This window comes from Cajanus cajan, chromosome 2 (genome assembly GCF_000230855.2).
Source record: "Cajanus cajan strain Asha chromosome 2, NIPB_CcT2T_4, whole genome shotgun sequence".
Taxonomy (NCBI): domain Eukaryota; kingdom Viridiplantae; phylum Streptophyta; class Magnoliopsida; order Fabales; family Fabaceae; genus Cajanus; species Cajanus cajan.
Genome location: NC_138518.1, coordinates 7,858,152 through 7,929,659, shown reverse-complemented (window position 1 = coordinate 7,929,659; position 71,508 = coordinate 7,858,152). Strand labels below are relative to the sequence as shown.

Genomic DNA, 71,508 nt, shown 5'->3' with positions numbered 1-71,508 from the left:
GTCTTTCCAAAGTGCGGCTGGACCACGTGAGCGCCTCCGCCAACATGAATTCGCTGTGGAGCGCGGGGGTGACCGGGGAGAAGTTCTACCCTTAGGGTTCGTTGAGCTCCGAGGACCAGGGGTTGATAGACGGGGTCGATCCCGAAGAGAGTTTTGATGCGGCCCAGGTCCTTCTACAGAGGGTTATGGGCATAATGGGCCATTGGAAGCCCAAGTGGGGCCAACAGCGGGAGGATTTGGCCAAGCAGCAGGAGGACCTGGCCAAGTTGAGGGGCCGACTTCAACCCTGGAAGGAGGCAAACAAGATCCTGAGGGAAGAGAATAAAGCTCTTAGCGCAGCCCTTGGTGAGGCGAAGCGGCACGAGGCTGAGCTCCGCTCTGCGCGTGTCAACCTTGCACGGGTGCAGAAGTCTCTTGAGATTGCGTTGCGATCCAATGAGGCTTATGCCTCTCAGGTGGGGGAGCTGCAGGAGCTCGTCGCCTTCTCTCGAGGTCGCGCTCGCTCCTTGGAGGATGAGGTGACCTCTTCTTATGGCCAAGTGCGGGCTCTGGAGGACGTTGTGACCTCTCTTAAGGGAGAGTTGGCGGCGGCGGCTGAGGAGCGCCCCCATAGCGAGGTCATTCTTGGTGGCTGTGAGGACGAACGCTCCGTTGTGGTTGAGCACAAGAAGGGCTTCCAAAAGGTTGCTCGTCAGGCTCGGCTTCTTGCTCCCGGATTCGAGTTTTCTTCCATGCATGTGGAGAAAGTCGTCCGCTTTGGGAGGCTAGTCAAGGAGGACGATGCCGACGACAGTTCTAGCGGGGGTGCTTCAGCCTAGGCCGCCTTTGTAATAGCTTGGTTTATTTTTCTTTGGCTTGAATTGATGTACTGAATTTTGAGAACTTTGTTTGTATATATATATATTTTGCTCTATCTTGTCCGTATTTGCGTTCAATTTTGGCTGTTCGCGCTGTTTGAGGCACATGTTTGGTGTCTGTTATATGCTTTTGTATATGGTGATACTTCTACCTTGAGTTGGTGAAGTCGAGGTTCGAGGTTGGCCTTAGTTTTTTGTTTAGTAGGACTTTTCGTGGGAGTTCGAACTCGGCCGTAAATGAATGTGTTAAGATTCGTATTCGACCTCGAATTTTGACTAAGTAATTGTTGTGAAAGTTCATAAATGACCCTAGACTGGAGTTATGGTCAGAATTCGACCTTAAGTTGGTCGTGTCGGGGTTTGAATTCGACCCCAGTATTGAGAGTGGGGTGTGCTTTGCCAGGGTTCAAAGTCGTCCTCAGGTTAGTGGTTTGGACTCGACCTTAAGTAAATGTGTTGAGGCTCGTATTCGACCTCGGATTTGAATTAGACGATTTGGTTAGGTTCGGACTCGACCTTTATCGGGAGTGTCGTGGCTCGTATTCGCCCTTACACTTCGATTTTGAGCAACTGATTTTATTGTGATTCGGATTTGATCGATTTTATTAAGGTTCAGGTTTGACCTTGAAAGTGTCGAGGTTCGTATCCGACCTTAGGCTTTGGTGGGGTTCGGGTTTGATCTTAGGTTTGAGCAAGATGATTTAGCTAAGGTTCGAACTTGACTTTTAAGCGGGGACATCGACGTTCATACTCGACCTCGGTTTTGAACAAAACGAATTTTTGGCGAGGTTCGTATTCGACCTCGGATCCGGATGCTGTGGTTCGTACTCGACCTCATATGCTAAGGGAGGTTCGGGCTCGACCTCAGACTTCTGTTTGGGTGAGCGTTTCTGTGAAGGTTCGATGACCTTGATTTATTAGCACCGGGGTTCTGAGCCGACCTCAAACCGGAGTGTAGTGAATTGGATAGGTGGTCCGTATCCGCCCTTAAGTTTAGGGTCATGTATGTTTCGTCACGGTTCGAACTCGACCTTAGGTATATGGCTCGTACTCGGCTTTTAACGACAGTGTCGAGGTTCAGACTCGACCTTAGATTTAGGGTGATGCGTGTTTCATCGAGGTTCGAACTCGATCTCGAATATGTTATTTCATTAAGGTTCGAACTCGACTTTTAACGAAAGCATCGAGGTTCGTACTCAACCTTGGATTTGCTATTTGATTAAGGTTCGAACTCGACTTTTAACGGAAGCATCGAGGTTCGTACTCGACCTCGGATTTTCTATTTGATTAAGGTTCAAACTCGACCTTTAACGGAAGCATCGAGGTTCGTACTCGACCTCGGATTTGCTATTTGATTAAGGTTCGAACTCGACTTTTAACGGAAGCATCGAGGTTCGTACTCGACCTCGGATTTGCTATTTGATTAAGGTTCGAACTCGACTTTTAATGAAATCATCGAGGTTCGTACTTGACCTCGGATTTTCTATTTGATTAAGGTTCGAACTCGACCTTTAACGGAAGCATCGAAGTTCGTACTCGACCTCGGGTTTGAGATAGATTATTTAATCAAGGTTCGAACTCGACCTTTAACAGAAGCATCGAGGTTCGTACTCGACCTCGGATTTGCTATTTGATTAAGGTTCGAACTCGACCTTTAACGGAAGCATCGAGGTTCGTACTCGACCTCGGATTTAAGCGTTTGCACAGTTAGAGTTCGTTTTCGTCCTTTAGATAATCAGGGAAATAAGAATATGAGATGAGCGAAAGGAGTAGTTTTATTTATGGTGCTTGTGTGCCTCGTTAAAAACCCTCTCAGTCAAAGGCTGAGGCGGGAAAAGAGTGCACAGCTTTGTTCACACTGGAAGAAGAAGAGAGACTTAAAAACTTAAGGAGCTATGGTGGGGGGATTCCCCTTGCTTGCTTGCTCGACGAGGAAGTCTTCAGGCTCTCGGCGTAGCATTGCCGAGCTGTTTTCTGATTAGCTTTGACGGAGATGACTTTACCGTCCTTTCCCAGGAACTTCATGGTGAGGTGTGGGGTTGAAACTACCGCTCCGAGTTGGTTCAAGGTTGACCTCCCGATGATGATGTTGTAGGAAGTGTTGGCTTCCACGAGGAGGTACCAGACCATGACCCGCCTTGTATCCGGTGGCGTTCTGAAAGTTGTCAGCAAGTCTACGTATCCCCGAGTGTGAACTCGCTCTCCTGCGAAGCCGACTAGGGGCTCCGTGTGAGGTTGAATGAGAGAGTGAGGGATGTCTAGTTTGAGGAACGTTGGCCAGTACAGGACGTCAGTCGAGCTTCCCTGGTCAATGAGTGTTTTCTGCACTTTCCAGTTGGCTATCTCCACAACGATGACCATGGGGTCGTCCTGGTTAGGGTTGACGCCGGCGTAGTCTTCGTCGGAGAAGGAGATCGGCGGAGAGCTTTGGTGTGGGGCCGAGGTGGTAGAGTGGACGCAGTTGATGCTCTGCAGGTGTCTTCTTCGGGCCGAGCGGCTAGCGCCTCCTCCCGCAAAACCACCTGCGATCGTGTTGATTACTCCCCGTAAGGGAGCCGACTCTGTCTCTTGGCTTATCTCGGCTTGTACTACACCGCTAGCATTTTGTTGGGAACCCGGGTGTGAGTCAGTGCGGGCTCCTGAACCTCGACCTCTTCCGCGTCCTCGACCTCCATAGCCGCCTCTATTACCCTGCTGTCGCTGGATGTATTGGTCGAGGTGGCCCGCTTGAATGAGCTCCTCGTTGCGATCCCGGAGTGTGCGACATTCTTCCGTGGTGTGACCATGGTTTCTGTGGTACCGACAGTGCTTAGACTTGTCGGCGCTGTTGGGAGTGTGACCCAGCGGTGGGAGGGCGAGCAAATTGTTGTTGTTGGCTTCCTCTAGGATGTGTACCCTAGGCGCGTTCAGGGGAGTGTAGAAGTCGTATCTCCCCGGCCCCCTCTGTTTGCCTTAGTCGACTTCTTGAATTGGCTGTCGTTGTTGACTTTGATTTTGTCCTTATGCCCTTGTTCTGACTTTGCTGGACCTTTTCCGCGAACCTGGTCACGAAAAGCGGAGTGTTCCTCTATCTGGATGTACCCGGCCGCGCGAGCGCGGAGCTCGTCCATATCACGGGGGGGTTTCGGCATAGGCTGTCGACGAAGGGGCTGGCTTTTAGAGCCATGAGCATGGAGTGCAGGGAATCGCCAGACCAGGGTGCTGGAGAAGCGTTCCATGAAGGTTCGTAGAGGTTCATCGTCATTCTGCCTGAGGTTGGCCAAGGCAGTCGAGGTTGTGTGATGAGGTCGGCTTGTGGCGTACTGCGCCGTGAATCGCCAGACCAGGGTGCTGAAACTGTCGATGGATCTGGCGGGTAGCTGGGTGTACCAGTGGAGTGCGGCTCCTTTGAGCGAGGTCGGAAAAACCCTACACAGGATAGCGTCACTGTTAGTGTAGAGGTTTACCTGGGTGGTGTACAGGTCAATGTGCTCATTGGGGTCCGTCGTGTCCTCATAGCGGGCGAGGTGGAGAGGTTTCCATCCACGAGGGAGTGGGGTCTCCATGATGCCGTCCATAAAAGGATGTCGGTGGAAGGTTTCTTGGCCTTCTATGGCATGAGTGGATGCTCTGCTGGCGTCTGGGCCCGACTTGTGCGTCGATACATGAGATCGGTGCGTGGCAGGTCATGAAGTCGGTGCCCTAGTCGCGGTCCGGGATTGAGAGGTCGAGTGTGCCTCGTCTTCATGGATGTTGCTCTCGTGAGGAGAGTGATCAGAGGGGCGCCGAGGGAGTTGGGCGCGAATGCGCTAGTTCTCGGCGCGTAATGCCGCTAGGTCCGCTTCATTCGCGGTTCTCATCGCTGCTAGGTCGGTTTCGTGCTGAGCACGCATATTGCGCAGGTCAGCATCGTGCTGTTGCCGCATCTGTTCGACCTGATCGATTAGTCTCCTCAACGCTGCTTTGTTATCCATCGTGGTTGCGTGGTTTGCGTCGTCTGTTGTGCGTCTACTATGGCTTCTGGTGAAAACCATACAGGTGGCCGATAAGAGCTGTCTTGATCGACCCCACGGTGGGCGCCAAATGTTCTTACCGGAATTTGTCGTAGGGACGATCTTCCACGTAAGATTGGTGAGCCTCCTTCACTGGTACGCTGATGCTCCAAGATGGGGGTGGTACCTGCAAAAGAGACTCCGATGCTAAAGTTAGGGTTTGTATGAGTAATAGTCTCGTATATGTAATGCACGTACCTTGGAGTGGATTAGGGTTGCTTTGGGCTCTGGGCCTGAGATAAGATATGATAGCGGATCTCGTCTGGGGCGAGATCTTCGGTAATCAGTGATTAGATAATGGATCTCGTATGGGCGAGATTCTCGGGAATCAGTTGTGATTCACCTGAATGCCGAGCTGACGTCGTATGACACGTGCCCGAGATCATCTTGCACTGTGATGCCGAGCTCGGAGCTCGGCTTCGCGGTACGGTCAGTACACTAGGTGATTGGCATTCGTTTTCTAGGGACTTTGGAGATTCATTTTGGCCATTCTTCTTATGGGAACCATCAGGCTAAATTGTTGAAATTAAGACAAGCTAGTTCTATAGCTGATTTTCAAGCATATTTTGAAAAATTGTGCAATAGGGATTTTGGTGTGCCCCCTAACATGATTAAGAATTGCTTTATTTCAGGTTTAGTACTAGAAATTCATAATGAAATGGCTCTGTTTCAACCCCAAATGGTATCTTAGGTTATTGAGCTAGCTAAAAATTGTTTAAGGCAAAATTTAAAGATATTACACTCCATTTTGTTTGTTCTAATTCCAACCCTAGCACCACCAATTCCTAGTACACCAAACCTAAACCTTTTTCACATACCCCCAATAACCCTAACCCTCTTACATTACCCATTAAATGGCTCTATGCACAAAATTTACAGGAGATTCAAGCTACGGGATTATGTTATAATTGTGATGAAAAATTTCATTTGGGTCATAAATGTTCAACACCTACGTTTCTAATTCTTTTGGCCCATGACAAACCTGAATCGTCTATTGAGCCCACAATGGAATAAATTGATGATTCTACATTGGACACGTTTGATCATAATCCAGCCATTCATTTTCAACTCTTGTCCCAAGCATTGACTAGCTTACCTTTTCCTCAAACCCTCAAGTTTAAAGGTACTATTAATGGGTTGTTAGTTTTATTGTTGATTGATATAGGAAGCACCCACAATATTATTCAACCTCATTTGGCTTGTCATTTGCAATTAGAGATGATATCTTCCACTCATTTTCAAGTAATGGTTGGTAACAGAGATCATATTGCTAGCCAGAAGTTATGTCCTGATTTTTTTTTTGTTATTCAACATGCCATGTTTAAATTGAGGGTGTAGATGTAGTTTTCGGTCTTGTCTGGTTACACACATTAGGGAAAATTCAAGTTGATTTCCCTATAACTGTCCTAACTTTCAATTACCATATTGAGCCCATTATTATTACATGAGAAAGTTTTTATCCATCACTGGCTTCTTTTCACCATGTGTGTCATTACAAACAACAAGGCTTCATTGCTTCCATGCATCTTATCTTTATATCGAATGACCATATTACTCCATGTAAACATTCCATTCCCACCTCAACCATTCCTTCTGATAGTCATCTTAACCTTGTGGCTTACCCCCAAATCATTCTCATAACCATCACATTCCCTAACTTCCTAATTCTTCCCATATTCATGTGAAACCGTACCACTGCCCTCACTCCTAAAAGACCATAATGACCAACCTTAATGCATAAATGTTGACTAAGGATATTATCAAACCTAGTACTAGTCCATTTTTATCACTAGTTTTACTTGTTTAAAAAAAGGATGATACTTGGAGGTTTTATGTTGATTATAGAGGGCTTAATGTTGTTAGTGTGTATAACCATTTTCATATACCTACAATAGATAAATTGTTAGATGAACTAGGAGCTACTAAGGTTTTCTCTAAGATTGATCTCTGTTCTAGTTACCATCAAGTTAGAGTATAATTGTTAGTATAATTAGTAGTTTTTGTCAAGTATTGCGTAAGTCCCTTGGGAAACAATATTCATACTTATCATTAAACTACTTGTATGATTTGGTACACTTGCCAAAGATATACAAAAGTTTTTGAAACAAGGAGTTCAACTATTGAAAAACCCTTCTTAGGTATAGTTGTCTCTTGAAATGGAGTATTGAGTCTCATCTAGGTCCTTAGTTGATATGGTACAAGGGTCAGGTTGATCCATATTGATTAGAACTAACCAATGTTGAACCATATGCGGTAAGGTCAAGCCATACGTATATGAAGTGACCAGTTGAGTAAGGAACAAGGTCGGAGGCAAAATTCCCTAACTAAGTACTACAAGGGATATAATATTTGGAGGATAGTCGACGGATCGATTCTATGGGCTTAATTATGCAAGCTAAAATTGTGGTAGACTCACACCCAAGTTGTTTTGTCCCTAATAAAAATACTGGACTTTCTTAGTTTAAGTGGCAAAATTCAACAACCCATGTTGTGTTGTAGATTGATATCCAAATTTTTGTTGATCTAGCAAATCCAAAAGATCATGTTATTAAATTAGTTCGGTTGGGTCAAGACACTTACACTATTTATCTGTGTTGTAAGAGATCTTTTACTTAAAATATGTAACGATGCTCGTAGTTGTTGTGTTGTGCATATATTGTGATTGATAAATTTTTTTGTTCATATGCTAAGTTGACATGTTGATAAGTCATATGGTGGTGTTGTAAGTTGAATTGTTGTTGTGTTGATAAGTTGTAAAACTATGTGGTATGTTGATTTGTGTTGTTAAGTTGAGCCTTAGGTTGTTGTTGAATGTTAAGTTGTTATATAGTTAGTTTAATACTTCTATACCATGTTGTTTCTTTTGAATCCAAGTTTACCTTTGAATTTTCCTTGTGATTGGACTACAATAGTCATACTTGTTATAAGAGTAAGACAAGAATAGGTTAGAGATTGAATGCATTTTAAGAGTCATGCTAGGGGATGATAATGGTTGTTGGGCTACTCTGATGTAATTGTTTTATAGTAGTTGTTTAGTTGACAACCTAAGTTTATGTTTTCAATTCGGATTACTATATCTATATGTATAGTTTATAATTGTAGTCTCATTAAAGGGCTTACATTTATGTTTTCAGTTGATGAATTTTACACACACACACGCATATATATATATATATATATATATATATATATATTTATATTTATATTGATGTATATATATCAAAAAATTGTTTGCATGTTAACCTTAATTAGGTTATTAGATATATATTTTTCAGTCTAATTTTGTTGAACTATAAAGTATAAGAATCAGATAGATCATTACGGATATAACTTTTCCTTATCCCCATTGTATCTCATTTCAAGCCATTATCTCATTTCAAGCCATTGAAATTAAAAAGTAATCGATTGAACCTATTTGATAATATATTCATCATCCGTTGTATTTCATTTCAATCGATTGAAATTAAAAATTAATTAATTAATTTTACTTGACACTTGATAAATTTTAAATTTTACGTCGGATCTAGTGGTGTCTGATGTAAAAAACTTGGTTTAAATTTTAAAAATGCCACCAGATTTTTTTAGTCAAATTTTTCATTTTTTGACAACAAAACAGTGATGTAAATAACAGATTTTGTACTAGTGTTAGATCACCTTTACACAACAATATTTCTCGTCTCTAGCTTATATTTTTCTTAAATCAAACAACTCATTTTTCGTTTTACTTTTCACCTATTTATGTCTTTTCTATTTCTTTCTTACTCATCTTTTTTCTGTTTATTTCTTTTATCCCTACTAAAATGAGCGAGTTGTTACAACTTACAAGAATCACATGATACCATCCAATGCAGTTAAAGACCAAAATTTCATAGATATTATTTGTCAAGAATTTCCTCTTTAGAATTTCTTTCAATGTTTTCCTGGGTTTAACTTGAGAAATTTTTCCATAATTTTTATTTTTAAAAAGTAAAACAGGAAAAAAAATGTCTTACAAAGCCAAATGTGATTATTATAATAGGAGTGTGTAGCACATAAAGACATGAAATTTTCCAAAACATGGTCACAAGTGGTGTCCCATCCTATTCTACAGTGAGCATCGTACAATTTTGTATCCAGTTGTACATGTTAAATAGTCCAATTACAACTATTTTTCTTCCCCAGTATACAGTTCAAAAGACAAAATTGAGAAGTAGGGATATGTTTGTCTTCCCCAATATAAAAATGTTTTAAATCCTTAAAAGTATAACAATTTTTTGTTTAACTTTTTTCTTTTTAATTTTAATTTTGATAAAATTATCTTTTAAAAATAATCTCTATCCTCATATTTCACATCAACAATCCCTTGAAGACAATCTGTCATGTAACTTGTCTAAATTTATAAAATCTAAGACTAATAATATTTTTTATTCATAAAAATTACAATAACACAATGAAATGAAAATATTTATATTATTCTCAAAATCTCTCTCACCACTAGATTAATTATAATTATTTTTTTAAAAGATTAAAACTAAAGTTCGTCATGTTTACAAAGAGTAGTGAACATATTAAACCCTAAAATAAATTGTGCTAAGTTTTCTTTGTTTGAAGAGTTTGCTCTAGTGTTAAGCAAGTAGAGATGTTTTGTAATGTGGAGGAAGGAATCCTCTGATGAGGGTTCATGGCCCACAGTATAACTTTTGCCTCGTGAGGGGAACAAATTCTCCATGCTGCTCCTCACGACATGTTTGTTTCCTTCTACAGTTGCACCATCACAAAGGACCCAATAAAATTATTTTACAATGCTACAATATGAATGAAGAGTATGTACTTTACTTATCTTCTTTTGTTTTTCCAAAAAACATTAATGAATATGTGTTTATTTGAATATAAATTTAAAAGTCTTTTTGAGAATTTAATCTTTACAAAATACTTTTTTATTTTTAATAGAGAAATTATCTAAATTATTTTTAAATTGCATTCTTACAAGTTCTATAACTTATTAATGTAAAATTCTTTTGACAATATCAATTAATTAGTATATTTTAAGAATAATTATTATAAAAATTAACAAATTTATCGTACATCATTATTAAAAGCTAATTCAAAACATGTTTTATATATATATATATATATATATAGTTAATCACTACCAGTGTAAAGTTTTTTTACACTGGCAATCTATTATATCTTTTAATTGTCCCATCATTTATGATGCAAATTTTGTATTCAATAATGACTTGTATTTTCTAACAATTTTTTTCTATATGCAGTAAAAAATATTTTTTTATAAATCCTTTTTATACCACTTTTGTTCCAAATTATTCATTTCGTGGCTTTTTTTTTTCATTTTAAAATTTTTGATGGTTTATAATTTTTAAGTCTCTATTTTTTTTCTTTCACATATATAAATTATGCTTGACAAGACATTTTAGGAGTTTACAAGTTTTTCTTTTATAAATTATAAGTTAGTTTGACAAAAATAAACTTGTATGCCTTATTTAGTAGTTTATAACTTATTTTCATAAGTTAATGGAAGTACTAGCTTATGAGTTTTTAGTTTTTTTTTTCTTTTTTTATTCTCATTAATCTATTTGAAATTATTTTCTATTCTTTTTTAATTTACAAACTATTTTGTCTATCATGTTATTTTCTTACTCTTATTATGAAAATTATTTTATATTATTTTACATTTATTAACTAGCTCATTAACTAATTTTTGAAGTTAGCGAAAATACACATAGAAGGGGGTTGAATATGTATGTTTGTGTGAACAAGGTATTTTTAAAACTGTTTTCGCAAGAGTGAGAGTCTTTGTCCAGTGCACTTTTGAATATCATACGGTTATGCAAATTTTCTTAATACAGTATTACTGCGTCTGAAATATGTATCGTCTGTTGTAGGAAAATATAGCAATAATGATTAAGATTCTTGTATTTTCCTTTTCAAGATAATTTCGTTTAAGGATAAGAAGCAAATGAAATTTTCAATGTAATAAGTTTGTCAAGCAGACTTATCGCCTTCGTCTAATAGTAGTTTTAAAGATATGTAAACTTTGGACGAAGTTTTTCACAAAGGTTAATTAGTAAGAAAGGTTTGCGTCTAAGTAAATAAAAGAATGAAATCATTTTATACTAGTTCGCTCATCTGAGCTACATCCAGTCTCCTTCAACTGAAGGGTTTTATTAGATAAGCAATTCAATACAAAAAGTATTATCGACCACTTTTGGCTCCTTGACTTCACTCATCAACGCTAGCATATTCTTCTCAGCCTCTTCAGGCTAGCAGTGAGTATTGTGAACCACCTAGGTTAGAACCACTCCTGGTCCAAGTATTATCGACCACTCTTGGCCCGCCAATTCACTCTTAGCGCTACTATTCTTAAATCACTTCTGGTTCTCCAAGTATTCTTGACCACTCTTGGCCCGTCGGCTTCATTCACCAACGCTAGTATTCTTAAACCACTTCCGGTTCTCCAAGTATTCTCGACCACTCCTGGCCTGTTGGCTTCACTCACCAATGCTAGTATTCTTAAACCACTTCTGGTTCTCCAAGTATTCTCGACCACTCCTGGCCTGTTGACTTCACTCACCAACGCTAGTATTTTCTTCTCAGCCACTTCTAGCTAGTAGTGAGTTTTCTTTGACAAGCCCCTCTGGGCTTTACAAGTATTCTTTCCGTAACCTCTTCAGGCTTTACAATGTTGATAAATGTATAGTCGGGTTTGAGTATATTGGGTTACTCTCATAGAGAGGATTGGAAATTTCTTACACTCACTAAGGTTTGCTACCTTAGTTTTACAGAGACTTGTGTTTGAGTGTTTGGGTTACTCTCATGGAGAGAATACAAAGGTTTATAACACTCACTAAGGTTTAGTCCATCACTAACAATTCAAACACCTTAGTCAACATAAAATTACAATATTACATTGTACATAGGCCTACATAGGCTCATCTCTGGTCTCTGATGTTTATGGGTTGAACATAGTTCTTCTTTATACTTGCACCATTTTTGGACAGCAACAACCAACATCTAAGGTTTGAAGTTGAGGCTTATATAGTCTTGTGATTTCTACCCGTTGCAACTTCCCATTGAAGCAAATATAGTCGTTCGCGACTAGTTTGATCTTTGCATTGAATGCTCTGATTCTTGCATTAAATGTGGCTTCCTGTTCTTAGACAATGCGTGAAGTTTTCTTGCTCAGTTAGTAGCTATATCTGAATGTAGCAGAGTCCTAGGAAACTTCTGTCCCTTTCTGACCCTATAGCTGTGGAACTGTTGTCCTTGCCTGAAAAAGTGATGTACTTTTTCTGACATATGCATGATTTAGCGTTTGAGCATGCTCTTCTTCTTTCTTCTTTTCTTCTAATAATTCAAATGACTTCGTGTGTTCTTCTGTGAGTGTAGACGATATTCAAATTTTCTTTTGAGCCATGATTTCTCAGGTGATTGTGTGTCATTCTTCGTCTACGTCTGGTAGTCTAAATTTAGTTTAATACTTTGACCTTTGTCTGATCAGCATTTTGACTTTTCTTTCGTCTTGGTCAACCTTGTATATGGTCAGGCTTTCCATTTCTTCTTGGTCGTTGATCATCTTCCATCTGAGTCTTTATGTGCTACCTTTCGACTGTATTTTGCATGGTCTTGTTGAGTGTTTATGTTAGCCTTCTACCTTGTGTCGTCTGATGCTTATGCCTTTCGTTTGCTTAGCCTTTATCCAATGCTTGGCTCATATCTCTTGATTCTGATATGGATATATATTCTCTATTCTTCAGTTTATCTGTACTTATATCTGAAACACTACCACACTTGTTAGAGATAACAACATATATTATATTTGTCTCACTCAAAACCTTTCTGGGAATGTCTTCGTCTGACTTAACAATTTTATCAAATATTTTTAATTTAGTTGGTTAAATTATAAGCTTATAGTTTTTTAGCTAGCTTATAAATTAGTTTTATCAAACACACTCATACTCTTTTGTTTAAAAATTTGATCTTTATGTGGAATAAAACAATATCTATTTAAAAAGCACTAACAACAAAACAAAATCATATTAAACAAGGGATTTTTTTACTCAAATAATACTATTTTAAAAAAAAATTTACCCAAATAGTAATTGTGCAAATTTATTTCCCAAACTAGCATCATTTACTGTTCATGTTTCGGAACGGCCCGTTCTGAAATTAGAACGGGCCGTTCCAGATTAAAAAATAACACATGGAAAAAAAAATCAGAACGGGCCGTTTCAAAATCAAAATTAACACATAAAAAGTGGAATCAAAATGGTCCGTTCTGCTTTCAGAACAGACCGTTCTAACCTACAAATAATTTTTTTTTTCGATTTTCACTTATCAAATACCAAAACTCAGAAACTAACATCAAATAATTAAATTTATTGAATATTAACATTATAAATATATCTAAATAAATTTATTAAAATTCAATACACCAATAAAGATCAATGGTGGCAGAAATTGATTATGTTGTTCTCTAATGTCCATCTCTATTTTAATCCTGCTAGACTTTGGCCGACCCTTGAAAGTTCGCTTGAGTTCAGGATTTGGCCACAAAGTTGGACCAGTGTAAGTAGGCCAATAATCTTCATGTCAAAGCTCTCCAAACTGTCCTTCGTATACCTTTTTGGAACTTGCCGCAATCATACCACATTTCATTTAGCCTTACTGTAAATCTCCCAGCGGGTCAAACTTTTCTCGGATGTAATCTTCATGTCGAAGCTCTCCAAATTGTCCTTCATATACCTTTCTGGAACTTGCCGCAATTATACCACATTTCATTTAGCCTTACTGTAAATCTTCCAACAGGTCAAACTTTTCTCGGATGTAATCTTCATGTCGGAGCTCTCTAAACTGTCCTTCGTATACCTTTCTGGAACTTGCCGCAATCATACCACATTTCATTTAGCCTTACTGTAAATCTTCTAGCGGGTCAAACTTTTCTCGGATGTAATCTTCATGTCGGAGCTCTCCAAACTGTCCTTCATATACCTTTCTGGAACTTGTTGCAATCATATCACATTTCATTTAGCCTTACTGTAAATCTTCCAGTGGGTCAAACATTTCATTTGGAGAGCTCCGACATGAAGATTATTGGCCTACTTACATTGGTCCAACTTTGTGGCCAAATCCAGAACTCAAGCGAACTTTCAAGGGTCGGCCAAAGTTCAGCAGGATTAAAATAAAAATGGACATTAGAGAACAACATAATCAGTTTCTGCCACCATTGGTCTTTATTTTTGTATTGAATTTTAATAAATTTATTTAGATATATTTATAATGTTAATATTCAATAAATTTAATTATTTGATGTTAGTTTCTAAGTTTGGGTATTTGAAGTGAAAATCGAAAAAAAAAATTATTTGTAGGTCAGAACGGCCCGTTCTGCTTTCAGAACGGGCCTGTTCTAATTTGTTTTCCATGTGTTATTTTTTAATTCGGAACGGCCGTTCTAAGTTTAGAACGACCCGTTCTAATTTTAGAACGACCCGTTCTAATTTTAGAACGACCCGTTCTAATTTTAGAACGGCCCGTTCTGAAACGTGAATAGTAAATGGTGCTAGTTGGGGAAATAAATTTGCACAGTTACTGTTTGGGTAAATTTTTTTAAAATAGTATTATTTGAGTAAAAAAATCTAAACAAGGATAGTTTATACTAAATGCATTAATAATTTTGAAATAAATATAATATTTTTATAAATAAAATATTAAATAAAAATAAATGTATTTAATATATTATTAAAAATATTAAATACTTACCATATTAAGAAATTAAAATAATTGGTATGAAAATTTAATTATATGGATAAATATGATTAATTTTATTTTTAATATGGTTAAGAATAATTAAACATAAATATAAATAATGATTAATGTGTAGTTGATAATGTAATGAGGTTATTTAAATATTTAATAACAGATAATTTTATTGCACAAGTAAAGTTAACTACAAGTATAAATATGAATAATTTTATCTCACATGTGATTAAAAGTAAATGAATGTGATTGTAGATAATTATCAATACATGATTAATAATATCATAGGTTAATATTAAAATATCTAGCAATTAACTTTCGTAAAAAATGATTAACATTGTCTTAAAATTTAGGTAAAGTTTATTGGGTATAGTTGATGTTATTTTCTAATCAAAATTATTTAATTTCAATAGTATGTATAAATATATATTAATAAAATTTGCATTAAAATCACATGTATATTATCGAGATAAAATTCTAACTTTAATAAGAGAATAATATTAATCGTATATAAAGAACTATACATAAGTTTTAAGTTTTGTCAATGAAATAATAGAGGTTAAATAATTAGATGAATGTCAATGACACTTTCTTTAACACAATGTTATTTATAGTGATATAATTAGGTGATTAATGAAAAGAGTGAGAAGTTTATAGTGATATAAATAGTAAAGAAAAATAAAGCAAATAAAAAAGAAATAGAAGTAGTATAGGGACAAAATAGTTCTAAAAATGAGATATTCTCTTTATTATTAACTAGTGAGAGAAATACACTTTCTACCTCTGTTTAACTATGCACACCTTAATAAAATAATTTACAGTTATTATGCATTAAAAGACTTTTGAAGTCTTTCATAACTTTCACTTAACAGTTTCTTATTTTTATTTAAAAAGTTTAAATTCTCCCAAATAAAGTGTACATAAAAATAAGAAATTTCATTTATATAAATATAGATATAGGTTTAATTTTATTAAAAATTAAAAATTGTAAATCTTATATTTTATTTAATGAATACTTCAATGTTTTTAGTAAACTTCAAGTAATAATAGAGATACTAAAAGAATTGTTCAAGTAATAACAGAGATACTACTTCAAGTAATAAGAGTGTGAGTAAGATTTCTCATATAAATTAAATAATAAATAATAAATTGGAATTTGTAAGTAATTTGAGAAGATTATAAATGTGAAATAGGATTAAAAAACCCGCTATGCCAAAATCACCGTTGTATAACATTTTTCTTATAGTATAGATACACTCATGAAAACTTTTATAACTCCAACCACCATTAATTTTTTAAATAGATTTAATTTTTTAATTTAATTCAACCAATAACCATGTGGGATAGATTTCAATAAAACTTTGCATTCTTCATCACTATAAAATTATAAGTTACCCTTGTACCTATGAGGAAGAACCCTAATCATTTTCCCACCTTTCCTGAGTAAGCTCAGTGCAAACATTTCAGTTTTTTTTCTCTCTCTCTCTTATATATATATTATTTTATTTTATTTTTTTAAATTTTCTGGTTTGATAGGTTTATACAACCTTCCACTCCTCAAATTTTTTATAATATCCATCATACAAGAAAAAGATGCATATATTTGGTACAGACGTGACCTGTGCAGCTGCATTACAGTTTTTGTTATATATAAAGAAAAAAAAAGTACCCCACCTTGCTTAGTTTCATAGGTTTGTAAAGTCTCCTATATTCCTCCATTTGATACAATCAAAGGCACCTAAATTTGGTATAGATGTGATATGTGAAGCTAAGCATTATATGTTCATTAGATGCGCCATTAGAGTTTTAGTTAAAAAATCTCACTCTATGATTTTACCATACATGCCCCCACTTTATTCTTTTATGATAGCCTTATACAAGCTTCTCCCTATTACATTTCCTCTTCCATCTTACCTTTCTCCTCTTGCAACAAAACTTGGTATAAATGCATTGCCCCCTTCACAACCCTTTCTAGCTCTTGTATTATTTATGACATGTGTAGGTTTCAGGTAAAGAAAATTTACATTCCCTTTATTATTATTACTTTTATATTTTTATTCAAGTGACTTTTTTATTTTTTATATCAATATTCATGTACTAATCTTTTTTAATCTCACATGTTAACTTAGCAATCAGGATCCTTACTTTTACGCATTATAAAAATGATTTATTTAATAAAAATATATATTTAATTTTTATCATATATAAAAACACATCAAATCAAGAACAATCATAATACCATAAATGAGATTAATCTTTATTATAATAAGTTAAAAAAAAATACTATGACAAGAAAAATATATTGTTTTTTTTAATGATTTAAAGAGATAATTTTTTTTGTATAAATATTTTTCACATTCAAAACACATGGAAATAAAAAATTCAATTACATACTAATCATTTAAACCCCATTTTTTCTCACTAACACAACACAAAAAAGTAAGAGAGAATAACTAAAATTAACCACCACTTGCACACAATGGTGTCCACATAATCCTAAAGACTTGTCCATAAACATAGGACCTACCTAAAATTAACTTGAAAAAACCATGTCCTAGTTCCTAATCTCAAGGTCAAACACTCACCCCACGTTTCTCTCTCCTCACACACACACTCTCTCTCTCTAACCCAACACGGTTTTGACTCAGAAAACAAAAGGTTTTCATATTTTTCTTTCCTTTTAATTTTTTCATAATTTTCCGGAAATAGAAAACATATTTTTCTCTCTCATTCTGTCTCCCTCTCTCGCTCTCTCTCTCTCTCTCTCCGTTCTTGATCCATGGAAGGGGAACTTGGCACCCACAAGGCAGAAGAAGAAAGTTGATTCCTTTGGGCGAGAGTCGGACACCCATTTGGCTGAAAACTCCAATGCGGTCTTCGAGAAGAGCCTCGAACGATCGTGGATCTGATGGTGGGTTTTGCGGGGACATGGGTGATGAAGATGGCTTCGGTTTCAGTTTCAGTTTCAGGTGCAGGAACAAGAGTTGGTAGGGTTGTTGTGGGGGGCAACGATCCGGTGGTGGTGCGGCAGCATAGACGACGATGCAGCTTCACTTCTCGCCTAGCATGAGAAGCATCACGATATCGAGCAACAATGGGTTTATTGACTTGATGAAGATCAAGGTCGCAGCTTGCCACATTTCCTATCGAACCCTCTTCCACACCATCCTCATCCTCGCTTTCTTGTTGCCCTTTGTCTTCATTCTCACTGCTCTTGTTACCCTTGAAGGTGTCAACAAGTGCTCCTCATTTGGTACACAATTTCCCAATCCTTCATTTGTTTTTATCATCATTCCATTATTTGTTTATTCGTTTGGTTACGTTGTGTATGTATATTTGTATTTGTCTTTAGTTTAATTAGATGACCTTGTGTTGTGTGATCCATGTAGCCCACCTTCAGTATTAGTTCTTGGTTTTCAGTTTTGCCATACAATGAATGACATGGAGATGGTCAAAAAAAAAAATTGATGTTGTGTTGTGTGATCCATGTAGCCGACCTCACCTGATAGGATATTTGATCATAAGGCCATTATAGTTATTCATTTGGTTACATTGTGTATATATTTGTATTTGGAACTCAATTGAACCTAATGGTATCATGCAATCCATGTAGCTGAGCTTGCCTGGTGGGATAAATGATACGGCTTTTGCTGTTGTCGCTTATGTGTGTGGATTTTGGATGAATTGGATTGGCATTTGTTTGTTTGTTTGTTTGTTATCTTTTGTGCTAGGATGGATCTTCATTTGGATGTTGGGGTTAAAAACTTTGTTCATGTGTTAGGGGGGGCGGCCCGGCGGGGGGCCGGAATTGTTTTGTTGCAATCATAGATTTTTCCCTTTATGGTTGTCAAAGTGTTTTTTTCCTTTTCTAGCTAAGCTAGTTTTGCCTGCATTTCAAGATCTCAAGTGTGACTGGGAAGTTAAGTGTTTCATGATCATTTGCATAGTTTGGTTATGCTTGAACTCTGGATTAGTGATGATGATGATAATAATAATGATGATGATGATGATTATTTTCTGAAATTAATTCATTTCTGACATTCTTTCCCATAACAAATTGTTACATGCTTTGCATTTTAAAACTGGAAAACTATTATGTTTTAATAAGATATATTAGTTAAATCCTGGCTAGTGTTTGTGTTCTTTGAGCCCCCTGTCTTTATGAAGCTCGGTTATGCTTTACCAATTGTTTTTGTTGGATTTTTCTACCATTTTAAAGCGTCATCTTGTGTGTTTGTATCTGTATTTCATTATGTTATCCATATTAGGTTTTGAAAGGTCATTGTTTTGTTCAATTTATGTCTAACCTTTTGTCTACTTTTGATCCTTGACTGGTTCTTTGGTTTTTCTCCTCCAGATTGTTTAGGTAGGCGGTTGGGACCGAGGCTTCTTGGTAGGGTTGATGATTCAACGGTAAATAATTGTGCTCAAATAGGTTTCTGATTACATTACGATATCTACTGAAGTTTTGGTTAAATAACTATATCTGAACCCTTTTGTGGTGACTATATTGGTGCAGCAGAGACTAGTTAGAGATTTTTACAAGATACTTAACGAAGTAAAGACTGGGGATATTCCATCTGCTCTAAAGCTTCCAGATTCATTTGATCAACTGGTTTCTGATATGAGGAACAATCAATATGATGCAAAAACGTTTGCATTAATGTTAAGGGGAATCGTAAGTCTCTTGTTACACTTTTATAAAGTATCACATATTTATTTATTAATTGGTATCAAGTACAGAAAGGTTACCCACTAAGGTCAGCCTAGTCGTGGGGGGTTTTGGGTAGCTTGCATGAGATCTTAGATTCTATCTTTGTTGTTGTCATTGTACAACATAAGAAAAGTAGAGAACAGGTTATCTGAAATTGAATTCTGTTGATGTTTTCAAATCTAAGTTATTTACTCAAATTGAAAACATACATTTTAGGCATTACTAAAAATCGAATATCACAAGGTTGAGGTTGGGATAACTGATGTGCTATATATGAATGGTGGTTAAAAGAATGTTTACAATAAAGACACATTGTCTGCTGATACAATGATTCAGCTTATGACATCCCTATATTTCCTCCTTTTTGTATATTCATTTGAACATGCAAGACAATGTAGTCTGGTTTTGGGATTTAGCTCCTCTAAAGTGTGGAGGATAAAATTTAGAGTATAAAGTGCAGTTAAAACCGCTGATTAGAAAATCAGAGATTAAGATTTCTAATCAATGATTCTTGCTGCATTTTATCCACTTGTGTACTGTGTTTTAGTATAGTAGCATTTACACTAAAAGGCTTATACTCTGCTGCCTATTACTCTGATGCAATCTCATAATAAAGTCAATCAGGAATGCTTCAAGATTATGTAGATTGCTTTGGTCATCATCTTCTGTGAAATTCAATTTTTAGTTTGGTTCTGTTATGCAAAGTATTGTGATTATGCTTACTTTCAGTCTTCCATTATCTGGATTTTAGGAAACTGGAGATCGTTTCGTTTTGTATGTCATACAATAAATAATACTTTTTTATTATGGTAGTGTGGTTTATTATAAACTTATTTTAAGATGCTGGACAAACAATCATAAGTCATCATATAAACAAGACAATAATAAGAGTACCTTTTGGATGATTTGCCAAATGCAAAATTGCTTGTTCCTTTTGTATTTTTTGGAATAGTGACTAAAAAGGTGCAAATTTCATAGCGTGGCTTAACAGGCAAGTACCATGGTGGTTGCACTTATCTGAAATTTCAAGTTGTTTATATAACTCAGAAATCTAAGGCTTATCTTGAAATCATTTTACATTACTATTTTACTTTTTGGTTTGCCTGTCACAACTTTATGTTTTTATTCATTTTTCCTTTCTTTGTTTAAACTTTAAACATTCTTTTCATTTCAACTATGTAGAACTATTGAATATTTAATGCTATTTATCTTTGGTTGGTAGTATTTTTTGAGGTCTTCATACTCTCGTCACAAATATATATTATGCAGTACGTTGTATCATTATTGTGTTCATCTTGATTTCGGTTTACAGCCCTAATTATTCATGAACGATAACCATTGCTTTATGGCTTATGCTAGGAGTTTGAGAAATTAGTGTGTATATGTAAGACTATTATGAATGCAAAGACAGTGTGTATATCTTTGGTTTATTATCACATAGTATTGTCACATTTATTATGATAACCATTGCAATGTTTCTTTGAACAGATGGAGAAATTTGAGAGAGAAATCAGACAATCTAAATTTTCAGAGCTGATGAATAAACACTTTGCAGCAAGTTCAATCCCTAAAGGAATTCATTGTCTGTCTTTGCGTTTGACCGATGAATATTCGTCAAATGCTCATGCCCGCAAACAGCTGCCTCCTCCAGAGTTACTACCCACACTGTCTGACAACTCTTACCATCATTTTATTGTTTCAACTGATAACATCTTGGCTGCTTCAGTAGTTGTTACTTCTACTGTGCAGTCATCTCAGAAACCTGAGAATATAGTCTTCCATGTCATCACTGACAAAAAAACTTATGCTGGTATGCACTCATGGTTTGCACTAAATCCTGCCTCTCCTGCTATAGTTGAAGTTAGAGGCATTCACCAGTTTGACTGGTTGACTAGAGAAAATGTTCCAGTGCTTGAAGCCGTAGAAAATCAAAATGGGATCAGGAATTACTACCATGGGAATCATTTTTCTGAAACCAATCTCAGTGATACCAATCCACGTAAATTTGCCTCAACATTGCAGGCTAGAAGTCCAAAGTATATATCTTTACTCAATCATCTCCGCATTTACATACCTGAGGTAAGTTGGATTCAACAACTATCACTCTTTCTGTCTTTCTCAATCTGGCTATTCTCTCTCTCTAAATATTGGTGAAATTGAAACTTTTCAGGTCATAATTCACCAAAAAAACTGGGAATAATGCATTTTTATTAGGTTTGGCAAAGAATCTTATATTGTATGTGATTTTTATATTTTATAGTATATAGTGAGTGAATGAAACTTGAAATGAATGACTGACCTAAGACCTTAGAAGTTAGAACATGGCTTCTATACTGGCTCACTCCAAGCTAAACATTATCTGTAAATAAATTCTGCATTTTAAGCTCATAAAAGCTTCTTAACTGAATTTGTAGTGGCAAAAGTGGGTTATCAGTACTGAAGATCTCTGAATTCTCACAAATTACAATAATTAAAGAAAGTGGTGTTTTATGGAATATTTACATTGTTTTCATTAGCATTTAGCACTTATGTACCAATCTTATGAGCTAATTTGACACAGGAACATTTTACATTTTGGAGAAAATTTTCCTTCTCTTGTTTGTGCTGATTGTGTTTGCCTTGTGTGTTGAACAGCTTTTCCCAAACCTTGACAAGGTGGTTTTTTTGGATGATGATGTTGTGGTTCAACGTGACTTGTCTCCGCTTTGGGAAATTGATCTGAATGGAAAAGTTAATGGAGCCGTGGAAACTTGCAGAGGTGAAGATGAGTGGGTAATGTCTAAGCATTTTAGGAACTACTTCAATTTTTCCCACCCGCTCATTGCACAGCATTTGGACCCTGATGAGTGTGCTTGGGCTTATGGGATGAATGTATTTGATTTGCGTATGTGGAGAGCAACAAACATAAGAGAGACATATCATACCTGGCTGAAAGAGGTAAGGCCCGTATATACTCAAACTAATACAATCCATTTATTCATCAATAATTTAAAGTTCTAGCAAATTCTGAATTTTAAATTAATGACGTGTTATTGGTTCAAATAGGCACATGCATACATATATTACATATATAATCATATATATTGAATAAACCATCAATTTCATCCTCAAATTATTATCATCTCTCCCGAGTGATTTAAAGTATGAAAATTATTTTTAATCCTTGAAATATTGAATATTCCTCTTTAATCCATAAGTTGATGTATTTCAGTAAATTTTAGGGACCAATTTGAAGTTTTTTTTTTTTTTTAATATTTGAGGTACTTGGGCACAATTTCTAACACTACATTGACTACCAAAGTAGTTAATTTTTACTTTGAGGACCTCTTAGGAAAGTTAATTCTTCAATGATGAAATTGGTGGTTTACTTTGTATGTTTGTGTGCACATATACACGTGTGTTTATGTATGTGTTACGTGATATTATGAGAACAGTGTGACATTTAGTTTCTTATTTTCTATTCTGTATGGCAGAATCTGAAGTCAAACCTGACGATGTGGAAGCTTGGAACCCTACCCCCGGCTTTGATTGCATTCAAAGGTCATATTCACCCAATTGACCCCTCTTGGCACATGCTTGGCTTGGGTTATCAGAACAAAACTGATGTTGAGAGTGTGAAGCAGGCTGCTGTTATTCATTACAACGGCCAGTCGAAACCATGGTTGCAAATTGGCTTTGAACATCTTAGGCCATTTTGGACCAAGTATATCAATTATTCAAATGATTTTGTTAGGAACTGTCACATATTAGATTCATAGTCTGCCATGAGATGCACAATGGTTTGAAGTGCATGCATATACTACGAAAGGGGCGAGTAAATAGAGGTTTCATCTAAATTTTTGCGGCTTGAGGTTTTCTTCAAGATGAATTTGAGAAGGCAATAGAAAATTGGTTTGAGAGGGCAAAGTGATGAGGACATGGTGGGTGGATTTGCTGCCACCCCCTACATTTTTGCACACACAGTTGCCATCATGGCATGGCTTTGAGAATCAAACAGTCTTGTGACTTTGAAACGCGTCCTATATTTTTGGTTGGTGAAAGGATACTATTATTGGTCTTATGTGGGGCTACTATATCAAAAATTCCTTAGTGAATGTTGGAGAATAAACTAAATGCTGAAGATAGAAAAGGTCATGGTCATGTGCCTGTGTCATCATACTAGTTTGTTGTTGAGAACACAAGTGCTAGGACAGTTAATTTGTGAGGTTCCCCCACTAGTGCAGTGTTTTCCCCCATCATTTTTTAGTTTGTTAATTTTTGTTAGCACCAATTTTTACATTCACCCCATTGGATTTGCTATCATGATGGTGAATTGTAGGAACAGTAGTTCATGAGATTGCTTTGTTACAGGTCCATTGAATTGGGGAACTGTCTGTAGGATATATCTATATATCTATATATTGTTATTCGTTGTGTACGATTACCAGACATTGGAAATGTGCAGATAATTCTTTTTTCCTCGTCTCCATTCGTGTAATTCCTATAGTCATCTCTGCCCCTCACGCATTCACAAGTTGATACTAAGAAAAAACAAACAAAAATTAATAGAAAGAATAAATAATATATGCATTAAGAGTGTAAAGATATTTTACATTGTTGTGAAATCTCAAATTGTGATGTATATTAAATTTATTGACTTTTATGATAACTATTTTAAAAAATTTATTAAGGATGATTTCTGATTTATTGATCATATAATTTTTTTTATACCAACATCGCATATCAATTAAACTCAAAAATTCAAATTTATGGTAATAGAAGCTTTTCTTTTTTCAGTTGTATTAGGGCCAATGTTTAATGAATAAGAAAGTGAAAAGATTTTATTACGAAAGGAAGATTTATTACATTTGAAATGTATGTTATTTATATGCTAGTTTTCTTACTTTGTTTGATGCTTGTCTGGATTTTAGTGCTTACGGAATTGTTCTCATGTACCAAACCATTTGTATCGAATAGACTTTATGTATATTTAGTTGATAATATTTAATGCTCATTGTTTTAAAACTGAACTTTTCTTGCATTTTCTAATAATCATTGGACCAATGTCTATTCAGTTTGCCTTTTAAACATTATCACAATCTTTTTAGCTTCTTTCTTGCACTGTCTTCTGTTTTATTTCTCTTCTCTTTATTTGATTACTTATCTGTTTTCTTTTACTTTTGTGGTAAAAAAAATTTCAACAGTAAATTGATAACAACATTGATATACATAGATTTTGAAGCTATGACTAGGGTTGATTTTGATTTATTCCCCTTGTTCACACAAGTCCAAAAGTACCAATGGTAACGAGATTCTACATGATCTTTAGATCGTTAACTTTAACGTACATTAAGTATTAACCAAATAAAAAAGAAGAATATAAAAGAAGGATTTTGCAAAGTTGGTGATGACGTGAATTCCATTTACAACTATTCCCCTTTAATGATCCCTTCAAAGTGCGTGAAGGATCTTATCTTATTTTTTAAGACGTTTAAAATCAAAGTATGGACCTACCAACCCTTTTTCGCATTTTCTTTACTCATGCTAGTTGACAAGTATTTTGGTTGCATGATTAAAAATTAACAAGTGTCATTTAGTTTTGTTTTGTGTAGGAAAAGACTAATCTTCTAAATATTATAAAGAATCTTTAAATATCGAGACATAACTAGTAAATAATTGAATCTCTTAGATATGTTGTTTGAAGTTCAGTTTTTGATTACATAAATGGAAAATATTTTAATATAAAAGATAAAACTTAATTGAGTGACTTCTAAATCTTGAAAGAAAATAATTTTTAACTATAGATGAAATAATATTTTGGTGAAAAAATTAAAATAAAGAATCTTCAAACACTCATTTCAGGTTGTACAATGATAATAACAAAGATAGAATCTAACATCATATACAATCAACCAAAACCTCACTACTAAGCTAACTAGTTGTTCTCAAACACATTTTAGAAAAATGTTTAACATGCAAAAACTAAAGAAAATGCTAAACAATATTAGCATTCATTTAACTATTTTTCTAAGTTGAGGTCCTACATATATGGTTGTTCAGAATTTATACTATTAGTCATCGTCATACCTTGAATGGGTTTGTTAGCACATCAAGTTTAGGAGTTTGAATAACAGCTCCATCACAATGGACAATAATATTGGCTGCTAAGGCTGTTGGTGTCTCTTTGTGACCCATTTTAAAGAGTTATGGTTTTAGTTTTTCTCTTTCATATACGTAATACTATACGACAATCATGTGGCAAATTGACTACTAGAGATATTATATATATATATATTAGCATATTTTTATTTTAAAAATGTATTTTTTAAAAAATTTAATAGGAATTTTATTGTTTTTAGTCTTGAAACGTTACAAAGAAAATGTATTTAAGGAAGTATAATCGAATCGTCTTTATAAAATGTAAAGATTAAAAATATAACATTTTCAAGAAAAAATAATTGAATATATTTTATAAGAGAAATTTTTATATAAATATGAACTATCTGTGAGAGAGCATTTTTTATGAGAATGTTAGTAAGTCTTAATCATTTTATTATATTGCATTTTACAAAAAGTTACGACAGTAAATGTAAAAAGATTAAAAATTGTAAAAAAAAATAAAAAAAAAGATTTTAGATATGTTTTTGTTTTACCTTGTACCGGTATAACGAATTCATGCTAGTTTTGATTTAACGTAAGATTGTTGCATTGACCTGGCTGGCTATAGAAGAAACGGTAGGAAAAAAGGATGGTAAGTTCGCAGATGTTAAGAATGTGCGTGCGAGTGACATGTTCTTTGATTGAGCCTTTTCAACAGTTTCTGACACCGAAATTCAGCCAAAAGTTGACCCTCTTCGCATGAATAATGAGAAAGAATAATACGTTCCTCAAATTAACACAACAACAATTGAAAACCTCCTACACACCCTTCTCCTCTCATGCTTCCTTTCCTGTGATTTCCTAAACACCATCCATTTCTCTGATTGATGCAATCGCCAACCAGATCAGTGATTCACCCAATTTATAAAATCCTTCAAAGTTCTCTTTTTTGGATTTCTTGCTGGTTTTGCTGGTGGCCCAGTTGGGATTTCAAGATGGTTCTGTGATTTAACAAGTGCCCTCTTGAGTATGGATTTGTTTTTGGCTTGTGGCTTGTGGCTGTTCTAGAAAGATTCCTTTGTCAGTGTGTTGAATTCTGTTATCATGTTTATTGTTTCCGTTTAAGTATTGCTTTTTTGTTGGATTTCTATCATTATATTCTGTTATTTGTCTTTTATTCATGCTCTTGTGCATGGATTTTAAAATCTATATATTTCATACCTCTTCATGGTTTCCTTTTCCATTATTATCTAGTATACCATTTGAATTTGAGATTTTGAATACTGTTTGGGTATTGAGTGTCACTTGAGAGGAGTGAGGACTAATCCTTTTTCTTTTGTATCAAATTTTGCAGAATACTACTCCAGTGAGATACTTTGATTTAATCCCCTTTGTTCATGGTTGAAAAGTGAAAACTCAATTGAAGTGATTCACTGGACTATTTCATTCTCTTGGTCTGAGGTTGAAGCTATTTGATTTCTGATTACACAAGTTTCTTAATCTCGGAGTATGGCTGGGAGCCAAGATCAGTTAGAAATCAAGTTTCGGTTGAGTGATGGTACGGATATTGGCCCCAAAAGTTATGCTGCTGCTACTAGTATTGCAACACTGAAAGAAAGTATTCTTGCTCAATGGCCAAAAGGTTAGTTGTGTGTCTTCTTTCTTCTTTTGAATCGTTTTTGGTCCTCCTATCAAGGTATGTCTAGATAAATTTCTCCTTAAACACTAGTAACAAATCCAAAGGAAAAATGAAATAAGTTTTTCTATAAGTTAAAATTAACTTATGTATAAATAAGTTCTTTCATATTAACTTTACCAAAAACTTATTTTAACTTTTACATAAACTAATTTTAGCTTATGAAAAAATTTATTTCATTTTTTTTTCTTTTTTCTTAGAAGTACTTATAAAAGAGTTTATCCAAACAGTCTCTAACACTAAGATGTTAATGTCAGAAGACTTGGAACGTGTTGTATTATTCCTGTTTGTTAGTTTCTTTTGGTGGTTTGTTCCTAATTGTTATTTGTCATGATGAACTCTGTATAAGAAAGACTGCTGGTTAGATAAAGTGAAAAAATGGAGGCACAGGACCCTTGATGTGAATATATTGATTTGCAGAAAGGAAATATTGAGGCAGTAGAAGTCAATAAGTCATGATTCATTTGATTTAGGTATACTTGTAAGGTTTGGGCGCATATCATGCTTGTGATGAGAATTGAGAGCAAAGAATGAACTATATGTCGGTTATAACAAAAACAAGAAGAAATTTCCAGTTAATGAAATCTTGTGACCTTCATTTTATGTCAGAGATATGCTGTCCTGCAGATCCTTCTGAACATGTATGTTGAGTATGTCTATGTTGTGCTATGGTTTAGTTATCTCCCCTTTTTCCTTCAAAAAAAGAGGCTTTGCATTAATAGCATTAGCTTCGTAGAATCTAAGCAGACAAGATCCGGAATTTAGGCTTTAACTATAAAAGTGTGATATAATTGTTACACGTCTCTCAGTAAGTAGTTCCTTAAACTTAAACTCCTCTCTTATTCCATGTTGTCTGCTTGTTCCTCCATATAATAATGAAATTTTTATGTCATGGTAATTTATCAAAACCATAAGCTAAATTTTGAAGGGAAAAAAAACTGTAGTTTAAACCCATGACATTTGTAATTTCATAAGAGTATGATTGTAGCTAGGTGTTCATGAATTTCATTTAATGTGTTCACATAATACTGACAACAAAGAAAATGACATGCATTAGCTGAAAAAACGTGATGATATTTTAACTGGAAATTGTGATATCATGCATTCAATGATATTTATTTTTATTTTTTAGTGATATATATGAGATCTATAAGTTTGTGTTTCTGTTTTGAAGATAATGAGTATGGTCCAAGAACTGTAAAAGATATGAAGTTAATTAGTGCCGGACAAATATTAGAGAACAACAGAACAGTGGGAGAATGTCAGAGTCCATTGTGTGATCTCCCTGGTGGAGTTACAACAATGCACGTGGTTGTGCAACCACCTTCTGTGGAGAAAGGTTAGTATTCCTAATTACTATTCATTTTAAAGGCATGTCAAAAGTCTATTTTATTTGTATAAACATCTTTAAGATAAAATGTTCTTCTTTTAAAGTATGACACTGGACTGAGTTCAAGTTCTTTTCACTGTTTCTAGCTAAACATATTCTTTTCAAATTGTGAGTAGTGGTCTAATAACTGAATGGATTTCATTGGAAAAACACTTTGCTTGTAACAATGATAGTAGTTCACTTTACTCCATGTGCAAATTGATAAGTAAACTACTTGAATTAGAATTTGTTTGGAAGAGTTTATTTGCAATTTATTTGGACTAATCTTACGATATAAGTACTTGTGTAAGAGTCTATTTAGATAAAATTCTCTAGAAGTAATTCTACAAGAAAAAAATAAGAAGCCAAAATGAAATAAGTTTCTCCATTAGTTAATACGAGAGAATTTTTACAAATTAACTTACGAAAAAACTTATTTCATTATTCCTTATTTTTTTCTCCTAGAAATGTTTTTGAAGAAGTTTATCCAAACAACTCCCTGAGAAAGCTTATATAAATAACTTATAATATGTCCACAAGCTGTTTTCAGTTTATTTCAATAAGCTCTCCTCTCCATGATAACTTATGAAGACAACTTACAACTTATATGAAAACAATTAAACCCAATTTCCTCTTTAATTGTAGAAACAACTTATACATAGTGCTTATATGATAAACACTTAAGAAGCTTTTAAGTTATTTATTCAAATAAACCTAATTATAACTATTAAGGTCCACCTAATGGGTTCAGGTAATAAACATGAGATCATAGGTTCTACTTCATTGCGACTATTGGACACAAAAAAAATATGACTACATATAAAACTTATACACTTAAGTGTGAACAGTTTTGAGTTCATTTGGTTCTGGTGCTTTATCTGATTCATTTTCTTGACATTCTGGTCTTTTTCTCTTGCAACAGATAAGAAAGTAGCAAGCGAAGCAAAGATGAGCAAATGTGTTTGTGTGATATTGTAGTGTCCGGATTGAATTGAAGATGTCATCTTTTTAGATGGTAGAAAGCTACACTTGTATTCATTTTAAAAGTAATCTAAGGCTTTTAAAAGATTTGCTCATATACAAACTCTTTGGTTGCATGCCTCATCATGAGTACAACAGGTAAAGAGTTTTTGGGTTGTGAAGACAGTTTTTCTTGGTTTCTCTTTTTTCATAGATCTTTTTTGTTCTGGTCTCTGCATCTAGTTGTTGCCTCATTGTCCAATTGGTATAAATGCCGATTGAGACGAACTCTAAAATTATACTCCTGCTTCAGCTTGATGGCTGATGCAAAATGCTTCTAGAGATGAACCTGTTGAAATATGAAAATGTGCTTTAATTTACTTAATGTCTCTTTATGTGGTACTGTAAATAGTCTCAAAAGTCAAAAGAGTCCTATTATGATAACTTGTAATAGTGTCTCACTTTAGTAGATCACCCCATAAAAAATTTATGTCTATACATAGCCCTAATATTCTTTATATTAAACTTGGGAAAAAAATTAGATGAGATCATGTACTACTAATATGTATTTTTGTTTATACATGAGTGTAGATGGAATATAAAATAAACCATCCTAGTAACCGACTGCAGACAAAATAAACTCAATTTATCAATCTCAGACAAAAGTATAAAATAAATATACATAGCTGGACTCTAGAATGGCTTGGAACTTGGGTGTTAATTAGTATAATCCATCAGGCTGGCTACCATTACAAATTTTGGGGACAAAACAAAATTCACAGGCTTCAAGGGCTACTTCATCATCTGTGTCCTTGTTGACTTGTGACATGTATTCAGATCTGTTTGAATATAAGTTAGATATATTTTTAACAATTTTTTTAATGAGAAAAACTCCTTATTTTCAATAGAAAATATTTTAAAAAACACTTTTAAATTTGTATCCAAAGAGATTCTGAGTTACATTTGTTACATGTGGTTCCAAGAATGATGGACAAACTTCAATTAGTTGGACAAATGCCGCGCTTCAGCAGAAAAGAGTGTAAGATGAGAGATGTTTCGGGGAAAAGAGAAAAAAATAACCAAAAAGAAATTAGAAGAGATCAAGTAGTTAAGGTGAAAGAAAAAAAAGTAAATGAGGAGTAAAATAGTCTTAAATAAAAAAAAAAAAGACTAAAACAGTAATAAAAAGTTATGGCTCTTTTATATATAGTATAAATTTTTTTAAAAATAAAAATAAAATAGAAAAATAATATAGTAAATAGTCATTAAAAAGAGTGAGTAAAATGTTTTACGAAAAAGAGAAGAAAAAAAAAACTAAACAGAAATCGGAAGAAATCATATTGTTACAGTGAAAAATAAAATTAAATAAATAAATAAGGGATAAAACAGTTAGAAGTCAATATCAAACAGCAGTTACAAAAAGTTGTATCCTCTCCTCTTTATAGAGCCTCTATTTCTTTTTCATTAAAAAAAAAAGAATTTTGGAAGTAATTGTATAAGAATTATAAAAAAAAAAATGAGAAGACAGAAGAAAAAAATTGTGTGAATAACGAAATTTTTTTATTTACAATAAAAATGTAATTGGCAGTTACTTAAAGAAGTTAAAGACCAAAACCTAAAAATAAAAGTTTAGATATAAATAAATAAATTTATTTTTTAAGAAAATTGTGAAAGACAATACGGTCTCATAAAAATGGGGATCAAAAATATTTGGGAAAGAAGCTATTCATTTTATCTATTATTATAAATAATACCATAAATAGACACTTCTTACTTCTATGTAATTTTAAGAAAATAAAAATAAATAAAAAAATAAAATTAATTAAGGTTGAATGACAGTTGACATTTAATAATTAAAACATTTGAGTGAGTTTTAGGTAGAGCTGTCAAAATGGGCTACCCGGCCCAGCCCACTACGGGGTGACCATTTGGTGGGTCAACCCAACCTGGCTCATTTATCAATGAGCTCAAAAAAATCAAACCTAGCCCGGCCCACCACGGGTTGGTGGGTTAAACGGGTTGGCTCACCTTTAAAAAAAATAATCTTTTTCATATTTTTTTTAATATACAACTAAAGCCCAAAAATTTAAACCTATTTTAAAAATCTGAGATTCTTAATTAAAACATCCATAAATGAATCATTCATTCCAAACATTAAATGACAATTTTAAATACAATCAAATCAAATCTAAATAATCTCAAATAGATAAATATAATCCAAAATCATCTTAAACTTTAAATATAATCCAAAATCATCTTAAACTTCAAATACAATCCAAAATCATAAAAATTACAAATCACAATTCAACATTAAATCATTATTGTCTCATGTTGGGTTGCACTATGGCCCATAATTATTGTATTTTTTATAAAAAAAATTAATCACGGGTTGGTGGGCCAGCCCGGCTCACCACGGGTTTAACCCAGGTGTACCGGGTTGTTAGTGACCTGGGTTCAAATTTGACCCGTATTGAAATTTTCAAATTTTTTTCAACCCAACCCGGCTCGAACCCGTGGTGGGCCGGGTTGGCTCACCGGGCTCTTAACTAATAGTAGTTAGTTGATTAGCTTAGTTAGATAATTAACCATGATGGTTAACAGCTAGTTAGGTTGTATATAAAGATATGATGACTACCTTTGTATATATCATATTATTCATAATCAAATCAAGAAACTGTTTCTTCTCTATACTCTCTTTTCTTTTCAGATTCTTTGAGTCTCCTTTCTTTCGTTCATGGATTTTGTCATTGTTAAGATGGTATCAGAGCTCTTTAATTGAAGAGCTCTGCTGCGCTCTCTCTCTCATATCCTTCTTGTTCCTTCGTCCATTCAACTGCACGGTCCAATTGAATCATGGATGAGAAAAACGATAAACAAGAAGTCCAGATTTCATCCCAATCAGATCCATCATTAAACGTACACAGTCCATATTACCTGCACCCAGGGGAAAACCCTGCGATTGCTTTGGTCTCACCGGTTCTTGATTCAAGTAACTATAATTCTTGTAGTAGGTTAATGATCACAGCCTTGAGTGCGAAAAATAAATCAGAGTTCGTTGATGGCACAATTCGACGTCCGACGCCGGATCATTCTTTGTACTCTACTTGGAAGCGATGCAACAATATGGTAGTGTCTTGGTTAGTGCATTCTGTATCTCCGCCAATCCAACAAAGTGTGCTTTGGATGGATGATGCAAGGGATATTTGGAAAGACCTTAAATCGAGATATTCACAAGGAGACTTGTTACGAATTTCAGACCTACAGCAACAAATGGCTTTTATTAGACAAGGTGACAGATCTGTATCTGAATATTTTACAAAACTAAGAGTGATTTGGGATGAAGTTGAAAGTTACAGACCTGACCCTAAATGTGAGTGTAAGAATAAATGTGTTTGTGATGCTTTAAAACTGTTATGGAAAGAAAACAATAGGATCATGTTATGCAATTTCTTAGGGGCTTGAACGAATCCTTTAGCAATGTTAGATCCAATATCTTGATGATGGATCCATTGCCTTCGATTAGCAAAGTTTTCTCATATGTTGTTCAACAGGAGAGACAGATTAATAATAGTGATGCAAATTTGTTTAATCATGAGAATACTTCAAGTTCTATAAATGCAGCGTCATCTAATAGTTCTAAAACGACTTGCACATATTGTGGGAAAGACTATCATACTGAGGCAAATTGTTACAGGAAACATGGATTCCCTCCAAATCTTGGTTTCGCTAGAGGTGGTAGAGGAGGATGCAGAGGTAATTCTGGTAGAGGGGGGACAAATGATAGTATTTTACATGGCAAAGTGTGCACACATTGTGGAAACGCTGGACATACAGTTGATGATTGTTATAAGAAACATGGTTATCCCCCAGGCCATAAATTTCAAAAATTTGGTTCTGCTGTTAATAACACTGTGAAGGAAGAATTAGTGGTTGCAGGTTCTAGTAACTCGAAACAAGAAAGTCCAATGGCAGATGTCAAGTTGACCGTTCAACAATATCAACAACTAATGAATATGTTACATTCACAAGGCAGCAATTCTGCTTCAAGCACTTCTCACATAAACCAAATTTTTGGGTCACAAACAGGTAATCGTACACTTACATTTACTTGTAATGTGAGTAAACAAGATAATTGTTCATGGATCTTGGATTCCGGAGCCACTGATCATTTGGCTTCTTCATTACATTTATACTCGAAATATAGGAAGATTAATCCCATTCTAGTGAAATTGCCCAATGGTCACCAAGTTCAAGCAACACATGTTGGCACTATATGTTTTTTTGATGAATTTTACCTCGATGATGTTCTCTATCTACCATATTTTCAGTTTAATTTATTATTGGTTTCTAAGCTTGTACTTCTCTACCATGTAAATTGATTTTTGCCTCCAATAAGTGTGTCATACAGGATTTACACAACCAGAGGATGATTGGTATAGTTGAAGCTGCTAAGGGGTTATACAGGCTGGATCGACTTCCTCTTCAGCCATCAAATACTAATTCCAATTTAGTAGCATCTATTTGTAAAAAGTCTCTTCTCACATGTAATAAATTTCCACCTGACATCTAGCATTACAGACTAGGACACCCCTCAATTGAGAGGATGCAAATATTGAAACACTTTTTCCCAGTATTGATTTTGACAAAAACTTTGTATGTGATACTTGCCACTATGCTAAACAGAAACAAATTTCTTTTCCTAACAATGATTCAAGGTCTGTTTCCGCATTTGATTTGATTCATGTTGATATTTGGGGCCCTTGTAATGTTTCCTCTATGCATGGTCACAAGTATTTTTTAACTATAGTGGATGATTGCACACGGTTTGTTTGGATTTTCTTAATGTGCTCTAAGGCCGAGACACAATCCCTTTTAAGGAAATTCATTATGAATGTTGAAAAACAATTTGGGGTACAAGTTAAGAAGATCCGATCTGATAATGGGTCTGAGTTTATAATGAGAAGCTTCTATGAGGAAACAAGAATTATTCACCAAATCTCCTGTGTGGAAATACCACAGCAAAATGGCGTTGTTGAACGAAAACATCAACATCTTTTAAATGTCACTAGAATATCTTTATTGTTTCAAGCCCATCTCCCACCAATTTTTTGGTCATATGCCTTACTACATGCTTCACTTCTCATAAACTGCATGCCAACTCCATTCCTTGGTAATATTTCTCCCTTTGAAAAGCTCCATCATAAACCATATGATCTCTCTGTTTTGAGGGTATTTGGATGCTTGTGCTATACCAGCACTTTGACTATTAACAGGAAGAAGCTTGATCCTCGGGTTGTCTCATCTATTTTCCTTAGATTTAAATCCAACACAAAAGGTTATATTACATTTGATCTTAACTCCAGATCCTTCAATATCTCTAGAAACGTAATTTTCTATGAGACTTGTTTTCCTTACACGGCTGAAAACAAACCTGAATCCTTTGATGTCTTGCCACTACCTCAAACAATTGTTATACCGTTCACCATTGAAAATATAGTCTCTTCTACACCAAGTAATAATACTCATTCTCCTATGGCTAAACCTAGTATTACCCCTGACACACCTATTACTAATGACACTATCATCCTGAGAAGATCATCCAGACAATCCCATAGACCTATCAAATTCAAAGATTTTCACACATTTTTCCTATCATCAACATCTTCTCAAAAATCATGAAAGCAATATCCTATTGGAGTCGTTCTTTCATATGAACGGTTGTCCCCATCTTATAGAAAAGCTATTATTAATATCTCCGAGAGTCAAGAACCAAGATCCTATATTGAAGCAACAAAATATCCACATTGGATAGAAGCCATGAATTTTGAGATTCATGCTCTTGAGTCTAACCATACTTGGGTGCTTACTGATTTACCACCTAATAAATCAGCAATTGGTTGCAAATGGGTTTATAAAGTCAAACATAAAGCATATGGATCTATTGAAAGATATAAAGTCAGGTTAGTGGCCAAGGGTTACACACAGATTGAAGGACAAGACTACCTCGACACTTTCTCTCCAGTTGCCAAACTTACTACTGTAAGGCTGCTCCTTGTCTTGGCTGCTACTCAAAATTGGTACTTAAAGAAATTAGACATAAACAATGCTTTCATACATGGAGATCTCCATGAGGAAGTTTACATGACTTTACCTCCTGGAATTTACCATAATCAGCCACACAAAGTCTGTAAACTGTAGCGATCTTTGTATGGCTTGAAGCAAGCCAATAGACAATGGTATGCACGACTCTCCTCTTTTCTCATCTCTCATGGATACAAGCAATGTTCTGCAGATCACTCCTTGTTTTTAAAACATGGTTTCAACTCTCTTACTGCCCTACTAGTGTATGTAGACGATATAGTATTGGCAGGAAATGACATAGTGGAAATTTCAAACATCACTCGATTACTTGATCTCACCTTCAAGATCAAAGATTTGGGTAACTTGCGATTCTTCTTAGGATTTAAGGTTGCAAGATCTTCTGCTGGTATCAATATCTATCAGAGGAAGTATGCCATTGATATTTTAAGTGATTCAGATATGCTTGGTTGCAAACCTGTTTCAACTCCTATTGATTACAATTCTAAACTTCATCAAGCTGCTGGCTCTCCTCTCTCTTCCACTGATACTTCTTCTTTTCGAAAGCTCATTGGCCGACTTATATACCTCACGAATACTAGACCTGACATCACCTATGTTATGCAACATTTAAGCCAATATGTTTCTAATCCCACAACAACACATAACCAAGCTGCACATCAAATTCTAAGGTACATTAAAGGTTTTCCTGGCACTGGTCTCTTCTTTCCTACTTCCAGCATCTTACATCTTCAGGCTTTTAGTGACTCTGACTAAGCTGGCTGCCTAGATACTCGAAAATCCATTACTGGCTATTCGGTTTATCTTGGTTCTTCTTTGATTTCATGGAAATCCAAAAAGCAAGCTACTATCTCTAGAAGCTCTTCTGAAGCTGAATATCGAGCGCTTACAAGTACTATTTGTGAATTACAGTAGTTGACCTTCTTGCTTCAAGACTTTGCTGTTTCATTTACCAAGCCATCTACTTTATACTGTGACAACAAATCTGCTCTTCATATCGCTGCAAATCCCGTGTTTCATGAGCGTACTAAACACATTGAAATTGATTGTCATATTGTCAGAGAAAAGGTTCAAAATGGTTTAGTCAAATTGCTTCCAATCTCTTCTGCCAATCAATTGGCTGATATATACACAAAAGCTCTTTCTCCTGCAGCTTTTAAATTCCTACATGTCAAGCTTGGAATGAATGATATTCATTCTAGCTTGAGGGGGGATCTTAACTAATAGTAGTTAGTTGATTAGCTTAGTTAGATAATTAACCATGATGGTTAACAGCTAGTTAGGTTGTATATAAAGATATGATGACTACCTTTGTATATATCATATTATTCAGAATCAAATCAAGAAACTGTTTTTTCTCTATACTCTCTTTTCTTTTCAGATTCTTTGAGTCTCCTTTCTTTCGTTCATGGATTTTGCCATTATTAAGACGGGTCAAGCCCATTTTGACAGCTCTAGTTTTAGGTATTATAAACAAAAGATAAAATAAAATATAATATAAAAGTTATTAGAATAAAATAGTTCAAAAATGATATACAATAAACAAATATTTCTTTATTATTAGTATAAATATATAGTATAAATAAATAAAAAATGATAAATTGAATAGAATTACAACCTATCAAAGAATAACCGGTGCAATAACTCATGTCTTAACTTATACTCTTATGATTTTTATATGATTTTTTTAATAATTTTTGTGGATTTTATTAAATTAGATATTAAAATTATAAAATTAAAAATTAAAAGACTAAAATTATTAATTAGATATTATAAGGTATGAAAAGTACATTTTTTTCTCTATATTCTTCTATTACTTTTATTATATAAAAATATATATTAGTATATATGTATATATATATATATGTATAATTTAATATTTACAAATATCTTACATCATTTTATTCAGACGGTTCGTTAATTTACATTTATAGTTATTTAAAATTACTAATAAATGCGCAATTTGTAATATCTTTCTTCCATTAGTGATAATTCAAATTTATTAGTTTTTCTTTTGTTGCTGAAAGTCCAAATTTATTAGTTGAATTATGTTTTTATGTCATGTGTTGAATTTTGCTAAGCTACATAAATAAATAAAAATGAATATTAATAGTGATATACCATAAAAAAAATCAGAGTTTTAATAAAAGGGATAACTTGTCATTCGCAACAATCATTTAAAAAAATGTTTTAATTTGATTTTTTAAAGTTTTAATGTTTTTACTACTTTAATAAAATGTACTTTCACTTTTGCTCCTATATCTAAGTTAACTCTTTAGTTTTTTTTAAGAGAATAAACTTATCAGATATCATTCAAAATAAGAGGTACAATACACGTTGGAATAAAAAAAACATGGGAACTAGCATAACATCTTGACACCCTAGCTAAGGAGTGAGCGACATGATTTTCTTGCCTCTGAATGAACCTGACCAATAAGTTTGGATGAGAGTTGAGTAAAGAATGACATCTATGGAGAATGTGACTATATTCTAAATAATAGATAGTGGAGTTTAGGATGTCCTCTATAACTTGTTTGGAGTCCAATTCTAGTGTAACATAGGTATAACCTTGATCACACACCCAACAGATGGATTCTAGGAGAGCCATGGCCTCTACTTCATGGGACAAGACTACTCCATAGAACCAACCTAACTTGGCCTTGATGAAGGTCCTAGTTGCATCACGTAAATAGATCCTAAGGCCTACTTTGTTGTCTTCCTTAAATATAGATGCATCAATATTTCCTTTGATGAAACTTGCTTGTGGACGCGTCCAGCTATTAGGAATTAATGACTATTTGGGAGGAGGGTGTTCCTTTGCACGTGCATGTTGCCATTCCTCAAACTTCTACATGGCTTGGGAGATAGCTATATGAGGAGGAGTGGTGGTGTTTGACCAAATCTTTTCATTTCAGCGCCGCCAAATGCACCATAAATTGACCACCATTTTGATTGCATTTTCATGACTAAGGGTATTTAACAAATAGCCAAGCATTTACTTAAAACCATCCCTATTATTTACAACATGAGATACAAGAATCCAAATGCCATAAGCAATCCATATGGGTTAAGCTTCAATGCAATCAAAAAATAAATGCCATTCGTTTTCAAGACAAACATTATAGTCAGCACAAAGAATAGTGCATGGCACATCTCATTGTTGTAAGCGATAGCGAGAAGGTAAGCAATCCCTTAATATTCTCCAGAGAAAGATCTTCATTGTTTGTGGTAGCTTAAGTTTCCATAGTTGCAACCAATTACCCGATTCTCTAAGGTGTGAGTTAGAGAAAAATGACTCCATGATATAGTAATATGCTGATTTTACAGTATAGCTACCCTTTCTAGAGAGGTTCTAGGTGATGGAATCCCTTTCATGAAGATTAGTGAGAGGTATGTCAGTTATGGCAGAAACATCTGACTGGGAAAATAGTGAAGAGAGAAGCTTGTGGTTCTATGTACCTAAAATTGTGTCAACAAGATAAGATACCAATAAGTTCTCATGACCTGGTGGACTAAGTGTGGTCACATATGGAGTTTCAGAGATTCACAACCAAGGATCCTTCCATACATTAATGTCTTGACCATTATCTATGCACCATCTCAAGCCTCCCTTAACCTCCACCTATGAAGCGTGGATGCTACACCAAACATAACTTGGGTTATGTCCCAAATAAGCCTCCAAAAAATCCCCTATTGGGAAGTATTTTTCCTTGAAAACCCGAGATAAGATAGCATCTTGGTTTGTTAAAAGCTTCCAACCTTACTTCCCTAGCATAGCTAAGTTGAAGCCATGGAGATGACAAAACCCCATTCCACCATATTCCTTACGCATGGATACTTTTTCCCAATTTAACCAATGTATTCCATGTCCAACATTTCTATTTGAACCCCACTAAAAGGAATTCATCATTTTTTATATTTCATCACTGAGTGTTGGGAGAAGGAATGTGCTCATCCAATATGAAGGGATTGCTTGAGCAACAAATTTCAGAAGAACTTCACGCCCTGCTTTGGACAAATGCTTACCCGACCAGTGGTTAATTTTCCTCCAAATCCTATCCTTAATGTTGTTGAATATGGCCTTCTTCTTGCAACCTATCATGGATGGTAGGCCTAGATATTTGCCAATGCCAATACATTCTGTGACACCCATAATGTCATTAATAGACTCACGTATGCTCATGCGTGCGTTATGACTATAATAAACTTCTTATTTTTGGAGGTTTATAGCTTGTCCTGAAGCCCTCTCATATTGGTTAAGGATCTCTTTAAGTTTTGTGCACTCTAAGACTGAAGCTTGACAAAATAGGAAACAATCATCCGCAAACAACAAATGCGTTAATTGTGGTGCTCCCCTACATATTTTGGTGCCATGTAAATCCCATGAAATTCAATTTTTTAAGAGTGTAGATAAACCTTCAGCGTAAAGAATGAAAAGGTAAGGAGACAATGAATCACTATGCCTTAATCCATGAGTTGGAATGACTGGTTCAGATGTTTCACCATTCATGAGAATGCTAAAGTTGACAGAGGTCATGCACAGACGCATCCAGTGGACCCATCATATATGAAAACCCAAATTTCTCATCACAGCTTGGAGGTAGGCCCAGTTTACACGATCAAACGCTTTGCTAATATCAATCTTAAGAGCAATCTCTCCCATTTTACCTTTTTTTACATTTTATGTGATGCAGTAGTTCTATGGCAACCAATACGTTGTCTAGTATGGAGCAAGACTCAACAAAAGTTGATTGTTCAACAAAGATACATTGGGGGTAGAAATGGCTTTAACTGACTTGTAAGAAAGTTGCATAGAGAAATTAGGCATAGGTCTTTCGTGGTTGTGGGGTTGCCCACTTTTAGAATTAAAACAATGTTGGTGTTATTAAGCTGCGTTGGGAAAGAACCTTACTCAAGCCATTGGACTCCTACGTGGTAGATTTCTAGGCCAAGTAAATCCTAAAAACGCTTGTAAAAACCCGGGTTTAAGCCATCTGGACCTAGGGATTTATAAGAATGCATTGAAAATAATGCCTTTCAAAATTCATCAATAAAAAAGATCTTAGCAGAGTATCATTGTCTTCATTTGTGATTTTGGGTGTGATATGGTCTACGACTTCTGCTTGTCAGTAACTTGTTGCTTGAATAGATCCTCAAAATAATGATAAGCCACAGATCATAGACCCTGTTGATCCGTAACGAGATTGCCCTCTACATTTAAGAGATACACCATTGGATAGAGGTGTCTTGGGCAAGGTGTCAGAGAAGGTCCCATGATTCTTTCCTACAATATCTTTCTAGGAAGCCATAAAACCTTGTGAAACACCATAATGACTTGTGAGCATAGGAAATAATGACATTGATGAAATTCTAGGAGTAGTTAACAAGTTGACAGTCATAAGGATGCTTCCATAACAATGCTAGACCCCCACTACATCCAACGTTATCCACACGAAGGACAAATCAAAGTGAAATCTATAACGTATTTCATCCAATCTTCTTGCATGTACCAAAGTTTCGAATAGGAACATAACATCCAAGTGATATGCCTGAATGAGGTCATTAAGGATAGGAATTGCACGTAGGTTGCCTAGGCCCTAATAGTTTCAACTAAGAAAACTCATGGGCCATGTCAGGCCTAGTTTCCAGGGCCTACTGATAAAAAAGAAACTGACTTTGTGGTAGCCATGGTATCATTTTCCTTATGGTAGTCTTCATGGTGAACTTCAACAATCCTTGTTTGTTTTCTATTAGCAATAATAACCTTAGTGTTAGTAATGCCATCATCTTCTATGGCATAGCTGGTTGTTGCATGGTCAGGATTAGAGGTTGATTTCGAGAACAAAACTGGCGGATCTTGAAAGATATCCTTTGTTAAGATATTCCTGTTATGAATCCTGAGAACTTTGAGTGTGATTATGTTATCGTTTTGGTAGATATTGTTACCATAACTAGCACATGCAAAATTTTCACTAAATCCTGAATTTCTTGCATCCCCACGTCCCACTGATTTGAATCTTCAAAACATAACCAAGGCGAACCATGGGTGGTTCCTCTAGGGTTGGCGCATAGCTCCGGGCCCCATGAACAATGACCATCATCATGGTTTATACTAAACAGTTTCTCATAGTAGTCCTCCATGTCTCTTAGAAGGCCACATAAGAAGCAAAACATGCCCAAGCGTTCATATTTGAATGAAACCTCTCTTGCTTCTCCCCCAGGGTTTTTTGATACATTTCATTCTCTTTAGAGGCTTACGAACATCAATAAGGATACGTAGATGCATGTACGATCGCTAGAAGTTTGATGAGTTCTTCTCATCATATTCGAGGAACTCACCAATGGAGTTGGCAATAGTTTGTCCCATTGTTAGAGACATAAATCCTATAGGAAAATGATGCACTTGCACCCAGAATGGTGCTGTATAAAAAGGGATTTGGCTTAGGATTTCTCCATCTTGGATGATGTTGAGCAAGAGAAAATGGCAATCAAACAACCAGGGACCTCTTTTTAGGACTCTTTGCATGTCAAGCTAGTGAAAGAATTGAAAGAGAAAACGTCTTGGTGCAACCTCTTTGATGGATACCCCACGTCGTGAGTGCCAAACTTTTTTCATATGCTCATTCATGATATGGACGCGTATCTAACGTTCAGTCAAGAATCTCCCTATTAGACATAGTGGAAGATTTACCGACGGCTCAATGTTGGGAACATTGGGTATGATAATTTTAGCATTGTTATCAAAATCCACAGCCATGTCGTTACGTTTGGAGTCGTGTTGTTTGCCATGTGTATGTAGTAGCAACAGTGATGCGTGCTAGAGAAACTAGGTCAGGATCTCACATGGAGAGAGAACTTCTCAAAATGAGAGAAAAAAAATAAATCCTAAGCTAACTCTTTAATTAAGGAGTATAAAAATAACATTTTTTTAATAGTCAAAGAAGATTGATAATCACATTCACTTTAACACTTTTTTTTTTGTAAATAGAGAGTTAAAAATCAAACTAAAAATCATGAAAAAAAATACAATTAAAATACTAGCAAACAAAGAATCTAAATTAGGGGAGTGAATTCTAGAAAAGATGCAATCCATGGATCATAGAATTCTCATTCTTAGCAAGCATGTCCACAATCTAATTTGTTTCCTTAAAAATATGATTACATCACACATCTTGATGATCATTCAATAGACTCACAAGTAAAGGAATGATGTCTACAACATTTATTGTTTCAAAAAATTGACACTCGAAATAGTATCAAATTCTACTAGAATCTTACCAATAGGTCCCATATCACATTATACCTTAAGTTCATAGTAAATGACTCAAAATATTATATCTTAAGTAGATAATAGATGACTCAAAGTTCCACTTGAATTACTAATTTAATAATAAAAGCACACAAAACCACCAACATTATTAATTACAAATTACAATATCACTGCATGAAGATATTCTCCCCACCTAATACTCTCTATACTCATAGTAGTAAAATTTACTAAAACTTATGAATAATGAGAATATTAATAAGAAAGTATAGAAAAAATATATCAATAATTTTTTTTCTCGAATCAAATTTTGAAGATGTTATTACAAATTTAAAATGTTCAATATTTATTGAATAAATTGTTAATAATTTTAAATATAATTATACATTTTTATGAATTAAAAAAATACAAGGATGTATTTCTTTGAAAATCACATTTTTATAAAATAATATAATTAAAAATATTATTCTTGGATATATCTAAAAGGTGTTTGATTATATTTTAATATTTTGCATTTATATTATCACAAGTAAAAGAAGATGATTTGAAACAAATGTACTAAATAAATTTGAATATGTAGAAAAAAAATGTTTAAGTTATTATCGTATGTTGATTAAAGTTCATTAATTAGTAAGAATTAAATTATTATGTATGAAGTTTTAAGTTCTATTTAAAAAGATACTATCTATTTACATGACAAAAATATTCTTATATAAATAACTGATATATAAATTTTCTTATATTCATATTAAATCACGTGAACCTTTTTTTTTGTATTAAATACTTTATTTTTATTTATAATTTTATTTTTCAAATAGTATTTATTAATATAATTTTTATTTGACTTTATTTAAATTTTAATATATTGTATCAAAAGTTGAAAATACTTTTTTTTAAAAAAATTAAATTATAATAATTTAATTAGTCCACTTCAATATTATAAATTAGAATATGCATAATATTATATTATATTATATGTGAGAATCACACATATTAAGCAACAAAACTAATATATTATTAACACAAATAATTTAATGTTTGTGTTGATTAATCTCAACAATCAATATTCAATCTCTTTTTTAATACAAAATTTCTCAATCAAAATATCACTTTATTCTTAAAAATATATCAGTTAATCAAGTATCACTTACATATTCATGTAAAAGTTAAAATACTATTAAAATTGTGAAGTAGTTAATAATAAATCACATTAAATTATGACATACTGGCATATTAAATGAAATCAAGTAATACATAGGCTTAATTTGCCTTTTTAAGTTTCTTCTAATATCACAATATCAAATTATGACATACCGGCATATTTAATGGTCCCAATATCAAATTCATAGCATTAAGAGAGTTAGAGATACACATGATATCTCTAAAGTTCTATTGCCACGTCAACTCCAAACCCTTTAAAATGGCCGCTAGTTTTGCTCTTAAATTAGCTATAACCCCAACATCTCCATAAAAACCCATGAGCCAACTTCCACTATTATCCCTACATAGGCCACCATACCTAGTAGGCCCTAAGCAACCCAAGGTACTATCATCTACATGCACTGCAATCTGATCCAAACTCAACGAAAGACAAGAGACCCACCGAGCCTCCCGTGGTGGGGCTTCAATGTGAAAGACACATTCAATCACACCATATAATGCCCAAATTCGTGACACCACAATATGAGTGGGGACCCTTCAATTCTGAAACACAACAGAGTTTCGAGCCAACCAAATCTCCCACAATGCCACCAAACCTAATGAGCCCTAAGAAGAGAAACACTCATACAACCAATCGTGCCATACCAAAGACGTTCGAGAGAGAGAATTACGACTAAGACCCAAGTTATTCCATACTGCCACCACATTATCACACTCCAAAAATATGTGGAAAGTATCTTCATGACACCTACCACAACTCGAGCACCAAGAATCTTGGTCCATATGTCTTGACATGAGCCACTATTGCGATGGAAGGCTATTCTGTGACAGTTTCCAAAGAAACAATTTCAAATTCTCAGGTACCCTTAGCTGCCATAACCACATCCATGAAGTTCCACAACACCTTTTCGCATGTTCTAAGAGCCAAAGGTATCCTATTCGAGCAGAGTACTGACAAGAAATGCTCGCCCCCTACACCATCATGTCTGATAACGAAGGGTGAAGAGTTACATGATATTCTTGAATTTGATTACGTAATCCCTCTAATATAGGAGTGTAAAGTTGTTGTAGTTGCCATTGGTTTTCTCGCACAACGTCACACACACGAAGTCCAACATCCTGATAATGGACATATGGCACCTCTAAGCACAAATGTGAGTCAGCCAACCAACAGTCATACCAAAAGAGAACCTCACCTCTTCCAAGTTGTAGACAAAAGCCTTCTTTTAATGATTCATATGTCTTACAAAGAGCAGTCTAAAAGTATGACCCCTTCACCTACAACTTGTCGCATAAGAACCTCCCTGGATACTTAGTCCAAACCAACTTGACCCACAACTTTTCATCATTATTATGAAAATCCCAGAGTAGCTTTCCAAGTAATGCTATATTCCAAAATCAGGCGATACACACTCTCAGACCTCCAAACTTACGAGGCCTTGTGATTGTGTCCCAATTGACTAGATGAAACCCTCATTGTATGGTACCACTCCAAATAAAATGCCTCATCATCTGATCCAGAGTATCACATGTCTGTTGCAGTATCCATTGCAACTGCATGGTATAAGTAGGGATTGCTGCTAACACCAAATTTGCAAGAGTCACTCTTCCTGTCCGATTTAAAACCCTGCCTTTCCAAGAAGCCAATTGCCACTGCACTTTATCAATAATAGGAGAAAAATGACTCGCCTTAACTTGACAGTTCGTTAGTTTACATTTATAGTTATTTAAAATTACTAATAAATGCACGATTTGTAATATCTTTCTTCCATTAGTGATTACCCAAATTTATTAGTTTTTCTTTTGTTGCTAAAGGTCCAAATTTATTAGTTGAATTATGATTTTATGCCATGTGTTGAATTTTGGTAAACTACATAAAAAATTGAATGTTAATGGTGATATACCATAAAAAAAATAGTTTTAATATAAGGGATAACTTGTCATTCGCGACAATCATTTTAAAAAATGTTTTAATTTGATTTTCTAAAGTTTTAAAGTTTTCACTGCTTTAATAAAATGTACCTTCACTTCAAAAAATAATTTTTTATAGTAAAAAAAGATTGATAATCACATTCACTTTAACACTTTTCTTTTATTATTAGTTAAATATATTAGGAAATTATAATTTTTTGTAGTTATGTAATTCATTTTTTTACATAGAGAGTTAAAAATCAAAATTAAAAATCACAAAAAAAATACAGTTAAAATATTAGCAAGCAAAGGAATCTAAATTATGGGAGAAAAGATGCAATCCTCAGAACATAGAATTCTCATTCTTAGAAAACATGTCTACAATCTAATTTTTTTCGTTAAAAAATGACTTCATCACACATTTTGATGATCATTCAATAAACTCACAATTCTATTAACCAAAAGTAAAGGAATGATGTCTACAACATTTATTGTTTCAAAAAAATTAACACTCGAAAGAGTATCAAGTTCCACTAGAATCTTTCCAACAAGTCCCATATCACATTATACCTTAAGTTTATAGTAAATGACTCAAAATATTATATCTTAATTACATAGTAGATGACTCAAATTCTACTTGAATTACTAATTTAATAATAAAAGCTCACAAAACCACCAACATTATTAATTACAAATTACAATATCACTGCATGAAGATATTCTCCCCACCTAATACCCTCTCTACTCAATGGTGTTAGTAGTAAAATTTACTAATATTTATGAGTAATGATAATATTAATAAGAAAGTATTGAAAAAAATTATAAATATTTTTTTCTAGAATCAAATTTAGAAGATGCTATTACAAATTTAAAATGTTTGGTATTTATTGAGTAAATTGTTAATAATTGTAATTATTTTAATTAATGTAATTATACATTTTTATGAATTAAAAAATATAAGGATGTACTTCTTTCAAAGGATTATATTACATTTTGAAAATCACATTTTTATAAATATTATAATTAGAAATATTATTCTTGAATATATTTAAAAAGTGTTTGATTATATTTTAATATTTTGCATTTATATTATCACAGATAAAAGAAGATAATTTGAAACATACTAAATAAATTTGAATATGCAGAAGAAAAAAATGTTTAAGTTATTACTGTATGGTCATTAAAGTTGATTAATTGGTAAGAATTAAAGTATTGTACCTGCCTGAGGGCACACTAGTAATCTTCTGATGTTCTGAAAGTCGAACGAGAGCTCCAAGTCACAATGCAAGGGGGAAGGTACCTGCAAAAGGCACTACAACGTTCAAGTCAGGACAAACACGAATATCGATAATAGTAATAAATAAACAGTGACCATACCTCATTTTATGTGACTATTTATACTAACCATAATGGGTCCTATGTGTGGTGGGCCTCGTTCCATGATCTACCAAATTAGGTAATATGGTGATTGATGACTAATTATCTCTTGATCTCGTGCTGTCCTTATTAATTGTGATTATCATGCTACTCATGTCATGGTCTCGGTCCTTTTGGCCATGGCCGAGTTGAGAGGTACGAGTTGTTGATGAAGCTCCCTTATAACCTACTTGGGTATCTCGCTGAAGCTGTGCTTCGGGTCTCGGTTGTCGATATGGCCGAGGACCGAAATTACAATGACTTTAATGTCAACCTCTTGATCACTCGACCTCAACTGTACCGACAGCCAGTATGGCCGAGATAGCGCGACAGAATGCCTAACACCATCTCGAGAACTGGTATGACTGAGACAACGCAGCCGAATGCCTCAGGCCAAAATGAGGTGAGTTAGACGATAACATATGACGTGCCACGTGTCGCGGCACATGGTCTTCTTATTTACCTCGATACAAGTATTATGTATGAAGTTTTAAGTTTTGATTTTAAAAAAAAATCTATTTACATGACAAAAATATTCTTATATACATATAACTGATATATAAACTTTCTTATATGCATATTAAATCACGTGAACTTTGCTTCAAAAAAAAATCACGTGAACTCTTTTGTATTAAATACTTTATCTTTATTTATAATTTTTACTTTTCAAATAATATTTATTAATTTAATTTTTATCTGACTTTATTTAAATTTTAATATATTGTATCACAAGTTGAAAATATTTTTTTTAAAAAAAATAAATTTAAAATTATAATAGTTTAATTAATCCACTTCAATATTATAAATTAGAATACACATAATATTATATTATATTATATGTGAGAATCACACATAATATTATTAACACAAATAATTTAACATTTATGTTCATTAATCTCAACGATCAATACTCAATCTCTTTTTTAATACAAAATTCCTCAATCAAAATATCACTTTATTCTTAAAAATGTATTGGTTAATCAAGTATTACTTATATATTCATGTAAAAGTTAAAATACTATTAAAATCGCGAAGTAGTTAATAATAAATCACATTAAATTATGACATACAGGCATATTAAATAAAATCAAGTAATACATAGGCTTAATTTTCCTTTTTAAGTTTCTTCTAATATCACACCCATCACATATTCATTTATTAATTATTAAATTTTGCATTAATGATTAAATTAAAATGACATTTTAGAAAATTAAAAAATTAAGCTAAAAAATGTCTATTTATTTAATATTTATTAAATTTTTAAAAAAAAGTCATGTACATGTTTAATGAAAAATACTCCTTAATAATAATAAAAATCATAAATTAGATATTTTCCAACACTAAAAAAGTAATTTAGAGTAAAAATATGATCCAGTCAATGATATCTAAACGCAGCCACATTTGTGAACATGGTTAAGGTGGCGCAGTGCGCACCCAGCGTATCCAACAGCGTGGCCATGGTAGCATGAGCTCTTACAAATTCGCATGCTCTGCTTTCGTACCCACACAACCTTCAGCCTCACACCACCCACAACCACCTCGCCGTTCCGCTCTCCGGCGATGGCCTCTGCGACGTCGTTTTCGGGCCTAGCTCTTCGCCACACCGCTCCAACTCGCGCCCGCAGAAACCACGCCCGATTCGCGCCGTTTCAAGTATCCTTCAGCTTTCCCGCGAACCCCACTTGCGTCAAGACTCTGAATTCGGTTGCTTTGAAGAAAAGAGAAGCTTTCTCAAATGGGTCTTCGAGAGCGCGAAGAAACCCTACACGGTTCTCTGTTCGCTGCACGGCTTCTTCGAGTGGAAAGGTAGCATTCATATTCATAACAATATTCATTATTTCAGACTTTTTTTTTAGTTGGTTTTAGGGATTGGGAAGTGAGATTAATGTTAGTGAGCTTATCAGGGAAGGAACTACTATATACTTGAAAATAATAATACTGGTGTCACTTTTCAGTTCACTTCGAATACTTAATGTTTAACTATGTGTTAAATATGATTTTAGCGCTTGTAAATAGGAAAGCCTACGCTTTTAATCTCTAAAAAAATATGAAAATGTGCCAGGTGTTCTATGTTTGCGACAACGTTAATTGAAGTGAATAAGGATTAAGAAGGATAAAAATTATGTCTGATACATTTTCATAAACGAGATACTAACTGGAGATGGTTCTTTCTGAAACTAAAAGTAAACATTTTCTTATTTGCGGGGATTAAAAACGTGTTTATTTATTTGTTTATTTTTAAAATTTTTAACTTCTACGTGAAGGCTGATGATGGGGATATCATAATAATTAGATAAATTGGAAGATTTTGTTATGATTCATTTTTCCTTGGATTTAAGAAATGTGATTTATGTTAATTTTGTATTAATTTTATATGTTGTATTATGGTCGTGATGTTGAGCTTTTACATGTTATTGGAAGAATTTAATTTAATACTTTATTTATTTTGGGTCTCGTTTTTGGCCTTGGTGCTAAATAAACATATATAGAAAAGTACACTTTATTGTCTTGAAAATTGATGTCGTTAGTTTAAGTAGTTTAATTAATGTAAGGCTTGATATTGGCTATGCATGTCGGGTCTAACCTGGCTTAACACGACTCAAGTCGATTTCAGTTGTGGCAATCTGAATTGTTTGTGATTTTGGATCACTTGTGAGTTGTGATACTAATTGAGTTTATGAGGTGTAGTTGTTGATGTTGGGTTTTGATGCAATGGCAGATTTCACAGCAGGAATTTACAGAAATGGCATGGCAAGCAATCATCTCGTCACCAGAAGTGGCTAAAGAGAACAAGCATCAGATTGTGGAGACGGAGCACTTGATGAAAGCTTTGTTAGAGCAAAAGAATGGACTTGCTCGCCGGATCTTTTCCAAGGTTGGGGTAGATAATACTCGGCTTCTAGAGGCTACCGATAAGCACATTCGGCGGCAACCCAAGGTGATTGACCAAGTCAAATAATTTGAAATCCTTTGGTGCTTATGTCTTTAGCTTGTTATAGTAGTCTGACTTCCCTCTTGTTGGTATTCTTGTAGGTGTGGGATTTTATTGGTTTTACCCATATTTTCTTGCAACTTAGGTTTTGGGCATACTCTTCCTTTAGAATTAATGCTAAATAGAAATTGTATTAAATTTGCAACTTTTTCTTAGTAAAATGCAAGCTTGACAACAGATGCTTGAAAGGAAAGTAATGGCCATCTAATTCTTTTTTGTAATGATGTAACATTGAGATGAAACTAATGTGAGAACTGCCACATATGTGGTTATGGTCTGACCTATCTTCAAAGTTTATGAAGCATTCTCATCCAAAGCAAAAATTGCAGAGATCAGGAGTAAAATGCAAAACTAATTTTGATCAAAAAAGTTAATATATGGTGATATGCAATATGAACCCTTATACATTTTCCTTTATTCAAATTATATCATTTTGTGTGTGAAATCTCACATTCATTCGCACTTTTCATTCAGTATGAGCTATAATAGCTTAGATTTTCACCAGTGGTTCTGTGCTAGAAAGGACTTATTTATTTTATTGATGTTGGAAATATTGCTGACTTACATATTCTTTTATTTTATATTAATAGCCTCTGATAATATGACTGGAATTCCCAAATTCACTATTAGATGTCAATATATGCTTTTGAGCAGAAGCCCTATGCGAATGATATGGAGCAAACACATGGGCACTCATTGTATCTTTTATGATACCTATAAAATACACTTGTATACTGTTAGCTGGCTGAGTAAACTACTAGCCAAGTCTGTAGCCCAAGAACATGACTGTTAAACACTTGTCCAATTATGTTAGGTACTAGGGGAATCAGCTGGTTCAATGTTGGGGCGTGATTTGGAGGCATTGATTCAGAGAGCCAGGCACTTCAAGAAAGAATATGGAGATTCATTTGTGTCAGTAGAACACTTGGTTCTTGGTTTTGCCCAAGATCAACGATTTGGGAAGATATTGTTTAGAGATTTTCAAATATCTCAACAAGCTCTAAAATCTGCCATAGAGTCCATTCGGGGACGCCAGTCAGTTATTGATCAAGGTCATCTACTATCTGTCCGTTTTTTATAACTATAAAATATCTTATGTTGCTGTCTCTGTTGTCAATTTGTTTTTTCCTTGTTATGTGCTGTTGTTTTTGGGGAGGGGAGTTAAAAGTTGTTAATCATCTGCCATTGAAGACTTAAATATCTTTTGACTGCTGTGAACCTGAGGATTCAGGATGTGCTTGACTTTTCCCTGGGCTATTAGTGTCTATACATGATATTTTTTATTATAAATATCTAGTGATTCTTAAGCCTCAATTTAAATTTGTTATAGATCCTGAAGGGAAGTATGAAGCCTTGGAAAAGTATGGGAAAGATTTGACCGCAATGGCTAAAGCAGGAAAACTTGACCCAGTCATAGGCAGAGATGATGAAATACGCAGGTGCATTCAGATTCTCTCCAGGAGAACAAAGAACAATCCTGTGCTAATTGGGGAGCCCGGTGTTGGAAAGACTGCGATATCTGAAGGGTAAGTGCTTAGATCCTCCTAACTGTTGCTTGTGTTTACATTATTGTCGAGCATTTTTATTGTTTCTTTTTTGTTTGTTAAAATTTACGTGCTGCTAGCCTGCTACTATTATCTGTTGCTTGTTTTTCATTTTCATGTGTAGCCCGTTTCATATATACAAGAATGGCACCCACAATGTAGGTGTAAAACAAGATACAAAAATTATTTTTGGTGGTGCAATTTTGTTGTTAATATTTTAAGAAACAAATGATAATTGTTTCAAATATTACATTCTGTATGAAAGTATAATATATAAAAATAGAAGTTTCATAAAAGTAGGAAGTAAGTTTAAGAGATTGGCCTAATTTAAAATGATAGTTTTCTCTTAAGCTTTTGAAAGAAAAGTTCCTTAAAACTAGGAATTGGTTGTAAGAGGTGACTTGTTGTTTGAAATAACAATTTATACCAAACATTTAGGCTTTTAGGGAAAAAAGGGCTACCCAGTGGTGCATTAGCTTTTCTATTCCAGCATTGATTAGAATTTAGAGTGGAAGAAACAATATAATCAATTATATGGTACTATGGTTACTGTCATCACGATCAATTTAAATTGCAGTTGCAGTTACTGTGATTGCAGGCATTGTGGCTACTGCGATGTGGGTTCTGGCATTTTTTCCAAGTTTGCAATCATGAAATATTATGTTGTTTAAAAAAAGCAGCAACATTATGGCCGTTGCTGTTTTTCTTGTGAATTCAACCTGTAATTGCAGGTGATGTAGTTGTGAACACTGCATCAACCGCAATGTTGCAGCCACATCAGGTCAGGTGATGTGATTTATTGAAACCATATGGAGATTGATGCAATTGAAATAATTTCTTTTTCAAACCAGAGGTGCTGTTTTTTCTCATAATTTTGTTTGAAGATGAGTAGGTCAAATATTTGTACCTTATGTGGATGCTTTTGTTAGTTTTCATTAAACGTTGATCTAACACTGCCTTGGAAACAGACTCGCTCAAAGAATTGTTCAAGGAGATGTTCCTCAAGCTTTGATGAATCGAAGGGTATGTGCTTTATCAAATGTTTAGGCTACTCTAAATTTCTAATATTCTTGATAAGCTGAAAATGGAAGAAAAAGGGGCAAGAACTGGCTTTTAAAGTTTTTATCTCATTTTCATTATATTGATTTCTCTTATACCCTCTACAAATTCTACCCCTAACTCCATTGATTTATTATAAAAGAATGTAATATTTATCTTAATTTGTTCTCTGTTTTGAACCAGGAGTTGTAAAATTGATCTGATACACTTGTTGCTTTTCAGCTTATATCCCTTGATATGGGTGCACTTATTGCTGGAGCAAAGTACCGGGGAGAATTTGAAGATAGACTGAAAGCTGTTCTCAAAGAAGTAACAGAATCTGATGGTCAAACTATCCTTTTCATTGATGAGATCCATACAGTTGTTGGGGCAGGTAATGTGTTTCAGGGTTTGCCAATGTTAGAAAGCTGTTTTGAAGGGTCTAGACAACTATTCTCAATTTCTTTCGACTTTTGTTTTGCTTTCTCTCTGATGCTTTATTGGTATATGAGAACCCTTCAGATCAATGGATATTCGGATCAGAAAAGATGATACTTTTAATTCATATCTTTTTCCCAAAATATTCTATTTGTTTGTAGCAATGTTGATTTGAAATTAATGTGGATGTTGAATTTGATTGCAATTTTATCTATCATATGCTAGGTGCTACAAATGGTGCTTTGGATGCTGGTAATCTCTTAAAGCCTATGCTTGGTCGGGGAGAGCTGCGATGTATTGGAGCAACAACATTAGATGAGTATCGCAAGTATATTGAGAAGGACCCTGCACTTGAGCGTCGTTTTCAGCAAGTTTATGTTGACCAACCTTCAGTTGAAGATACCATTTCAATACTAAGGGGACTGAGGGAAAGATATGAGCTGCATCATGGAGTTCGCATTTCTGACAGTGCACTTGTGGATGCTGCAATTCTTTCAGATCGATACATAAGTGGGAGGTTTCTGCCTGATAAAGGTATTAATTAGTAGCCAAAGACTCATGGAAAGTCAATAAATTACGCAAGATTGGGAATTTCATTAGCATTTTTCCTGCAAACAATTATTGTTCTAATATTATGAATTCCTTAATAGTTTTAAAAGAACAAGGTTTGGATTCTGGATTAGATTATTTTATGATTGATTGAAGCTTGCAGTTTGAAAATTCAGTTTATATTTAATAATCCACAGATGATTGTTACAGCAGAATTTCTTTGCTGTAGCTCCCATCTCAAAACCATGGAAATCCCAATGCTAAGAGAATAGCATATCATGTCTAAGGAATGAATGATAAAGTGTTGGTTGAATTTGTTTTGTAAATATCTTTAAAGTTATATAGCACTTCCCCACTGTCGGGAGCATTTGTATGACCATAGTCTAATTCATTTTCAAAGTATTTCATTTGAATGATTAATATATAGCCTACAACTTCTCTTTAGTTCTTATCTTTTATTTGTTTTTGAATTTATTTTGTAAAATCTCTTAGAATATATAGAAAAACATCTCAAAATTCTTGTATCTTAGAATATCTTACAGTATCTTTGATGATCTCCTGGGAGTGGTTCCATTTTACATCATATTTCCTAATCAATTTCCTCATTTGATTAGGATTACGAGTCTCATGCCAGTATAACTAGAGGTTAATGCTGTCTTTTGCATAACGTGCAGTCAATATCAATTTTAGACTATTCATTAGCTAATGCGTTTTTCCCCTCCTTTAATAAAAATTCCAATATTTTTTAAAGAAAAATGTTAAACTATTACTGTGTTACATTTTGTGTGTGGACTGGCATCAATAATGCACAAAGTGTTAATTGCTAGCTACTTCTGAATTGCAGCTATTGATCTGGTTGATGAAGCAGCTGCTAAACTAAAAATGGAAATTACTTCTAAACCTACTGCACTCGATGAGATTAATCGGTCAGTCTTGAAACTCGAGATGGAGAGACTCTCTCTTGTTAACGATACAGGCAAGGCTTCTAAAGATAGATTAAATCGTCTAGATGCAGAACTCTCTCTCTTAAAAGAGAAACAAGATGAATTGACTGAGCAATGGGAGCATGAAAAGTCTGTAATGACTCGTCTTCAGTCAATTAAAGAGGAGGTATGCTATCTGATTTTTATTATGTTTTGCTGAAGGTGCTTTCCCAGTTTATAAATAAGTGAACATTTAGGAGATAGCTTTTTGTTGGATTTCATAACATTGAACTAGTACATGTGTATGGATCTATTTGGTAAGTATGCATTGACATGATTTTATATTAATTGGAATATTAAAATCTGATTTTGATGATTTCCAGTGTTTATATATATATGCAGATAGACAGGGTAAACCTTGAGATTCAACAGGCAGAGCGAGAGTATGATCTTAATCGCGCTGCTGAATTAAAGTATGGTAGTCTAAACTCCTTGCAACGACAACTTGAAAGTGCAGAAAAGGAGTTACACGAATATATGAACTCTGGTAAGTCGATGTTGAGAGAGGAAGTTAGTGGAAATGATATTGCTGAAATTGTGAGTAAGTGGACTGGTATCCCCATTTCAAAACTTCAACAATCAGAGAGAGAGAAGCTGTTGTATTTAGAGGAAGAGCTCCACAAGCGTGTTGTCGGTCAAGATCCTGCTGTCAAGGCAGTAGCTGAGGCTATCCAGCGTTCGAGAGCAGGTCTTTCGGATCCCCATCGGCCGATTGCTAGCTTCATGTTTATGGGACCGACAGGTGTAGGAAAGACAGAGCTAGCCAAGGCCCTTGCTTCATATTTGTTCAATACAGAAGAAGCACTTGTACGAATTGACATGAGTGAGTACATGGAAAAGCTTTCAGTTTCGAGATTGATTGGAGCTCCACCTGGATATGTTGGGTATGAAGAGGGAGGGCAACTAACAGAGACAGTTCGCCGCAGACCATATGCTGTCATTTTGTTTGATGAAATTGAGAAGGCACATTCAGATGTTTTCAATGTATTCCTTCAAATTCTGGACGATGGAAGAGTTACTGATTCACAGGGCAGGACCGTAAGTTTTACCAACACTGTTATCATTATGACCTCAAATGTTGGATCACAATACATTCTCAACACAGATGATGACACTGTGCCCAAAGAGTCAGCATATGAAACCATAAAGCAGCGGGTAATGGATGCTGCAAGATCAATCTTTCGCCCAGAGTTTATGAATAGAGTTGATGAATATATTGTTTTCCGGCCTCTAGACCGTGACCAAATAAGTAGTATTGTCAGATTACAGGTAATTTTCCTCACTAATTGATACATTTATGTTGAAGTCCATTTCTCCACACTCACCTAAAGAAAAGGATAAAATGTTTTTTGTCCCTCAAAAGATCTCAATTTGGTTTTAGTCTGTATAAAGATTTAATGTTTTTAATCTTTACATTTACCAAAAATTTAATGTTTTAAGTCCTTGACGAAGGACTAAAACCACATCACTTTTGGTAAATGTAAGATTAAAAACATTATTTATTTTTTTATAGAAACAAACCAAATTTTGAGAATTTTAAGAGACAAAAAACATATTTTACCTAAAAAAAAGAATTACCTGTGTACATATTGATGAAGAAAGAGAGAATTCTGGGAATTGTTTTGTGGTTTTCAATTTCACACCTGAAGACTCACTTGTTACCTTTGTTACAGTTGGATCGTGTGCAGAAGAGAATTGCAGATCGTAAGATGAAAATCCAAGTGACAGAAGCTGCTATCCAACTTCTTGGAAGTTTGGGGTATGATCCAAACTATGGTGCCAGGCCCGTCAAGCGAGTAATTCAGCAAAATGTGGAGAATGAACTTGCCAAGGGTATTCTTAGAGGAGAGTTCAAGGAAGAGGACATAATATTAGTAGATACAGAAGTCACAGCATTTTCCAATGGTCAACTTCCCCAGCAGAAGCTTGTTTTTAGGAGGGTTGAAGCTGATTCAGAATCCAGTTCTATTAAAGACAGCTGGGAAGGCTTTTCACAGATTCTGTGAATGCATGTCATGGCTCCTTGTTTCTCCACAAGCTAGGTCCGTTTCACAACAAATTTTGAGTATAGATCGTTTTCTTATACTAATGGTACTCTTGTCCTGTTCATAGCTTGATGTTTTATAGATCTTCATACAATAACTTCTATTGGTCAATACAAATACCATGCTAAAGAAGTGTTGGTTTTATGAAAATAAACGGTAGTGTAATTGTGTAAAGGAGGAGCTATGATTTTTTGTTCAATTAATAAATTCATAGTAGCAATATATTTTTGGTCCATGGATGGATTAGGAGCAAATTTTTGGTATATATGTAATATATTTAATGGTAATTGTTATCCTTAATTTATTTTAAAAATTGATATTAGAAAAAGAATAACTATTCATGTCAAGTATCTAAATTAGAAGGAAAAGAAAATATTCTACAAGAGGACTGTATTTTCAATTTTTCATGGATTAGAGGGATTACCATTGACTTAGTCAATAATTAATAATTAGTTTTTGTTGAGAAACATAGTTAATCACTTACGGTGCGATCTCTATTTTTAATAATATTTTATTTATTTACAAAATTTGAATCTGAAATCTCATTTAAGAGAGTTAAGTTTCGATGTACTAAGACTTGCTCTTTCTCTCTATATATATACACTTGAAAGTGGTTTGGCAAAAGCAAAACTGTTATCTGAAGTGAAATATGAAGCATAAACACAGATGTATAGGTGAATTAAGCTCGTGATATATGCTTATCACTTTATTCTATCTGTTCCAGGTCTTGCACATGTAACAAAGGTTGTAGTGGGTTAAAAAGTCTTCCTACTAACTATTTTTCTTACATGTCTATAATTTGTTCCTACCTTACAAATTTCAGTGATTGCCTAAATTCTTTTTTCAATACTTACCTAACTTCTCTTCATAGTAGTTTTGAATCTAGTGCATGGTCGATAATGCATTAATTTTCCCATTCCACTCATTGACCCAAGAAATTTTAGTCTTCCAGTATTTGTGCATTTTTTTTCTGTAATTATTCAGATAAAATAATAGAATATAAAGACATAAACAGTACAATTTCTAGGAAATGAAAGTAATAAATATTTTTAAGATATGATAAAAAAAAAAAAAGAATAATTGATAAGTGGAATAATTATTAAAATAAATTTGTTATTTAGAGATAATAAAAACTTTTTTATTTATATACTATAAAAATATAAAATATATACAAATAGAAACTTAAAAGAGAAAAAAACCCAAAATGAGAATAATGTTGAGTATCATTTTTATAGTGTATTGTTAAATATATTAGTCTTCCTGTAAATAATATTAATTTTTTATTTTATTTTCTAATTATTCGAATGAAAACTAAGATATATAGACTCTATAACCTTTAAAAACAAAAGTAATAAATATTTGAGCAATAGAGAAAAATATAAAAAAAATTGATAAGTATATTAATTACGAGAATAAAATAAAATATAAAGAAAATATATATAAAAATTATTTATATATTTTTATAAATAAATTGAATAAAAAAGTATAAAAAAATATTGACAATTAGAATTTAGAATAAGGATATAACATACTTAAAATAAATATACAATATCAAATACTAATTTTATAAAACAATTTACATATTAATCATTTTATTTACAAAATTAATTTAATTATATATTTTATTATGTAAATATTTTTTTGACAATATCATTTAAACATTTAAGTCACAATTACTTAAAACAAAATTATAACAAATTCAATAACTAAAGTGAAATATTCTAAATCATCTAGTTACTTGTAAAGTCAACATAAAAAAATGAATTAAAGTGATATTAAATTACATTTTATATATTAAATGATATTATATTACAATTTTAAAAATTAAAATTACATATAACACCACTACATGCATCACACATATTTTCTACGTGTGTACTATTTTCAATAATATATTTGTGCCATGTAGGTATGTTGTTGAAAAAAAACATGCTTCATTTAGGAAAAATGACAGAATATGTGAACTAAATTGATCATTTATTCAAGGTTTAAATATGAATTTAGTATTTTTTATTTTTCATCATTCTAAATTTATTTTTTGGAATCATCTCTATAAAATTTGAGCATTTCATTTTTTGTTTTTGCCCTTAAAATTTATTACAAAAATGTTAAATTGATAATGTTATCACATGTGATGTTAACAAAAGACAGTGACATAATGACATCATGTGTCAAATTAGCATAATATTACATCATTAGTGTCATGTTAATATAATACTATGTAATCACATATCATGTCAGCAATAATGACATGTCAACAACACAATAGAAGAATCAAAAATGAAAAAATAAAAATCTCATGGAGGAAAAGGAAAAAAAAAACTTACAAGGATGAAAAAAAATACATGGACTAAAAGGAAAAAGAAGTTTCATAAAAGGTGTTAAAAATAGTGTGTAAATTTAATTTAAATTAAGATAAATTAAAAATTAAACAACAAAGAAAAATTAATAATTACTTTTTTTCTTCCCTTCTTTGTTTTTTCTTTGTTTAACACTATAAGACCATTTAAATATTACATAAATACTATAAAAATCTCTCATTCACTACACAACATTCATTCCTTTTTTAACATGCACATTCATCATAAGAAAAATATACGATTTATGTCTTAATAGTAGGGAGGTATCTTAATGTAACAGCAAGAGTAATGATTTAGTCTTTAAAAAACAAGAGACATAACAACATTAAAATAAGTTTACAATACAATCATAAATATTCTATCAAAAACAATATAACAAGTATATAATATAATCATATATAAGTCATAATAAGCACTTAACTACAAATAAAATAATATAAGTTAATAGGTAAAAGTCAAGGAAAAATATAGATTACTTAATGGGTCAACTCTACAGATCAAGGAATGTGTGATTTGTAGGGTTCAAAAGTATAACTCAACTTAATCCAGCTCGTTTTGACAGATTATATGGGTCAAGATGTTGGGTTGGACCTAGGGGTGAGTATATATATTTCGACCATTTAAGGTTCAACCCACAAAGTCCGCATTTTTAACGGGTCATATAAGTCTGATCGACAAAATAAAAAAAAGTAATTTTTTTAGTTCGTATTCGACCTACAAAACCCATAGATAAATAGGTCAGTCCGTGAGTCCAATTATATCTATTTTTTTCTATAAATACCAAAAAAAATCAATAAAATTCATTTCCCTTTTATTAACCTATGAAAATATGAGAGAAAAATACATAAAAAATGATATAAATACACGAGGGAAAAATACATAAAAATAACTTATTAATAAATGGATTACCTGTAGGGTTTGCAAATTAAGCCTGCAAAGTTCGTGTACTTTAGGGGTTCAACCAAGAACTTTGCTATTCCTATATAGATTTAAAAAACTTGGGTTCATATCTACATGAGCTACGGGCTAAATAGACTGGTTCGCAAACTTGGATCCACATACTCATCCCTAGTTAGACCTATTAGGACACTCCTATTGAGTTGTAAATGAGACGGATCAAAGATAATTACTATTGAGTAAAATTTTTACAATATATAACTAACCCTATAATGTTGAATAAAGAAAAAATGAAAAGATAAAAAAGTTATTTATAGAATTATTATTTTTATTTAATTTTTAATCTAAATTAAATATATACATCATATTTAATTTATATGAAACTTTTTTTTCCCTTTTATTTCATATAAATATTTTTCATTTTTCATCTCTAATTCCATGTAAATTTATTTATTTTTATTTCTATTGTATTGATAACATTACATATTATGCTAATGTTATGCTAATGTGACTTTGAAATAACCTTATACTAATTTAATGCATGATAATATCATCATGACATCATCTTTTAGTAACATTTTTTTTATCATAGTTTGCCGGTAAGAAAAAAATGTTAAAATTTTATAGAAATGATTTTCAAAAGAAATATAATGAAAATAAATTATATATAAAAAAAAACAATAAATTACAATATCCGAAAGTTTTATTTAAGATTATATTCAATTTATTAAATTATATTTTTACTGAAAAATAAATATTCAGTGCAATAGAAAAACAAAATTGAGATAAGGAAAAACGACAAAAAGTAAAATGCGAAGGTGAAAAAGAAGGCAGACGACAATATCTTTATTAACCTTTTCATCCTCGGCTCCTTCTTCTCTGTTCTTCTTCCTTTTGATGTTTGCTGTGTCACAAAACCGAACCACTCATCATTCTCTATCAGTCTATCTTACACACATATGGGTCAGTTTTTGGTCTTTTCTTCTTATCCCCTGCGCAATTATAGTGTTAAAAATCGAAACTTTGCGTTTCAAATTGTTTTCCCATTTCTTTTTTACGTACCCTTTTTCATTTTCTTTGTTTTTTGTTTTTGGGGAGGCAGAGGAGATAGAAGAGGGGAATGTGGGGAAGATGGAAGGAGTAGCATCAATAGCATTGTTGCCATGTGGCTCTCTCTCAGGACACTTCATCCAACTTCCTCATTCTATTTGCTATGGCCTTTGTGGCACTGGTAAATCATATATGTAGATGTTTTTCTTTGTTTAACTAATATCTGTTTAAATTTTTTAAAAAAATCCCTTCTCTCCAAGTATTAGGTTATAAACTTATAATGATCATTTGACCTCTACAAATGACATTGACATTCATTTAGGATCAGTTCCTGAATGAGAAAAAAAAAAAACTCCAAGTTTTAATCTTTATAAGCTTTTATTAGTACACATTGGTACATGTTGCTACTATGTTATTGAAGCTTTAATTCCTAGAAAACTAAGTTTTAATCCTATATGAGTATGTGCTCTTATTATGGGGACTAAAACCTTTTGTTTTCTTCATTAATTCATTCTGGGATTGATTCCTAAATCAGTATCACCTATAGGGATCAAATGATTATTTTAACTTGAGGTTATTGTCAGCTCAATTTTTGAAGTTGAGATTGCTTAGGTAAACAATTTTGATGTATGTTCTTTAGCTTTTGAGTGAAGGTAGAAAATGAGTTCTTTCCTTCTACCATTATACTCATCAGGTTAGGGGGGAGTAGTGAACATTAGAATATAAGGAATTGGTACTAATTGTTTTCTACAGAGCAAGTGATTGAGTTGTTAGTATCTCTGGAATCGAGCTAGGTTTGATAAAGGACCATTTTTTTAATTGTATTGCCATTGTCAGAAAAATAGGTTCAGGTATAGTTTTGTTGTCAATTGCACTCTCTCATAGGGCACTATTAGTTTGTGATTCTCATATGAGAATTATTCCTTCATAATGGACTTTTGGCATCAAGGGTTGATGTTTTGAGCAGTGGGGTTATTCTTTTTCTGTTTTTGGGCTTCATGATGGGTGTAAGCTAACTGGATCTTATATATATATATACATACATACATATATATATATATATATACATACATATATATATATATATATATATATATATTTTACAGAAATTTTTAAGGGTCCCTCTTTGGTCATGTATTGTATAAGGAATTGAAATACATGGCCCTTAGGTCCCCATATTATTTGATTTATAATTAAATTTGTAAACAATATTAAGTTATTAACTTCTTGTCAGCCTTTCTGCTAAGGTATGTAGCTACAACTACCAGCTTGTAAGGGTCGTCGATATCCTTTAGTGAATCTGTTCTTAGCTTGTTGATTTATCTGTATGTTGGTTACTTGCTCATGATCCTATGTGAGCCAATGCTTTTATTATTTTGTACAACTATTTGTATACTCTATCAAATCCATTTAGTAATTACTTATATATGTCTCTTTTTTGCATCTTTTTCATGATGAAAGAATTGGAATGTGAAAGGGAATGCAGTAGGGGTGAGGATTATCGCCTCATCAAACTCTCGATCACAGATTTCAATGTAGTAATTGTGCCTTTTCTGTTGTTTATCTTTTGCTGTGCTTTGTACACTTATTCACATTTGGTCTTCATGAAATAGATGAAGAAAGAACAAACCACTGTTGTGGAGTGCAAAGGGCATGATGCTGCTCGGTTCCACAGTATTGATCATGCTCACGGGTAAAGCACAGTCTTCTAGATATGATATTCCTGTATATTTCTTTTTGAGTGCCCACCCCGGTTTTATGATTTTGTTATATAATTTTATTTGATTCTTAATATGTATAATTTTCATGCTAAACAGTGAGAATAATGTTATTAAGATAAAACTACGTTTCTATAATCAGGCAACTGTTTAGATGTAACTGTCTATAATGTCAACAGAACAGGCCAGCTAATGAGAGGCACATAGTCGGATAATCCACACAAGTCATTATCTAGTTTTCAGATACTCCTTGTGCACAGTAATTTTTTTGTACTAGACACTAATTTGTTTTAATTTTGGATATACTATTTGAGATTGAACAATTAGTCACTATAGTTTCACACAGTTTGGATTTTAGTCACTATATTATCCACTCATTTCGGTTTTATATTATTCCTTATAGTTACTACGAATTAACATATTTGCCCCTATTGTCTGTGAAAGATTTTTCCTTATAGTTTGCAATTAAGGTATTGGTTCCTAAAAGACCAAAGTCCAAATAAAAGAAACTGATAAATATAAAAATATATATTAATCAAAATTTAAATCTGGCAAAATTATGGGGCCAATTCTTTATTTTAACCTATATTTGATATAAGTATTCTTCAGTAATTATCTATCAAATTACATTTTCTCTATTTACCGCCAATTCTTTGTTTGCACTCTCCAGTTAACTGGTTTTTACAAATTAGTTTCTCTTTAGGACTTGATTTCCCCTCACAAATTGAAGTACTCGTTCATTTACATTTTTCTTCATTTTGAATTTATGATGACCGCTACATGTGGATGGCTGGTATGTTCAATTCATTGTTTGCATTCACCTTTGAACAGTTGGGATAAGGATGTCACAGGTATGATTGAACAAAAGGATGGGAAGAAAAGAATCTCAGTGTCATTTGAGTGTGAGACACTGAAAGCTGATAAAGCAGCTGAAGACCACATCAGGAAGTTCTTGCCAAAATTAGCTGGTCTGGATGCTGTTGGTAAGTTAATGTGACGCAATTTACTTCCCTACCTTCTACCTTCTACCTTCAAGGGTTTTTTCATGTTTTGCTTTCAGTTAAATGGAGATGGTTAGTGCTATGTTGGACTTCCATTATATCTGCATTTTTTAATCTTATCATCTAAAGAATTCCTTTTGATTTAATCTGCAAAATGCTCCAAATTGTATTAAGGCTCAGTTTAGATAAATTATTCTATAAACACTTGTAAGAAAAAGGTAAAATAATTGAACTTCTCTCGTAAGCTAAAACCAACGTAAACACTTCAACCTTTGAAGAAGTTAAATGAGAGACTTTCTCTAAAAGTCAAGTGCATTAGTTGATTTTATCTTATGGGAGGAGTTCAATTCATTTTGCTTTCTTATTTTCTTCTACTATAAGTATTTAAGGAGAAACTTATCTAAACAAGGACCTGGTCTTGGATGATAGTGTTACTATCATTACACAATTCTGGGATATTTGATCACTTATGGTTATGGTGCTTTTCTTTGCTCTTTCCCCGTTATGGCCTGCTACCCTTTACATGCATTTTAAATGAAAGAATGGAGGGACATCAAGAGACTAGGATTTGATCATGCCATCCAATCTGCACCTATCCCTATGACATTCTTCTTGACTATTTGAGGCAAAATATGAAGTTTGTTTAATCATTAAAAGAAACCAGCATCAAAGTTATTATACTTATAACTATTAATTGATTGAACCTGAGCATTTGAGGCCTGAGGTTGCAGGTTCCAGATGTGACTACGTTTGATTATTATGATATTTTGATTGCCACATTATGGCATGTACTTGCATCCAAACACTTTTTTCCCTTTCACAAAGAATCATGCATTATTTTGGATCATTAGATTACCATCTCAATATTGAGAAGAGTTTTTGTGATTCTTGTTACTGCTTCACTCTTAAAAGCATCCTAAATAAACCTTTTGTCTAAATTCATCAATAGCATCAACGTGATGGTGTTGCGTTAGCTTTGGAAGATGTAGGGGAAGTAGCAATTTCTTTCCCAAGTCTTATTTGAATGAAGTTTTATGCATGCATGTTGCATGAGCTTAAACACAGATTACAAACAGTTTAATTTGTTTAATACATTATATATATCTGGACCAATTTCTCATCCCTTGCGTCCTTACTGTGTTTTATTTGATTGTTGGAATAATGCAGTTAACATAGGAAAGATGAAGATTTCTGGATTGGATTTTGGAGCAGAGGAAGAGGATGAAGAGACTGAGTAGTAATTTTGATACATTGTAACTAATTAATGTCCATTAAGCTATTGAAAGGAAGACTGAAATGCATGATTTGAGCAAATACTGCAGAAATTTGTTTTGTAAAAGAATCTGATGTTTGCCCAAAAATCATCCTTAATTAGAGACAACTCAGGCTCTATTCCCAGGCTGTGTATGTCTTATTGTCTTTTCCTTAATGAATGATTTAGGTACAATGAAATATGTGAATGTCCATTTGAATAGATAAAAGATATGAACATAGAAAATTTAAGATAAAAATCACTTCGTAATCGATGCAATCAGTTTTATACGAAGTGTAAAACAATCTATATCAGTTTACACCCTACCACAAAACATATAAGATGACAATTTTTTAATTTTTTATTATTATTATTATTATTATTATTATTATTATTATTATTATTATTATGTAATTGGTAAGTTTTAAAATAGAAGCCCAATTGTAATGAAGTCAAGATGCTTCTACCTTTTACCATACCTATCTTAGAATGGTGAGGATTTACTTTCAAAGAGCAAGTGCTATTTACGTACATAGTTAAATATTTTTTTTTCCAAATTACAAAATTCGCCACTGTAATATTTGAAAAATGTAGCATTATTATCAAAAGCATAGTATATGATACAATTTTTTTATAAAATGGTTAATCGACAGTAAAAGTTTGTAAAGACTTCCATTGCTTATACGAATGTTTAATGTTTACATTAAAATCTGGAAATATTGCACCGCAAGAGTAACGACTCAGATGATCAGCAAGACATTGATAGGGAAAAACATTAGTTTTATTTTCCAAATCCAATTGCTAAAAAAAGGTGGAAGCATCAATTACCAGATTCAGTCAATATGGGATTTCCCACGTCAAATATCTCTTTAAAATCGTTTCCAAATACTTGCTGTGAAAATCAAACCATAATTATTTTTAAAATTTAATTTCTATACACTATTGATGAAAAATACTTTACATTATTAGTCAATTAGAAATCATTTTAAAAATTTAATAATTATTATAAAAGTCAAGAATTTAGTCACACAAAATAATATAAATATCTATTTGAATAGCACCCGGTGCATTAGTGCTCCTCAAATGAATTTGAGTAGGAAAATGCTACTATATCAAAATGATTCTTGACAAGTGTGAATTATTGAACAACCAAATCTGTCTCCCTATTCACACATCAATATACACGGTATACCACAGTTATCAATCAGCAACAACCTTCTATCTGATTCATAAAAAATTTTGTTGGCAATATTCATAATCTGTGGAAAATCCTGAGACAGCAGCATGAAGCATAATGGAACATTTCAGCTGTTGTTGATCAGAAATTTACCCATGAATAGTAGACCAGAAGTGTTCAACCAAATTTCATGTGAATACTGAATTCCAATCTGTCCAAGGAAAATCAAGATTTCAGAATAAAGTAGGAAATGCATATATGTCTGCAAAATTGTTAGACTAAACAATACTCAAGACAACATTAATTTGTTAATCAAAACCTTTAAATACAATTTGGTAGGTATCAGTCAGCTAAAACACATGTTGGCCATTAACACAACTAAATTTCATGAAAATGGGTCTAGTTCTCAACAATGAAAACCATTTGTCACAATTACCATAAGGATAAACCTCAGGTACCAACAATATCTATGGTACCAAACAAATAATAGGTACAAAATTGTTAGTATTATTCTTTAATCAAAATTGAAATTTTACTTCAATAATTTGTGCTTAAATTTAATGGAATCCTTTATTACGCATATTACTAAGGTGAAACTCCAATTTTGATTGGAGAATAGCACTAACAATACATGTACCTTAAGTTTTGTTCTTACCGGAAAACACATTTCAAGCCTAAAATCTTTACTTCATGAAGAAGAACTAGTTTTTGTTTTAAAGAAAACGGAAATTAAATAGGACAAGTTATGGACTTTAAAGATATAAGTAAATACCTGAGGCCGAGAGTCGTTAATATCTTACATTACTACTCAGACACTTTCTGAATCAGACAATGGAAACAATGTGCAGACCCCAAGCAAGTGACCATTAAGGCACACATAATACTCAACAGAGTCTTCATAGGAACCCAACCTGCAACTAGCACTTTGTGGAATCATATTAGCCTGCAGCATGCTCCACAACTTCGCCTTACAATACGGGCAAATCTCGGTTTTATGGAGCTGCGCACCTCTGTTAATAAGCATCCTCCTGACATTTGATGATGCAAATGACTTGAAAATTCCTCTGAAGAATCCTAAATCACCATCCTCACCTTGGTCAAGATGCTCACAAGGATCAGACACATACAAAACATCATTTATGCATTGAGGCATAAGAAAGCTCTTTCCTGAGGTTCTGGAAAATCGAGTTCTGTGAACAAAATGACCAGGAACCTGAACGTTATTGAACAAGCCACCTTTCTTGCAACCAGAACAGAATATAAGAAGCTTCCCTAGAGCCCTCCAGTTCCCATCTACACTGTGGCTTCCACTGGATTGCAGATCAAGCATCATCTTAGGAGCTCTTGTCCGACAAAACTCCTTCCATAGAACTCGCTTTGCAAGATCGTCGAACCATTTGCACGCACATGATAGAGATGCAATTAGCTTGGGGTTCCAATTCAAATGCTGAAACACCAAGAATATCACATCTTCACTTAAATGCCCCTTGGTACATTGACAGCTAGATGAATGTATGCATCGATACTGTTTTGCGAGAATCATTCTGGCATTTACAAAGAACACATATCAGTTTATTAAAAAAAAAAAAAATTGTCATATCTAGGCCGTTTGTACATTTGACAAATGCTAATGACCAAAATTCTTAATTTGGTATTTCATGGCATTCAAGAAACATATAACTGACAAAACCAATACTAAACAATGCAAATAAAAGCATTCAAGGCATACACTATATAACAAGAATTTACCTCATCAGGTTGCTTTCTAAAATACTCAAAAGTTTGTTCACGAAGAGAAATGTTTTTCTTCTTCCAATGCACTGGTGTGTGGTGCCTTTTAATTCATAGATGCTTGAATTTTGAAGAATAGACCACGGTAACTTGAAATCAGATCAAAAACAAGAAAATAAAGGATGCAAAGTTCTATACTGGTTCCTATTGTGAAAAACCCAAGTCTCATATTGCTAGTTTATGTGTGATCTCCCAACACACACTTCTCACCCTGAAAACTAAACCTTTTAAGCTTGAAATTTACAAAACTAAACACCTCCAAGATTTTCTCAATAGTTCCTTGCTGGCAGAAGAGAAGGAGCAAAACACTGATAGAACAATATAAATATAATGAGGCATAAGATATCAACAATGCTGTTTACAAGGAAACTCGAGCAATAGACAAATCCCGGAGAAAGGGATGCTCAATTCATTTCAATTCAAGGGAAAATACACTGCAACCAAGACCAGCCTTAAATTTCTTCAAAATTCAAGCATCCATGAGTTCAAAACTTACCAAACTCAACATAAATAAAGAAGATAACTAAATGCAGCAGAAAAAAAAGCTCGCATTCAGAGCTTCGGATATATCACATTTTTCAATTCCCAACAACAACAACATAACCTACAGCAGCCACATCATAACCAAAGTTAACAAGCATGATGCACGGCACAATATAAGTTAACATAAACTCCTTACTAACATAGACAAATCCAAATTCCAAAATGACCCTTAACTAGAATTCACATAATTGATAATCCCCACTCAAAATTGGAAATTTATGAATACCCTCCACTAAAATGAAAAATAAATAAATAAAATCAAACCCAAACCCAAAAAGAGTAGGATGGATCACAGTAACTTGAAATTAGATCAAAAACAAGAAAAATCAAACCAAACTAAAACAAAACCCAGATTGTGCCTTAGCTAAAGGAACCAGCTTTGGCCATAAACCAATCAATGGTTTGCTTTGGGGAGGGAGCAGGGAAAAGGGTATCTGAAAAAACAACAAAATCAAAAACAAAAAAGGAGAAAGCACAGAACTTGCTTGCAGAAGTTGCAATAAAACCGTCTATAATTTTCACCTCTGACCAGGGGCAATTCGGTCCAGAAAAGGCACAGAAGAACACACTGAAAGCAGAAAAAATGCAGAGAGAGAGAAGAAGAAAGAAATGGAAGAAAGTGAAACAAGGCTTGCAAGAGAAAGTGTAATATATTGAAGACATGCATAGAGTAACTAACATCCTTGGTGAGCAATGACTCTGTCAAGCACAAATAACGATTCGACACGTCATCTTTGTCCAGCTGGCACTGCACAATTCTAAAATCTAAAGTGCCATTTCGAAGGCTAATTCTGTAATAAGACAGTAGGGTATTCAAATTTCAACCAACTTGTTTCAACACTTCATTGAAAATTGATAAATTCTAAAATTATAAATAATAAAACACGATTTTTTTTATCTATACTATAAAAAGGAAATATACTGTATTTTGGTGTACACAGTTTTTTTTTAATCTTATTTTACTCTTACAATTACTCCAAATCACTTCCACACTTTCTAATTGTAAATCATTTACTATTATTTAACTTTTATTATATTAATTTTTTCTTTGATTTTAATTTTAAAGTAACACACCTAAAAATATGAATCATGGAGGACTTTTAATTTTGTATAACTTTCTAATTTTGTATAAAAAAATAATGGAATGTCTTTTTCTACTAATTATGTATAACTTTAATGCATTATTAATATAAAATAAATTATAACATTAACTAATAAGAAATCACCTTTAATATGATTCTTAAAAAAATTATAGTAAATCCATTGATAATTTTTTTTATAAATAAGATATATAATTTTTTATCACTAGCTCAACTCATTTTAAAAATAAAGTGATTTCTTCAACGTAATTATATACTTAAAATAATGATTAAATTTTAATTTTTAATTAAAAATATAAATGTCAAACTACTTATAAGTGATACTTAATATTTTTAAAACACAAATTGTGTGCATTATGAATTTATGAGTTGCATATTATAGAGGAAAAAAATATGATTTATCCGATAAATTATTTCAGAAAATATTCTTTTATATGTTTTCATTATTCAAAATTAAAATAAAAATGAACATTTTAAGTTAAAAAAATGCAGAATAACCTATTATTGTCTCTTAATATATTTTTTTTCTTTCAGAATTGCAGAACTAGACAGAAAAATTGCTTTATATATATAATATAAAAATAATATCTGGATCCATAAAAAAGCAAATGCAAGGGTGACAAGTGTCCTGAACGAATGAATATTTAACGTTATTTTCTTGTTCCTTAAAATTATCAAAAACTCTTTTTTGTTAAAGGTTTTCTTTTCTTTTTTCCTTACCTAAAAGGTGATTCTTACTGCTACAGTCCACGCTGCCATGTGTCACTTTATTAATGTTTGGCCTTTCATTTTCGTTATTATTAATTATTTTGTAAAATTTATATTCATATTTTTGAACTGATTTGGGTATCTTTGTGTCCAAGACTCTATGTCTCTATCTGCAACTTGCTGCTTTATCTTTCTACTTTTCCCTTTTTTTAAGCTTAACCAAAATCAAGTTGCTGCTTTTATATTATTGTTTCTTTCTGACTTACTCAACTCAACCTTCTTTTTTCTTTTTATTGGATTAATCAAATTCACAATTTTGGATTTATAAGGAGGATGGGGTAGGAGGTAATCTTGCCTAACATGTTCAAAACTCTTATCCTAAATGTTTATTTACAATAGTTGCATGCTTAATATTTGAACTGAATCACATGTATCTTAAAAGTAATGGAACTTGTTCCTGATTTTTTCAAATTCTAAATTTTTTAATGTGTTGAATTGATTATTTTCACTTAAGTATGTATGGTCGCACAAATAATAACATTTAAGTATTATTCGTTTTTAAAAATGTTTTATTTCTCTTTTATAATATTATTATGAAATAAAAGTAATTTTTTTAGACAAATATACTATTTTATGTTATGTGTACTCTTTATTGCAAAGATAATCATATTTTTCTCTTTTAAGAGAAAACATTTAAGTATTATTTATTTCTTTAATAACTAATCTTTTCATTTTGATAATATCAATTTAAAGTTTATACATAGTTGTATTTGTAATTAAATAATTTTATAACCTTACTTTTATATTGATTTAATTTAATTGATAGTTTGAACTTTCATAATCATCAACAAATATTCTCTCTTTCTATCACTATATTTTTATTTTATTTTTATTTTTATCTTTGTTCTCCTTATCATTGTTTGGGATCTTAATTATATGATTTGTACCTACACAAGGGTACACCAATAGTTTTATCACTCTAGTCCTTATTTAACAAATATTCATCTTCA

At 33.3% G+C, this 71,508-nt stretch overlaps 6 protein-coding genes across 12 annotated transcripts; 5 read left to right on the top strand and 1 right to left on the bottom strand.

The window, feature by feature from the left end:
• The first annotated feature begins 17,134 nt into the window (after positions 1-17,134).
• Positions 17,135-23,819, top strand: LOC109804787 (putative galacturonosyltransferase 13). 2 transcript variants are annotated; one of them, XM_020366642.3, is made up of 6 exons: positions 17,135-17,894; positions 18,999-19,054; positions 19,164-19,319; positions 20,844-21,434; positions 21,990-22,292; positions 22,829-23,819. In XM_020366642.3, the coding sequence occupies exons 1-6, from the start codon at positions 17,684-17,686 to the stop codon at positions 23,111-23,113; spliced, it is 1,602 nt and encodes a 533-aa protein (XP_020222231.2). In that variant the 5' UTR covers positions 17,135-17,683; the 3' UTR covers positions 23,114-23,819. The 2 variants fall into 2 exon arrangements, with proteins under 2 accessions (XP_020222231.2, XP_020222230.2); XM_020366641.3 differs by having other exon boundaries at positions 17,136-17,894; positions 19,161-19,319.
• A 2,273-nt stretch (positions 23,820-26,092) lies between these two features.
• On the top strand, positions 26,093-29,838 carry LOC109804789 (membrane-anchored ubiquitin-fold protein 1). Of its 3 annotated transcripts, none has more exons than XM_020366648.3 (4): positions 26,093-26,460; positions 26,788-27,075; positions 28,304-28,500; positions 29,421-29,838. In XM_020366648.3, exons 2-3 carry the CDS (start codon positions 26,943-26,945, stop codon positions 28,471-28,473), a joined length of 303 nt encoding a protein of 100 aa, XP_020222237.2. In that variant the 5' UTR covers positions 26,093-26,460; positions 26,788-26,942; the 3' UTR covers positions 28,474-28,500; positions 29,421-29,838. The 3 variants fall into 3 exon arrangements, with proteins under 3 accessions (XP_020222237.2, XP_020222232.1, XP_020222233.1); XM_020366643.3 differs by having other exon boundaries at positions 26,094-26,460; positions 28,304-28,468; XM_020366644.3 differs by having other exon boundaries at positions 26,094-26,513; positions 28,304-28,468.
• A 2,473-nt stretch (positions 29,839-32,311) lies between these two features.
• Positions 32,312-35,137, top strand: LOC145954671 (uncharacterized). Its single transcript, XM_083069357.1, has 4 exons — positions 32,312-32,828; positions 33,080-33,573; positions 33,867-33,988; positions 34,090-35,137. The coding sequence occupies exons 1-4, from the start codon at positions 32,312-32,314 to the stop codon at positions 35,135-35,137; spliced, it is 2,181 nt and encodes a 726-aa protein (XP_082925483.1).
• A 13,580-nt stretch (positions 35,138-48,717) lies between these two features.
• On the top strand, positions 48,718-57,123 carry LOC109804840 (chaperone protein ClpB3, chloroplastic). The gene is made up of 10 exons (XM_083067873.1): positions 48,718-49,118; positions 50,032-50,250; positions 51,119-51,356; positions 51,635-51,830; positions 52,817-52,871; positions 53,130-53,280; positions 53,550-53,858; positions 54,718-54,983; positions 55,199-56,125; positions 56,530-57,123. Exons 1-10 carry the CDS (start codon positions 48,798-48,800, stop codon positions 56,860-56,862), a joined length of 3,015 nt encoding a protein of 1,004 aa, XP_082923999.1. The 5' UTR covers positions 48,718-48,797; the 3' UTR covers positions 56,863-57,123.
• Positions 57,124-60,974: 3,851 nt separating this feature from the next.
• LOC109805175 (uncharacterized) lies at positions 60,975-65,334 on the top strand. The gene is made up of 6 exons (XM_020367175.3): positions 60,975-61,121; positions 61,261-61,389; positions 62,670-62,743; positions 62,822-62,901; positions 63,758-63,909; positions 65,095-65,334. Exons 1-6 carry the CDS (start codon positions 61,118-61,120, stop codon positions 65,163-65,165), a joined length of 510 nt encoding a protein of 169 aa, XP_020222764.1. The 5' UTR covers positions 60,975-61,117; the 3' UTR covers positions 65,166-65,334.
• Positions 65,335-66,198: 864 nt separating this feature from the next.
• LOC109805122 (EID1-like F-box protein 2) lies at positions 66,199-69,365 on the bottom strand. Of its 4 annotated transcripts, XM_020367102.3 has the most exons (4): positions 69,213-69,347; positions 68,106-68,751; positions 67,129-67,900; positions 66,199-66,567 (listed from the first exon to the last, which is right to left on the bottom strand). In XM_020367102.3, the coding sequence occupies exons 2-3, from the start codon at positions 68,108-68,110 to the stop codon at positions 67,165-67,167; spliced, it is 741 nt and encodes a 246-aa protein (XP_020222691.1). In that variant the 5' UTR covers positions 68,111-68,751; positions 69,213-69,347; the 3' UTR covers positions 66,199-66,567; positions 67,129-67,164. The 4 variants fall into 4 exon arrangements, with proteins under 4 accessions (XP_020222691.1, XP_020222692.1, XP_020222694.1 ...); XM_020367103.3 differs by lacking the exon at positions 68,106-68,751 and having other exon boundaries at positions 69,213-69,365; XM_020367105.3 differs by lacking the exon at positions 68,106-68,751 and having other exon boundaries at positions 69,172-69,339.
• Between the last annotated feature and the right edge of the window lie 2,143 nt (positions 69,366-71,508).

What these genes read in the sequence shown, in the direction of transcription:
- LOC109805175 (XM_020367175.3), top strand. An exon ending in TCTCGATCACAGATTTCAAT is followed by an intron (nt 62,744 to 62,821) that starts GTAGTAATTGTG and finishes TTCATGAAATAG; the next exon opens with ATGAAGAAAGAACAAACCAC. An exon ending in AGCTGGTCTGGATGCTGTTG is followed by an intron (nt 63,910 to 65,094) that starts GTAAGTTAATGT and finishes GGAATAATGCAG; the next exon opens with TTAACATAGGAAAGATGAAG.
- LOC109804789 (XM_020366643.3), top strand. Translation starts at nt 26,943, where the DNA reads ATGGCTGGGAGCCAAGATCAGTTAGAAATCAAGTTTCGGTTGAGTGAT. An exon ending in TCTTGCTCAATGGCCAAAAG is followed by an intron (nt 27,076 to 28,303) that starts GTTAGTTGTGTG and finishes TCTGTTTTGAAG; the next exon opens with ATAATGAGTATGGTCCAAGA. An exon ending in ACCACCTTCTGTGGAGAAAG is followed by an intron (nt 28,469 to 29,420) that starts GTTAGTATTCCT and finishes CTCTTGCAACAG; the next exon opens with ATAAGAAAGTAGCAAGCGAA.
- LOC145954671 (XM_083069357.1), top strand. Translation starts at nt 32,312, where the DNA reads ATGGATGAGAAAAACGATAAACAAGAAGTCCAGATTTCATCCCAATCA. An exon ending in CACTTACATTTACTTGTAAT is followed by an intron (nt 33,574 to 33,866) that starts GTGAGTAAACAA and finishes TGTGTCATACAG; the next exon opens with GATTTACACAACCAGAGGAT. An exon ending in GTAGCATCTATTTGTAAAAA is followed by an intron (nt 33,989 to 34,089) that starts GTCTCTTCTCAC and finishes ACTTTTTCCCAG; the next exon opens with TATTGATTTTGACAAAAACT.
- LOC109804787 (XM_020366641.3), top strand. Translation starts at nt 17,684, where the DNA reads ATGCAGCTTCACTTCTCGCCTAGCATGAGAAGCATCACGATATCGAGC. An exon ending in GTAGGGTTGATGATTCAACG is followed by an intron (nt 19,055 to 19,160) that starts GTAAATAATTGT and finishes ATATTGGTGCAG; the next exon opens with CAGAGACTAGTTAGAGATTT. An exon ending in CATTAATGTTAAGGGGAATC is followed by an intron (nt 19,320 to 20,843) that starts GTAAGTCTCTTG and finishes TTCTTTGAACAG; the next exon opens with ATGGAGAAATTTGAGAGAGA.
- LOC109804840 (XM_083067873.1), top strand. Translation starts at nt 48,798, where the DNA reads ATGCTCTGCTTTCGTACCCACACAACCTTCAGCCTCACACCACCCACA. An exon ending in CGGCTTCTTCGAGTGGAAAG is followed by an intron (nt 49,119 to 50,031) that starts GTAGCATTCATA and finishes ATGCAATGGCAG; the next exon opens with ATTTCACAGCAGGAATTTAC. An exon ending in AAGACTGCGATATCTGAAGG is followed by an intron (nt 51,831 to 52,816) that starts GTAAGTGCTTAG and finishes CCTTGGAAACAG; the next exon opens with ACTCGCTCAAAGAATTGTTC.